General features: G+C 46.1%; 2 protein-coding genes and 1 pseudogene across 2 annotated transcripts; 2 read left to right on the top strand and 1 right to left on the bottom strand.

Moving 5' to 3' along the window:
• Positions 1-20,044: 20,044 nt before the first annotated feature.
• LOC147973346 (putative protein FAR1-RELATED SEQUENCE 10) lies at positions 20,045-50,381 on the bottom strand (annotated as a pseudogene).
• A 186-nt stretch (positions 50,382-50,567) lies between these two features.
• Positions 50,568-52,823, top strand: LOC125531212 (lactoylglutathione lyase GLX1). The gene is made up of 9 exons (XM_048695619.2): positions 50,568-50,811; positions 50,903-51,089; positions 51,179-51,303; positions 51,396-51,460; positions 51,565-51,777; positions 51,906-51,953; positions 52,028-52,135; positions 52,251-52,391; positions 52,479-52,823. Exons 1-9 carry the CDS (start codon positions 50,694-50,696, stop codon positions 52,518-52,520), a joined length of 1,047 nt encoding a protein of 348 aa, XP_048551576.2. The 5' UTR covers positions 50,568-50,693; the 3' UTR covers positions 52,521-52,823.
• Positions 52,824-60,060: 7,237 nt separating this feature from the next.
• LOC147973345 (uncharacterized) lies at positions 60,061-62,747 on the top strand. Its single transcript, XM_087524650.1, has 4 exons — positions 60,061-60,972; positions 61,089-61,329; positions 61,483-61,583; positions 62,025-62,747. The coding sequence occupies exons 1-4, from the start codon at positions 60,061-60,063 to the stop codon at positions 62,745-62,747; spliced, it is 1,977 nt and encodes a 658-aa protein (XP_087380776.1).
• The last annotated feature ends 9,342 nt before the right edge of the window (positions 62,748-72,089 follow it).

Here is a 72,089-nt window from a genome sequence, read left to right as displayed (position 1 = left end):
CAAGGCGGAGAGGAAAATGAGAAAACTTAATGTCTTTTTGCTAATTAATAGCATTGCATGCAATGAACTAACCACTACATGTTATGTTTGGTAGTCTCAAGTCATTGAAAGCATGCACAGCCCACATATCTTATTGGTTGATATGCCACAAAACAAAAAACAAGAAGGGAGTTAATCTATGGTGCCTAAGTGTTTCAAGATTATTTGGTTTTCGTAAGGTGACTTACACACCTAGACGGAGGGAATAGAGCACTTTACGTACAGAGCCATATTGCACAGTTCCCAATGCCCCGCCAGGCTTTTCCGGCTCCTCGGGCTTAATTGGGAGGCACTAGTTTAAATATGCTACTAGCTGATGAGGAAGCTGCAAGCGAGGTGCAGCTAGGGTGAGCACGCGAGCCACGGGATGCTGGGAAGGAAAACCCGTTCACGTGGCTAGGCTGTCCAGTGCACCCAGATTGTGGGGCCGCACGTCCATTTGACTTCAAAACTCAAACTGCCTATGTAAAATATTGGCTCGCAGCGAAGTGTAGTAGTACTATTTTTTTAAAGGCCGCCGTGCGTTTGGTCGGGATCGAACCCACAAAACGAGGTATACACTCCCGCGACCACTAGTAGTACTCGTTGGAGTACAACGCAACCTAGAATCGCCTTTTGTCGCTAGTAGTACATACATTGTTCCTTACAAGAAACCCCTAGCATCTGCTGCTGGCTATAAGCCAATGCCATGTCATCTACAGCCCATCTTATAGCCAACATGTACAATAATAGATCAAAAGAGTGTACTACTTTTTTATTATGTGGCCCACTTCTCATTCTCACAAAGTGCCTAGGAGCACGTGCTAGAGCTGGCTCTTCACGAAGAGCCCGCTTACCTTCTCTCTCCTCTTCTCTTTCCTCCAACTAAGCAGAAATATACTAGTTTATTTCTTATAGCCCGCTGACTCAGCTCTATTGTACTTGCTCTAATAATGCAAGAAACCACTAAAATGCCAAGAAACTACTACCGCTTGCATACATGGCAGACTTAAGATAAGACTACCTTATCAGCCATTGTACATGCTCTTACCAACAAAAATCCTCGAGTGACCTCCTACCTCCGGCCCGTCCACTTAGTCATCCTCAGCCATGGGACGCAGCTACCGCCGTCGGCAGAAGGCAAGGTCAAAACCGCCGGCGGTTCAGAGCCCATGTTGCGGCAGCCCGGATGTCAGCTCCGTCCGGCGCTCACGGCCGCTAGCTAGCCAAGAGAGCTCCATCCAGCTGCTTGTCTGCAAGGTTTGCTAGTTAGATTGGCACGGCAGCGTGGCGGCTTGCTCGCGCGCGCCGCGCTAAGGCCAGCCATCTGGCTCGAGCGAAGGCCAGCACGGCGGCTTGCTCGCTTGTGAGTCATGCTCGGGCCAGCCTGCCAACCCATGCGGAGGCCAGCACGGCGTCCGGCCCGTCCGACGGAGCGACGGCCAACTCGCTCATCACCGGCGCCACCGACGAACACGCATCAGTAATGTTCAGGAAAAATAATAATTTGAGGGGGAATAACAGGATATAAGGTCAGATATCGGTCCCTCGTGTCAACGGTCAAACAAAATGTGTTGGTTAAAGCTGCCTCGTCAGCACGGACGTGTGGGCCAACCCTGTCATAAATGGGTTTAAACAAACCTAATCAGTAGGAGTACTAGGTAGTTTTTGGCATGGATTAAGAAATTTTGGGTATGTTTTTGCTATTTTTTGTACAATAGATTCTTCCTAGGGCTGGTTGAAAGTGGTAGTTTTTTGTTAAATACTCTACATATTGTAAGTAGGAGTGAAAGTTAAGCTTTGGAAGCCAATAAGCAAGGCTAGTTACATAGTGCATATGTGTACATGATTGATAGTAAATATCAACCATGAGTGAGTAATATCTTGATGAAAAACTCGAAACTATGGAATACTAGGAAAAAATGCATGGTTGGAAATACTAGCAATGTTCATGTCCGTTGCAATGAATCATAATTAGAAGAATACTTATTCACAAACTTGGTACAAAACACTCTAATTTTGATATACATATGTCACTAGAGATATATTATGTTTCAATTAGAATATATTCCTTGGGCTGTTTTGGTGAGGTCAGGGAGGGATGTGGTTGGTTTTAAGATACTAATTATGGATTTTTCTGCAAATTGGTAGACAAGTGGGATGTTGGTGAGAAAAGGCAACAACTTACCTCACAATCGTTAGATGTAGATCTAATGGTCAAAAACGACGGATGACAGACACACCAGCATCACCAACTTAGTCTTGTGTAGGAGTACTAGAAAGATCCGTGCATTGCACGGAACATCAAGATGCATTTTTAAAAAAAAACACTTGTTGTGATTGACCCTTGCAGGAGTAATCCCATGTGTAAAAACTAATGATATCTCGAGAAATATGAGATAAGGTGAAGAGGAGTGTGGTGTGGTGGTGGTTGGTGGTCGGACTGAGCGGAGGCATGGGGATTGACGACGCCAGCAGCGGCCACCAGGCCAGTTTGTTCCAGAGGCTTCCTTTCTTAATTGCTCAACAATGAGGTTTGTTGGAGATAAGGATGAACGAGGGAAGGCCTTGTCTGCAAATGTGGAGAGGGGTGCGGGTATCTTTTAGTTTAATTTCCATCCGTCAGATATAGATCGGACGGTCTATATTGCAAGATGGCACACGTACCATCATCACCAACTCGGTTTTTTATAAGAGAAGAAATATAAGTATGGAGATACAAACGTATTATCGATACTTGCTTCCGTAAACTAGCATCTACATTCTATTCAACTCCTCGGCATGTGGGGCCTTAGCACAATGACTTCTCAACTGTGTAAAACAAAGATTTTCCCGTCGCCGACATGGAGGGGGTGACGGCGGCGCGTTTTTTGGCTTGCTCTAGTCCTAGTAGTCGTACTAGGTGGTCTAAGCACGTGTAGATTTATTCTTTTTCACGTCTCGTGTTCGCCGTACTTCCACGACTGTTGATGAATAGACGGTAAGTTATTCACCGGGAAACCCTTATTGAGCGTGTTTGCAAGAGAGAGAGAGAGAGAGACAATGTGCGTGTGTGATATGTTAGAGACTGAGGCAATGATAACAGATTCTTTGTGTCTATGTGTGTGGAGGATAGAGAGAGACATGTAAATGGGGCTTTGTGTTGTGTAACGTGGAGATACATATACATAATTAGAGAGTGAGTGTGTGAGATACACATGCGGACATGAGGAGAGATGAGGATCCAGATAAATGGGTGTTTGTGCGTGTCTGTGTGTGTTTGTGCACGCGTTTGTGTGTGAGAGGGAGAGAGTGTATGTGGAGTAGAGAGACCACTGATGATGTAAACCTAGTATAAGGGAAAGGGGAATGGTGTGACATGTGTAGTAGCGAGATAGCACGGGTGCGGGCGGGGGGAGCAGACTATTTGGAAGAGACATCGAGTGTGTGTGTGGGAGAGGGGTGTGAGAGCGAGAGAAAGAGAGAGCTAGCGACGGAGAGAGAGAGGAACAGAGGGGGCGAGAGGGGTCATTTGTGTCCATAAATGGCGTATAGATAGGGAGACAATGTTGATGTTGTCCGAAATTGGCCTATGAACGGAGACGCAAGGGAAGCGAGTCATCGTGTGTGTGATAGGGACTTCATGAGAGATCTAGAATAGATGGTGTAGAGAACAATGTGCGAAATTGAGAACAATTATACATTAGGGAGCTATGCAAAGAGTCACGACATATATGTATACAGGGAAGGAGCTGGGACGGGTCCGCATGTGGGAGAGATAGAAAGAGGAGAGTGGTGCACAAGGAGACAAAGTGTGCTTGTTTGTAGTGGGGGTGGTGTGTGAGGTGAGTGCGCGAGAACCACATAACTAGGGAGATAGACGTTTGGGGCGACGTTTTGTGTGTATGGGAAATATACACTCTACATAGTGCGTGTGCTTGGGTAAGAGAGATAGCGGGAGACCTAGAGAGTGGGGGAAGAGATGTGTGCATGCCCGAGAGACAAAGTGATAGAGACCTATGTTGGGGTCCGGACTTTAGAAGAGAGAGGGGGGTGTTAATGTGCTCGTGTGTTGGTCTTTGGGGGAGAGAACGACTTCTCTATGTGTGTGTATGTGTGGTGGTGGTGGGGGGGTTGACTTAAGATAAAGAGTGAGGTGTCTATATTTGAGGGACTTTAGCGTAATTGAGATATTGTGCACTCATGGTTGATCAATTTGTTTCACAGTTTGTACTATGAGATAACGATACTTTTGAACATGCGTGATATACCTTGATGTACCAGAATTACAAACCTAAGATTGGAATTTTGGAATTCGACTCCATCATTAGCTTTTGTAATTCATTTAAACGGAGGTACATTTTTTAAGCCGGGATTTGATGATTTCAAATTCATATATCAAACCTAGAGATATACACATACGGGCATGTTCAAACTTTATAATCATCCACTTTATTCATACACATACACATTTTTGCTTTTGTCATCATATTTAGGATAAACACATTTGGAATTTCATTTGAATTGGACCGTATGATAGTATTTGCTTGTAGTAGCTCAATGATCCATATTTCAATTGAATGGACAATCTAAGTTTCGAGTTGGAGACATTGATTTTCAAAACTTGCACATTTTTTTGCGTGCAAAACAAACAAATTGTCGGCCAAGATATCATAGTCGGTCGTACGAGAGCAGAATACTTATAATTTTAAGCGCCAAAAGCTTTCAAACTTCCCGCTCATATCGAAATATCACGCACCTGAAAGTTTAGCCTGCGATATTCCTGTTTTACCCCTGCCACATGAATGGTAATGGGCTGCTTTGGTAACTCCATTGTTTTCCCCTCTTTGCCCCCAACATTCTTCCCCAGAGCCCCTCCCCGACCCCCCAACCACGGCAAGCCGCCGAATATAGTCCTCCGCTGCAGCGGTGGACCTCACACCCCGCCGGATCTACCTTCCGCACCTTGGAACCCCCAACTGCCAACTCACCACTTCACCGGAGCCGCTTCAGCGACTGGCTTGTGCACCGCTCCAGATCTCCTTGACCGCCTTCATGGTCCACCGCACCGGATATGCTTAACCGGCACCCTCGTCCACCACAGCATAGGCCCTTCACTGACTCCCTCGTCCACCCCTTCGCTGGCCCTTCATCCAAGCCCTCGTCAGCCGCAACAGATCTGCCTCACCGAAAGCACTGTACAACGCGCCTGCCGAAGCCTTCGTCCACTGCACCGGACCAGCTCCACGGACGCCATATTCAACTCCACCGGCCCTGCTTTACCGACGCTGCAGCCTCATCAGGTTATTTCGATTTGTACTCCTTCGGTTTTTCTCTTTATCGTGAAACTGTTCACTTACCACAGATGAGCTTTCTTGGATGATGATAGGCGCCGCAACCGTAGCACCGGAGCCGCTTCAGCGACGGCGACAACCAACCCAAACTCAACCGCAGCATGAGCACCATCGACGATCCTTAGCTATCAACTATGGCAACGATACCCATACGCCACCGAGAATCAGGTACTATTATCCAACGGCCGGCGCCTACGTTCACTTTCCTAGCATAAGCACCGCACCTTTGAATTTCTTCAGGGCATCATTCAGTTTTTCATGAGACGCGTTATTCTGGTTGCACCTGTAGGGCCATACTTCTGGCAGTGAACATGTTACATGTGCTAAATTACATACCAGTGCACATATAGTCAATATGCTTTAGTTTTGTTCTGATGCCACCTGTTGGTTCCATTAGACTGCTTAATGTTATCTATGCTTAATTACACATCAGCAAACTAGCATGTGGTTCCGCTGCTTTTTGTTCGTCTTACCCTACATTTTTTGATGCTAGCTATTACATCACTGCTCTGAGCCTCTGTTCATTACTTGTTTGTGTGTTCTTGATCTTCCCAAGTTGCATGACTAATTTGATGCTTTTATTAATTATGGAGCTGCCAACCCCATCAAGCAAAATATTTGTTCTTTTGGGGCTGGCACCTCGAACAAGCATAAAAATAGAGGGAAGCAGATATATTGTCATGTATGCACACACCCTTCTTTCATTAGTTTAGATGAACCATTGATGATCAGTTCGGACCAGTGCATGCGATTAAAATTAATTTTACCTAAATAGATGGTGCAGAATAAACTACAACAACTAGATTTGCAACCACGGGATGCTGACGATATCTTCAAAGAACATTGCAACAACAGCCAGGCTTCACAGTAACATATGGTAAGCCAGTGTGTTTTAGTACATGTGAAATGTAATGCGAGTGGGCTGCTTTCTTGGCTTGTGCCCTCAACATGTAATCCTACCAAATTACAAATAGTACAGTTGTCTGCTTTGCTGTATTGCTTGATTCGAATGCTTATTTGTTGTTACGCTATACCTGAGTTGGCCAATATGTCAGCAGTGCCTGCTGTACTATCGTAAAGAAATGCATGCCTATTTCATTTGAGTCCTTAACTTTTCCTCTCAACTTCATCACAAGACTGTCTTCGTAATTTATATGAGGCCACACTGTTAAGTGCTTTCTCAGATTATTCCAACTGCTTAGATGCCTTGGCAACTTAAATATAGCGGTTGTACACTCCCTTTCAACTAAGGATGTCAACTGGGTCCCGTTTAATCCTGATTAAAGTCCACTAGTCGTATCATAGTTCAAAAGAGTTTTTTTTTTGAGGAAAATGAACTAGGGAGGTAGCAAAAACTAACTAGATGGGACTTGCGGATGTCGTTTATTTGCCACTTACATCCCTAGTTTCATCTTACCATTTTAATTTCTTTTCGGCTGATGCTGCTTCGAACCATTTAAATATAGTTTGCCATGCTCGGCAATAATTCGTCCATCGTTTACCACGTAAGCTTACTGCCTGGATCATACGATAACTATCTCTTACTGATGTCCAGCAGAAACCTTTCAGGATGCCGTTCACACGAGGACACAATGTACAACCCCAGAATCTATTTGTGGAAGCAGTGCGCCATCCATGTTACCAGATGGTAGCAGTTCAGAGGCAACACCGCCGGAGAGCAGTCTGAGCACAGATATTATAGTGCTTGAGGCTCTACTAGAGGCAGAAAGAGATGGTGTGGCTGCCATGAATGAGGTAATCTTTATCTTGAGGCTGGAAATTATGAAATTAGGGGCACGCATTATGCAAGCAACCCAAGAATTGGAGGAAGTAAGAATGTTGCATTTGAAGACGGAGGAGGTCCTGCTGTTTTTGCTATCTGAAGCCCAAGGTAATCCCAGTTCTTCTTTAGATACCAGTTGAAATTGTCATTAGATTATTGTACTTGCATGTTGTGTCATGTCTCTGAATGTATTATGTTGCAAGACCCCCTATGTTGTCCATGTGTTGTAATGATCCGAATTTTTTAGGCGAGGTAATCCTCAGTACTTGTATGATTGACATAAGGTGAACTATTTTTCGTGTGAGCATATTGTATTGGATGAAATAACTGTTTGACTCAGAGTGTATCCAACCTACTGAATTCGAAGATCACGACATTTCTAAATCATAATCATATATAGAGGTGGAATAAATCTTTGTTGTGGTTTTGAAGAAATAAATAACAAAACGTATAATTATCTGTGGATATTTGTAATCGAATACAAATTGGATTTGAATTTAGTTTGCGAGGTCCCAGGGCAAACGTGAATGCTAATTCTCCCATGTTTTGAATGAAGCGGCTAAACACCCACTATAATTTGTGGGCTGCCTGAAGCAAGTGTTTGTGAGATGGAAATTACTGTCTACCCCTGACACTTGACATCCTTATCGACCGGATTTACACTGCTGTCGATAGGGGTAGACTAGTAACTTCAATCGGATGTGACACGATGGTCTCTGAGCCCATTCAGACACGGTGGGCGCCAAACATGGGCGGCAAAACACATTTGATTCAAGCTCGTCCGAAAGACATGTGTCTCTTCCTCCATTTCCCCATTCATACACGGTGGGTGGCAAAACAAACTCTCCTCGTCCGAAATCGATGTAGGCTAATATTTTAAATAGGGGCAGATGTGTAACTTCCATCAGACGTGACACAACCGCCCTACCTGTCAGCCCCGTTCATAAACCGTGGCAAAACACCCTCTCCTCGCCCGAAATAGTTATCGGCAAATATTTGGGAGATGCGAGATTACCGTCCTATCCCCAACCGACGCGATGTCCGAAATTTTAAACGAGGGATAATTTCGTAACTTCCCCCCATTTCAGAGAAGCACGTCCCAAAGTTTGAGGTCCCCCCTCCCCTCCATTTCCCCATTCATACACCGTCGGCGGCATGACAACCTCCGCACTGTGGCTAGCCTCCTCCGTCCGCCACCCCATCCTCCACCTTGCCGGAGCCGCTACCCCTACCCCGTCGTCCACTGCAAGAGATGGACGTCTCTCATCCACGGTGCTGGACCAGGATCCTTTCATCGCCTCCTCTCGCTTCATCGGCGCCGTCGTCCACCTTGCTGTTGCCTCTCCTACGACCGCCTTGTCCACGGCAACAGGATATATCCCCCGACCCGGCCGTCTGCCGTCTAATGTCTTCTTCCTCGCCGCCGACAGCCATCGCACCCGCAACACCCTCAACGTATCAGCATAGGCCTACACGGTGTCACAAGAGAGGTGGTACTCTTCCATATGTGCTTAAGTTATTGATCTCACCCGGAAAATAGATCGTAATTTGTTTACTGTACTTTTCTTGTCCGTACCAAATCGTAGTGGCTAGTTGAAAGCAAACATTGGTTGCGAAGTAGCTTTGTCCGGCTTGCACCTTCAGATCCGCCATGGCACGGGCACTATACTCGTAAAGCTTATGGTTTCCCCCCTTTTTATTCACTACCATCATCGTAGGTGCTTCGTGTCGTGCTAGCACTGCTCCTCAAGACCTCAACCCAAAGCTTACGTGTTGAAATACGAATCTGATATGATGCTCATATCACTAAACAGAGAATGTTTAATTGGTCACCTAATGTTCCTATATTCGTTTCGAAGAGCATGTGCGCCACCCACTGGTCCAGCTAGTTCCACTTTCCTGATTTTTCTCTTGATGCTAAGGGTTTTCCCCTTTTATCTACTCCCTCCGTTCGGAATTACTTGTCTCGGAAATGGATGTATCTAGAACTAAAATACGTCTAGATACATCCATTTCCATGACAAGTAATTCCGAACGGAGGGAGTACTCTACTATGATCTGCGTAGGTGCTTTCTGTCGTACTAGCATTACTCCACCCTTCAAGCTAAACAACACAACACTCAGAATTCGAAAGCTTAGTTGTTCAAATATGATTGTGATATGATACTGATATTAGTTAACCGACACATTTAATTGGTTAGCTAAAGGTCCCACTTGAGTTTCCAAATGCATGTCGCGACATATAGAGAGACAGCATAATTGCATTTCTTTGTCACTTGTTGACCGTACTTTCTTGTCCATACCAAATCTTAGTTGTTATTTCAAAGCAAACATCGGTTGCTAACTACCCTTTGCGCGGTTTGCAGCTTCAGATCTGCCATCCCACTGCCACGGTCAACACTGTACTCATCATGCTTATGTTTTCCCCATTTTATAATGACCACAATCAGCCTACGTGGTTCGTGTCGTAATAGCACTGCTCCACCCATCGAGCTAAACAAGCTTAGTTTTACAAATTCATATCTAATACTATTACTGATATTAGTAAAACTGAGAGATGTTTAATTGGTTAGCTAAATGTTCCTACTTTAGTTTCGAAATGCATGTGAGCCACATATGGAGAGACCGGAAAGAATAGTATTTCTTTGTGCGCTCTGGTTCATCATGGGTGGCCAACCGACATTGTATTGAAAAACTTGTAATATCTTCAATCTGCTTGCTCTTCCGCTCTTCTTTAAGATGATACTCTTCTCTTGCGGTCGACTGGTCAGGTCGAGTTGTTCTCCCTTAGTATATTTTGAATCTGTTAGGTCAGGTCAACTTGTTCTTCTTTACTATATGTTGAAGCTATCATCTGCGAAGTGTCATCACTTCTGGAGCTCTCATATTTTGAGTAGTAGGCCACATTATATTAATGCACACAACAAATTACAGCATGCATGGCATCTTTTAAAAGAATTGCAGAGATAGCACAAAGGGGTTTACAGGGAGGCAGTATCGGATTAGAATCACTTCTGCATTACAAAGAAAATCTCACTTGTTTTTATGTTTTCATGCATGTCAGATATTGAACATTATCAAAATGAATATGAGAATGGGCGCACGAGAGGAATATTGCGGAACGATCCACTGGCTAACAAACTTGGCATGGTGGAGGATGGCCTATGTTATTCACCCATCAAGGTGCTTGCTCTAACTTTGCAAAGTTGTATTGGTCGCACATATTTTGCATCTGACCTCTTGCATTACTTCTACTTTGTTACACCATCTACTTAGTTTAAGCATCATATATGAGGATATGCCATACCTATCCATTTTCTGTACCTATTCCATGTGTCATCACACTATGTTTTTCCAGTCAAATGTTGTTCTTTCGTAATAGATGCCCAAAACAAACAGAGTGAGTGCAGATCCTCAAGGAGTACAAACTAGGTATTTGGAAAAGGTAGTGATACCTGTTAAATCCGATAGATCAGCAGCCACAGAAAACACAGGTGTGACGCCCCGAGACCGATGTGCCAGGTCTCTTCCGGTTATTCGCTGTCGTTGCCATGTCATTTGCTTGCGTGTCGCATCTTGCCATGTCATCATGTGCATTGCATCATCATGTTTTCAAAACTTGCATCCGTCCAGGTTCCCCCAGTTCCTTCTGTTGTACGTTCTGATCCCAGCCACACTTGCACGCGCCCGCGGCACGTCCGAAATATTATTTTATAAGTGGCCGGAATATGTTCTCGGATTGGGTTGAAAATTGGTGTGTGGTCTTATTATAGTGTAGATAGACCGCCTGTCAAGTTTCATCGCATTCGGAGTTCGTTTGATAGCCCAACCGTTAAACTATAGCGGCAGTATAGCCGGTCAAACGTCGGACGTTTCCGGTCTCCGGAAACAGTTGCCGGGTTGCTTTCCCCCTCTCTATTCTCATCCCACCACCACTCACCGTCAGGCCCTACCTAACCTCTCTCGTCAGCCCACGGCTCTCCTCTCGCGTGCGTCCGAAAGCTATCCCAGACCCGACCCGGGCAGTCGTCACCGTTGGATCCGGGTCATCCCCAAACGTCTACAAAACGTCTCCGTTTTCTTATTTGGGCTCCCTAGCCTATTTTTCCCGACCGTCCGATTTTTATCGGAGGGACCAAATAGTCTAACGTCAAATCCCCTACCTATATAACCAGACAAAACCCTAAGTTTTAGGCTAGTTGTCCCATCTTTTCCTCACCCGCCGCCGCCACACTCCCGCATCCACCTCGGGATCCTCCCAGATCGGATCGATCCAATCGACCAGTGCCACATCGCCTCCTGCTCCATCCTCTGCTGCTCCCTCGCTCGACCCCCCTGCACCACGTTCCTTCCCGCGCCGGCAACCGAGTCCCCCACGCAGAGCGATGGATCCAGAGACCCTGCCTCGTGCAGCCGCTCAAGGAGCACGAGCTCCCATGGCTGCCACCGAGCCGCTCGAGCACCTCCTCCTTCCTCCCGTTGCCTCGCTGCTCCGGCAACCAGGTCATGCCACCGCTCCCCGTCTCCTCCTCCTCCTCCTCTCTTTTTCTTGCTCTCTCTCCCGGCCTCACCTCTCTCTCTCTCTCCCTCCCATTATGCAGGAAGCCACCAGGGCGGCGGCGCCATGAAACGGGAGCCACCTCCTGCCGCTGTTCACCTCGTCCTGCGCCCGACCTCCCCTGACCTCAGGCCGTCGCCCTCGACTGCGCCAAGTCCCTCCTCGCACGCCTCCTGCACTCCTCCCGCATGAACCCGGCGAGGCCCTCCTCACACCTGCACGCACACGAGCGCCGGAGGATCTCCACGTCGTGGCTGACGGCCTCCTCTCAAGCCCGGCGCCACCATGACTAATCCCCTCGTCGAGCTCCGTCAAGTCCGCCGCCCGCTGCGTCTTCCCGGTGAACCTCGGTCGACCCCTGCCTCGTTTACGAGTGACCAGGGCCGCGCCAGCTCCTCTGCATCACACCAAGTCCGCCCGCTCGTTTTCCCCTACTTCGAGCGACAGGAGGGAGCCGCGCCCGTGTTGACTCTCGCTGACCCGCAAGCCTGCCTCCAGCGCTGCCTCCTTCCTCGGATCCTCACCACCCCGTCGCCCTGCCCGCCTCCTCTGCTTCGTTCGAGCAGGGAGGACGATGCACGCTCCAGATGCGTTGACCACGACCGCGCGAGCCAGTCTTCCGTTGATGTGGACCACATCCTTGCCTCCAGATCCGGCCCAGCTCGCGTCCAGCCGGCCCATGAGGTCTGGTGAATTTCAGTTCCAGCTCCCATGCTGCTATCGGGCCTACTAGTTTCGCCCCATAGTATTTTTCCCTGCGCTGCGTTTTTAATCTTTTATTCCAGAGACTACAGTTTTGCAGAAAGGTCCCTCATGTTCATGCATATAATAACTCTCCGACGGTGCATCATATGTAAAAACTTTAAATATGAAACTTGCTTAGAATTTTGTGTGGATTAATAATTTACCACTTTCATACATGTTTAAAATGTTTAAAATGATGTTTGTTTAAATTTTCTTAAATAACTTGCTAAAATGATTTAATTCATAACTAAATAACCGTAGCTCGGATTTTAATAAACTTTATATGTAAATGGGGTAGAATTTTGCATAGTTTAACTTGGTGGCATCACTTTGCATGTTTATAACAACTATAAAATATGGTTTAGGGCAGAACAATACCAAACCTAATATATGCATATCAGGAGTTTCCGGACTTGTTGTTTTGTTGTTCCGGCCTCATTTAAACTTGCCTAGATAGATAGTTTCATTATGCTTCACCTCTTGCCATGCTAACAACATTTAATATTGTTGGGTACATAAACGAGATCGAACTAAATAACTTGAATGTGGTGTTTCGTCAATATGCAACGGAGTTGCATATTGAGCTCCACTTAATGTGTAGTGTTGTTTATTGCACTTTGCCATGCCATGCCATGTATCTTTAAACCGGACATGCATCATACTTGTTGTGCATCATGCCATGTTTATGTGATGGTTGTTTACTATGTTGTTTGCTTCTTTCCGGTGTTGCTTCTTCGGGTTAGTTTCGATAACGCCGCGTTTGTGAGGATTCGTTCATCTACATTCGTTTGTCTCCTTCATGGACTCGTTCTTCTTCCTTGCAGGATCTCAGGCAAGATGACCATATCCTCGAAATCACTTCTATGTTTGTTTGCTAGATGCTCGCTCTTTTGCTATGCCTATGCTGCGATACCTACCACTTGCTATATCATGCCTCCCATATTTTTAAGCCAAGCCTCTAACCCACCTTGTCCTAGAAAACCGTTGTTTGGCTATGCTACCGCTTTGCTCAGCCCCTCTTATAGCGTTGTTAGTTGTAGGTGAAGATTGGAGCTTGTTCCTTGTTGGAACATGGATATTTTGTTGGGATATCACAATATCTCTTATTTAATTAATGCATCAATATACTTGGTAAAGGGTGGAAGGCTCGACCTTATGCCTGGTGTTTTGTTCCACTCTTGTCGCCCTAGTTTCCTGTCATTTCGGTGTTATGTTCCTGGATTTTGTGTTCCTTACACGGTTGGGTTATAATGGGAACCCCTTGACAGTTCGCCTTGAATAAAACTCCTCCAGCAAGGCCCAACATTGGTTTTACCATTTGCCACCTAGCCTTTTCTTTCCCTTGGGTAGGCCTGCCCAAGGGTCATCTTTATTTAACCCCCCCCCCCCCCCGGGGCCAGTGCTCCTCTGAGTGTTGGTCCGAAATGGGCACCTGCGAGGCCACCTCGAGGCAACTCGACGGCTGGTTTTACTCGTAGCTTCACCTATCTGGTGTGCTTTGAGAACGAGATATGTGCAGCTCCTATCGGGATTTGTCGGCACATCTGGGTGGCTTTGCTGGACTTGTTTTACCATTGTCGAGGATGTCTTGTAACCAGGATGCCGAGTCTGATCGGAATGTCTTGGGAGAAGAAATATCCTTCGTTGACCGTGAGAGCTTGTGATGGGCTAAGTTGGGATACCCCTGCAGGGATTTGAACTTTCAAAACCGTGCCCGCGGTTATGGGCAGATGGGAATTTGTTAATGTCCAGTTGTAGAAAACCTGAAACTTATCTTAATTAAAATACATCAACCACGTGTGTCGCCGTGATGGTCTCTTCTCGACGGAGTCCGGGAAGCGAACACGGTGTTGGAGTTATGCTTGACGTAGGTTGTTCTAGGATCACTTCTTGATCATAGTTTCTCGAACGTGCTTTGCCTTCTCTTCTCGCTCTCATTTGCGTATGTTAGCCACCATATATTCTAGTCGCTTGCTACAGCTCCACCTCATACTTTTACCCTACCTATAAGCTTAAATAGTCTTGATCGCGAGGGTGTGAGATTGCTGGGTCCCCATGACTCACAGTTACTTCCAAAACAAGTTTGCAGGTGCCGATGAAACCATGCAGGTGACGCGGCCAAGCTCAAGGAGGAGCTCGATGAAGTTTGTGTTCGTTATGTTTTTTCCGTTTCCAGTTGATCAGTAGTGGAGCCTAGTTGGGACGATCGGGGATCTGTGTAGCATTTGGGGTAGTCTTCTTTTATTTTGGTTCCGTAGTCGGACCTTGTGTGTATCTGGTTGATGTAATGTTATATTCATGTATTATGTGAAGTGGCGATTGTAAGCCAACTATGTATCTCTTTCCCTTATGTATTACATGGGTTGTGTGAAGATTACCTCACTTGCGACATTGCTTTCAATGCGGTTATGCCTCTAAGTCGTGCTTCGACACGTGGGAGATATAGCCGCATCAAGGGCGTTACACAAAAGCATCTTTAGGAGAAGGTTCGAACGGAGTTGTTGGAAAAACCCACTACAAAAAAGCATAAACTTGATATGGTCTTGTGGAAAAACCCACCCTTTACCAAGTATATAGATGCATTAATTAAATAAGAGATATTGTGATATCCCAACAAAATATCCATGTTCCAAACATGGAACAAGCTCCAATCTTCACCTGCAACTAACAATGCTATAAGAGGGGCTGAGCAAAGCGGTAACATAGCCAAACGACGGTTTGCTAGGACAAGGTGGGTTAGAGGCTTGGCTCAACAATATAGAAGGCATGATAAGAAAGTTGTAGGTATCGCGGCATAGGCATAGCAAAAGAGCGAGCAACTAGCAAGCAAAGATAGAAGTGATTTTGAGGGTATGGTCATCTTGCCTGAGATCCCGCGAGGAAGAACGAGTCCATGAAGAAGACAAATGGACGTAGTCGAACGGCTCCTCACAAATGTGATGTTATCGGAACCAATCCGAAGAAGCAACACCGGAAAGAAGCACACAACATAGTAAACAACCAATCCCATGAACATGGCATGACATGCGGGATGCGGTATGCGATGCATATGCATGATTCGGAAAGGAAATGATTGAACATGGCCTCAACTTGGAAATCCAAGAGTTCCACTAGAAAGAGGAGATGATTTCGGTTGAAATCGATATAAAGATCACCGGAATCGGATGCACGGTTTGGAAATGGCAAGCAAAACAAATAAGGCACCGGTCTGTGATAAACAGCAAGTGACCATCTAAATGCATCAAAATAAATATGCTACAGCACTCAAACATGGCAACAAAATACATGGCAGGGGTCCACTCATGATGCTTGACAAAAGATGAACACTGATCTACGGCTAATTCGCTCAATAACAGGTTTAAAACAAGCATGGCAAAGTGCAAAAGATAACAGGTTACAGACTTAGTGAAATTATCAACAAGTCTGGAATTTATCATCAGGATGCAATCTTTATAGCATGAAAACTACATGCTACAGGAACATATCATGGCAAATCAAGGCATGTCATGAAGCCACTCTAAGCATATAACAAAAGTCCCTTAGTGACCTTGAGCCAAAAGGGATCAGAAAATACAATTGCAAGCATGTGAACATAGCAAAAACACAAACAGATTCAGACTTAGTGAAAAACTGGAGCATGCAAAACAGATTAGCAAGTAGGCATGTTTACGAGCTCGATGCACTCACTACAGAGCATCGCATGATAATCTAAGCATACACCCATCAATAAGACATGGCATAGAAGCTAGACATGGAAAGAACAACAACATAGCATGCACGGATCAATAGCAGCAACCTCGGTAAAATTGCTAAACATCACTACAAGAAATATGTCAACTTGTGACCAGCACTATTGGTCACTGAATGGTCACTCTTTTCAATTTGTGACCTTTTTGTGACCAAAAACATAAGGTCAAAAGCTGGCCGTCATAAACTGACTATAGCGACCTTTCTTCTGGAATGGTCGTAGACGTTTATGACCAAAATACGTCTACTGCGGCGTTTTGGTCACTAGCAACCTCCCCAGGCCACGTAGGCATCCAGCGTGGCAATCTGATGTGGCACAAGATTCAGCCCGGTCCAATTCGATTTTCTACATGGGCCTAGCCCAACAATTCAGCCTATTTGTCTTTTTTTCTGTGTGTCAATTTTTGGTTGGGTTCATGGGCCAAGCCCAATATTGCAGCCTTTTTATTGTTGGGTTGTGGCCTTTTTGTCTAAACAAATTTAGTTTTTCTTTTTTTTCAAAAGAAGGGTCCACTAGTCAGATGGGTCCCAGTTGTCAGGTTTTAGTAACAGGTTCCCATTTGTCATGTTCTGGTAAGTGGGTCCCATCAATTCAGACTCATATTCTTCACATTTCAAGCATTATTTAGATTTTCGGAGACAAAAACACACATGATACTTAAATAAGAGCAACCAGATCACATAATACAAGCTCTATCCATTCCAATACAGAAGACCATACTGCTTTACAAGCTCTACAATTGTAATATAGTACTACTTTACAAGCTCCTTCCATGTGATCACAAACTACCTGCTCCTGTCGTGAACATACTGGACTCGCTGGATGAACATAATTGCCAACAAACAAAAGTAAGAAAAACAGGGTGAGTTCTTAGATTCAGACTCCTAACAAGCTCTACTAGATGAACAACATGCCGGACTCGCTCGACGACCATAGTCAGGGCTGGGAACAAACAAAACAACAACATGGCTTCCACTGTCATCCTGTTACATGAATCAGAGAAGAATTAGAATAACTGGGGGAAATATATGTCGTAGCTAACAAAGTAAGAAACAATAGTTAACAAGTCTGGGTCGTAGAAGCTAGAAGTGTCCCTTCAGAGAGACAAGAACTTAGAATTGATGCATGGATCTTATTCTAAACAGCATAAACACCATGGAAATAACAAATTAACAGTAACAAGATCAGTGTTAGCAGAATTAAGTACAAGGCAATCACGGGTACCAATCCAGTGCAAGTTAATAGAGAAAATATGTCAAAGTTACTCAGATTTACTAATGTGTTTTTCATACTACCAAATTAAAGGTAAAAGATGTGTACTGATTCAACACTGCAAACTGATTTCTGAAAGCTTTACCAAAACATTGTTTAGTCGCTTGGTGCTAAAGCGATAGATGTTGAACACTAACTGCCAGCGATAGTAACAACTAGCAAGTACTAACCAGCAGGTACTGCACCTGCGACCGCCATCACTAGCTTGGAAGCAATAAGCACAGCATAGGTAGGATAGGAATCATCCTGGTTGTGTGTTCATGAATCACCTACATGTACCAGACCCCACCTACCTATCCAAATTGGTAAACAATTCAGATCTGCTCAATGATCTTGCAGGCTAAAGTTAGAGAATATGCCCAGAATGACAATGCCAAACCGTTTACATGTACCAGACTCCATCCACTGGTCCAAATAGCTAGCTAATCAGTTCACATATACTTGCAGAATATCAACAAACATGAACAACATGGCCAACTCAAATCAGAGCATTTGGTCGGTCCCAGGCATGGATTTGGCACGCAGATAAGCAGTAAATCAGGAATCTGTGCTAGGTAAGGAGGGATTGAGACCGGAGAACATTACCATCCGGAGATCCCAGCTCGCAGAGGTGCTCCCCTCAAGGTTGGGTCGTGCGCGGATCATAGCTACATTGATGTTGCATCCAGCAATTTGCAGGCGGCCTGTCGTGAACATGAACATATTATGTCAGGGAAAGCGGATACTTCGTCTAAATAAATACATCTTACTGCAGGAACATTTCGTTGATTCCGTGGCGGAAACGTATAACACAGATGATGATACACTAATACACTGTGCATACTTGAAAATGCCAGAAGAGTTAAAATTATTAAACTGAGAGCAGTCACAGCAACACAACATACTTGAAAATGCCAGATTTAGCATACCTCTATTCCTACGTACTACTACACATAGGTTAACAACTAGGAGAGCAACAGAGCATGCCAAGACTGCAATTGGCCGACTGATTGCTTTAGGTCATAGTGCCAAGAACAATGCTACATGTACAAGTACAACAAAATAAGAATCTCAGGCCTCTATAATTCTCTAGTTACTTAGGCAACAAACATCATTGCAAATTTTGATGAAATGCATAGGTCCAGCCGATGATTACATAGCAGCAACTACTGCAGACATTGGCTGGAGAAATGCTCATCTTTTTATTCATTGTAAAAGAAATTTTGAGTTCAAGCAGTAGTACTAGTTACTGACTACACATGTAGGTGCATATGCAGGTTCATACTACAGACTACAGTACAACACCAACTTGACACCCGAGTAGTCCAACTTGATTGGTGGGAGTAACATTTACAGTATCAAGCTTGGACTTGCATCCCACATGTCAATTCTTCTACTACCTAGAAGCTAGAGCATGCATATGCAGGTGGTATAACATAACATAAAGAGCAACGACTTGATAAGTCTGCCCCAATAGTCTAAGTCGTGGAAAACCAAATATTTCCACTGATCGAGAAAGACCTTGCAGAAATGGCCTCGTCCACGCCTTTTCTTGGCCCCAAACTGAGGCCTTACATCATCCACTCGAATTCGCCATTGTTGCTCAATGTACAAAAGGTGTCTGCCAGGAGGACGAAATCAAATGAATAAGAACCCCACATAAACAAAGAGGCTATACAATGATTCTGCAAAGTATATTCACATAAGTTTGCTTATGAAGCCAGAGCTAACAATCTAAAAATTCAGACTCATAGTGCCTCATTCGATAAATTATTGTATACACATGAATATTGTGGAGCTTCTAAGATAGGACACATGTGAAATGTATAGTACAATACTGTATACTTGCTGTGTGCATATGTATAATTAACCTTCAGTGTATCGCATCTCGAATACAATTAGACTACTAGTACCTAGAAATCATATGCAACTCTGTTTTTGCTCTAGACCAGCCACAAGATCATAAAAGAAATCATAAGTATCTGGTGCATTTGATATAATAAAGCAGCTGCCTGAACAAACAGAAGTTCTACATCTTCACTCTGTAGCAACATTTCATGACAAATGGTGATATTTACTCTGTAGAAACATGTGATCATCTAAATTAACTTGCTCCAAACTGAACCAGGCACTAAATTTACATTCTGACAACATTGCAGTGAATTTCCTTATAATTTTTGTACTACTACTAGGAGGTAGAAGATGATAATTGGTTTGGACGAGCAGTGCGTCTATCCTGGCAAGCCAATGATTAGCATTTAACACTTTTGAGCAAAGAGGCAAAACGAAGACTGGTGGGAAGGGCTCTGAACTACAATCTAGCACCTGATTCCTCAGCCTCAGATGCAGCCTCCCACCTGCGGTGATTTCTCACGCAATCGTTACCAAGGTGCAGCGGCGGAGATCCTGGTGGGCGCTGGTGGTCTCGTCCCTGACGGAACATTGCAGCGACGCATTAGTCAGATCGGGACCAAGCAATTCACAAATCGGGAGGGGGTGGGATCGGGGCGCGCGTGTGGGCGATACCTTGGGGGTACTGCTGCTGCTGGTGCTGGGGCGGCGGCCTTCTTGCTGGCCCTGCATGGCTTGTCGGGGTCCTTGTCGTCTCCTCACGCACGGGCGCGCCGGCCGTCGTGGTTCCGGCGACCTCGGACGAAGAGGAGGGCGTCAGCGTCCTTGGAGCGGAAGCAGAGGAGACCGATGGAGCGGAGACCAGTGGCGGGGTCGGAGACGAGCACGAACGCGTTGCTGGAGTTGCAGACGGTGAAGATGGGTGTGCTGGTGAGTGCGTGCACGACCTCGTTGGGCCCGAGCGTGAGGGACTGAGCGGCACTACAGGGCCCCGGTGAGCGCGGGACGGCGAAGCGAGAGGTGAGGTTGGAGAGTAGTGCTGGAGGAAGGAGGAACGAGAGTAGTCAGCGGCGGCTGCGTCGCCGTAGAAGCTGCAGAGGAGCACGGTGTGCGGCGGTGGGACGTGGGAGCTTCGAGAGGTGGGAGGGAGAGGGGAGGGGGAGCTCGATCTAAGGGAGGGAGACAGCAGTGGCAGGGATCGAGGGGAGCGCCGTTGATGGCGGCGGCGAGGAGATGGGGGGAGGAGGGGTGCGATGGGAGGAGGGGATTGATGGGATCTGGGGAGGGTTTGGGTAGGTGGATGCGGCGCACGCACGCGCCTGCGAGCAAGCCAGCCACGGCGACGCCCCTCTCTCCATTGCGGTGGTGCCTCTCTCTCAGTCTGCGGAGAGGGGAGAGGCGGCGAGAGTTGATCGGGGGAGAGGGGAGAGGCGGCGGGAGTGGATCGGGGGAGAGGGGAGAGGCAGCGGCGGGAGTGGATCGGGGGAGAGGGGAGAGGCGGCAGCGGGAGTGGATCGGGGGAGAGGGGAGAGGATCTGAGTTAGGGTTTGGGTAGTTGGGTTGTGGTTGGGTGAAGGGTGAGGGCTGCCGTTGGATGCGGAAGCATCCGACGGTGGTTGATGCGTGATCCGCGTGATATGCCCATGGACCAATCAGAACGCAGCAAACCATTTGATGACCTTATGACCATATAAATTGGTCGTGATCAATTCAAGATAAAAATTTCATTCCATTTTTCAGTGCTCAAAATGATTTTTTTGTGAAAGTCCTATCAAATATGTGTTCAAATGATATCATATTTTGCACAAGTTTACATCGTGGATTTGCGTACAATATTGACAAAGGGAGTTTTCATTTTCTTTGGACGACAATATTTTTTTCCATTTCTCAAGTGCCCAAAATAAGTTTTTTTGTGAAGGACCTATAATATATTTGTTGCAAAATTGGACCAAATCAATTTTCTAAAATACTAGGACATATCTAATGCACAATTGACCAAATGGTTCGGTGTAAAAAGTTTTGATCCACCTCTCGTAAAAAAGACAAATTTCCGCCGATTCAGCTGGAAGCGGATCAAATTTGAACTGCAGCTGCCTCATAGTTTGCTATTTATTTTTTCCAAAAATCATTTCTAGGTACATAAGTATCTATTTAATCAGAGAAACACCAAAAAAATTCCAAGATTCAACCACTAGCTAGGAACGGTCATTCCTGCCGTTTTGACCGCATTTTGAAACGGGCATAAAAAATTCAAAAAAAAACAAAAAATTGGGAAACCTTCGCATGGTGTCATTATATGTGGCCAAGTTCCTTGGAAAAATAACAAACTTGTAATATGGCAATTATTTTAAAAAAGTGTTCTAAAAAACGAGCTATCACGTGTGGAGATCAATGGCTTTCAAGCCAAACGATCAATCTTATGGCCACATTCATGGCATAGTTTGTTCAAATGATCTCATATTGTGCACAAGGGTGCATATTGGAATGGCAAACAATGTTGCCTAAGGAAGTTTTCATTTTCTTTGGACGAAAAAACCATTTTCCATTTTTCGAGTGCCCAAAAGGAGGTTTTTTTGTGAAGGACCTCCCAAATAATGGTTGCAAAATTGTACCAAATCAATTTTATAAAATACTGGGACATATTTAATGCACAATTGAGAAAATTGTTGGGTGTAAAAAGTTTTGATCCACCTCTCGTGAAAAAGACAAATTTCCGCTGATTCAGCTGGAAGCGGGTCAAATTTGAACTCCAGCTGCCTCATAGTTTGCTATTTATTTTTTTCAAAAATCATTTCTAGGTACATAAGTATCTTTTTAATCAGAGAAACACCAACAAAATTCCAAGATTCAACCACTAGCTAGGAACGGTCATTCCCGTCGTTTTGACCGCATTTTGAAACGGGCATAAAAATTCAAAACAAATCAACAAATTGGGAAACCTTCGCATTGTGTCATCATATGTGGCCAAGTTCCTAGGAAAAATAAAAACTTGTAATACGGCAATTATTTTAAAGAAGTGTTCTCACAAACGAGCTATCACGTGTGGAGATCAATGGCTTTCAAGCCAAATGATCAATCTTATGGCCACATTCATGGCATAGTTTGTTCAAATGATCTCATATTGTGCACAAGAGTGCATATTGGAATGGCAAACAATGTTGCCTAAGGAAGTTTTCATTTTCGTTGGACGAAAAAACCATTTTCCATTTTTCGAGTGCCCCAAAGGAGGTTTTTTTGTGAAGGACCTCCCAAATAATTGTTGCAAAATTGGACCAAATCAATTTTATAAAATACTAGGACATATTTAATGCACAATTGAGAAAATTGTTGGGTGTAAAAAGTTTTGATCCACCTCTCCTGAAAAAGACAAATTTCCGTCGATTCAGCTGGAAGCGGGTTAAATTTGAACTGCAGCTGCCTCATAGTTTGCTATTTATTTTTTCCAAAAATCATTTCTAGGTACATAAGTATCTTTTTAATCAGAGAAACACCAACAAAATTCCAAGATTCAACTACTAGCTAGGAACGGTCATTCCCGCCGTTTTGACCGCATTTTGAAACGGGCATAAAAAATTCAAAAAAAATCAAAAAAATTGGGAAACCTTCGCATTGTGTCATCATATGTGGCCAAGTTCCTAAGAAAAATAACAAACTTGTAATAGGGCAATTATTATAAAAAAGTGTTCTCAGAAACGAGCTATCATGTGTGGAGATCAATGGCTTTCAAGCCAAATGATCAATCTTACGGCCACATTCATGGCATAGTTTGTTCAAATGATCTCATATTGTGCACAAGAGTGCATATTGGAATGGCAAACAATGTTGTCTAAGGAAGTTTTCATTTTCGTTGGACGAAAAAACCATTTTCCATTTTTCGAGTGCTTGAAAGGAGGTTTTTTGTGAAGGAACTACCAAATAATTCTTGCAAAATTGGACCAAATCATTTTTATAAAATACTAGGCCATATTTAATGCACAATTGACAAAATGGTTGGGTGTAAAAAATTTTGATCCACCTCTCCTGAAAAAGACAAATTTCCGCCGATTCAGTTGGAAGCGGGTCAAATTTGAACTGCAGCTGCCTCATAGTTTGCTATTTATTTTTTCCAAAAATCATTTCTAGTTACATAAGGACCTATTTAATCATAAATACATGGTTTGGTGGCGATACGTCAAGGTTTGGGCGGCGGCCGAGGGCCCCAACTCTAGAGCGCGTAAACTCGCATGCCCGCCGCGTGGTCACCGCGTGACCGTGGCGTTGCCATGCGTTCTGGGCGGCCTAGGCATGTCTAGTGGGTTGGGCACTCCCCAGGTTGGTGCTAGGAAGAAAATTACAACACAAGATTCTCACGAGGAGACCGATCGATGCTCAAACATGAATTAACAGCCAAGTGTTTGATTAGCGGTACGGGAAATGTACATGGCTAATGGGTGTGAGTTTTGGCTGAGGATGATCAGTTACTAAGAAGACCGTCTTCACAAATTTTCAGCTCAAAAGGAGGAGCCTAGGTGGTACTTGCTTTGCGAACTACCACACTGGACATAACTACGAATGTTGAAGCTCGGCTCAAAATAATGAACGGATTGAGCTGGCATTAGGTGGAGGATGGTTATTTGGGCATAGGAAACCACTGTAGAAAATGGATACTATTTGGAAATGCCAAAGTGGTACTTCCTTCACAATTCTCTTCTATGGACAGAAACTTGGGAAAACTAGTGAGAGAGATTGGATGAATGAAATGAGCTAAAAATTGGTGTAGGTAAGTTACATAGGTATGGTCATGCGCTGGTAAATTTTCAGATCATTTGGGTAAGCCTAGCTAGTACTTACTTCACAAAGCTTCTCTCGAGGTAGAAATTTGAAAAATTCCTCAGAAATATTTACTAGGAAAATTGAGCTGAATATTATCATGTGGCAATGATTTGGGTATGGAAGAGTGCCCAAAAAGTTTGAGGGTAATAGGAGGGGTCTAGATAACACTTGCTTTGCAACATGCCAATTTGGCCATAAAATATAAATTGAATCTGGGCTCACATAGATGATTTGACTGAGCTGGAATTTGGAGGAGGGTGATAATTTGGGCATATGAAGGAACTGTATAAATTTCATGTCATTTTGATATATAAAAAAGGTACTTCCTTCACAATGATTCTAGGTGGACAAAAACTTTGGAAATTTGCCGAGGAAGATTTGCTAGGCAAGTGGAGCTGAATTTTGTCATGCGGTAATTATTTGGATAGGAAAGAGTGCCCAAAAATTCCGAGGGCAATCAAGAATATATAAATAGCACTTCCTTCATAAAGTGCTGTCATGAACAGAATAGGAAAATGAATATTGTTGAATTAGTTTTGAACTAGGCAAGGAAGGATTTTTACATATTTGATGAAGATATGACCCAAAGAATTTATGAGATTTTTTTGGGAATTTTGGGAATGACAGAAATATAGGTTGCTTCACAACCTAGGGGAAAAACTGCCACATGGACATGACACATAGGCAAAACTGATGATGTGGCGCTTAGTCATAGCAACCCACCACAATTTACAAGGTTATGACCATCTATATTAGTCATGATCAGCTAGAAATAAGGCAGCAGACCAGTGCTATCTGCTTTATGACCATTTCGTGTAAGGAAATTACGACCTTTCTGACCAAAATGGCCGTTATAGTTTAGGTTTTGGAGCCCCCCGAACAACTTTTGACCAATTGGTCTGAAATGGTCATAGATCTATGACCAATTCTTCCAGGGTCACTAACAGAAGGTCACAAGTTGACATATTTCTTGTAGTGCATGTTAACAATCTGTCAGGAACATTTTATAGCAAAAGTAGAGCTCGATTGAGTCAAGCTAGGGTGCTCCATCAATGCAAAAAAAGACATGGATGGATAGATCACCACCATATTAATAAAACATTCTTACTGATCATCCTCAAAAGAGGCACGGATCACTAGGAAACAACATGAACATATGGCATGAAAACAATATCAGGACAAGGACTTAGTGAAATCCTAAGTCCCTGAAATCAGCATCAACGATTACGCTACTTTGTATGCGTGTGCTAGTCACCACAAATATCACAAAAATACATGGCATACACCCCTGTAAAGATGGCATGGCATACATCAAAATACATGTAGAGCTCAGGAGCCTAGCATGCACACATTAATCATGGCAAAAATGACAAAAGGCTATTTGCTGAAACAGATCTGACAAATTCCTCACATAGCCCTCTTTCAACATCATTTCGGGCATCAAGATGAGCTCAAATGAAAATGACGCAATGAGATGAAATGATGTACTCGTCGAGTCGAACATTTTGATATGCTACACGCCCAAAACGGAGCCACGGATGCAAAGTTATGATGCGATGAAGTTAGCTAAAAGTTACTAGGACTTGGCAGAAAACGACCTCCGGATCTAGGGTTTGACCCGGGCGCACGCGGATCGAGGCGGGGCCGGACCTTCGCCGGAGTTGAGGCAGCAGCGGTGCAGGGAGGCGCGGGGAGGTCGTCCCAGCCCGGATCTGGCCGGATCCGGCCGGCGGCGAGCTAGGGCGACAGTGGAGGGGCGGCGCCGGCGACTTGGCGAGGCGGCGGCGGAGCTCCGCGCGGCGAGCTGTAGCGGATCCGGGGCGGCGTGGCTGCCGTGATGCGCGCCGGCGTGCGAGCAGGCGACGCCGGCGGACATGGCGGTGCGGTGGCGGAGATGGCGGCCGGCGGGCGCGGACGGGCGGCGCTAGGCGGCGGTGATGAACAGGCGCGGGGCGACGGCGGTTCGGGCCCCACGGGCCGGATCTGGGCCACGCGGGCACGCGGCGGCACGCGGTGGAGAACGGCGGCGGCGAGGACACTTGGCGTGACGCGATCTCGTCCGGTCCGGTACGGACATGTCCGGCGGGCGAGAGGGAAATTTTTAGGGTTTGCACCGCGAAATCGGGGGAGGAGGACTAATTTATAGGTAGAGGGAGCTAGGAGTGTCCAAATGAGGTGCGGTTTGCGGCCACGCGGTCATGATCGAACGCTCTAGACGATGGGAGAGGTTTTGGTGAGTTTTGGGCCAGTTTGGAAGGGTGTTGGGCTGCAACACACACGAGGCCTTTTCGGTCCCTCGGTTAACCGTTGGAGTATCAAACGAAGTCCAAATGGCACGAAACTTGAGAGGCAGTCTACCGGTAGTAACCCAAGGCCACATGACAAGTCTCGGTCCAATCCGAGAACGTTTAACACCCGCACATGAAAAGAGGTAGAAAGGGACATCGGTGACATACGAGTGCCGGATTGCAAAACGGACAACGGGGAAAATGCTTGGATGCATGAGACGAACATGTATGCAAATGCAATGCACATGATGACATGATATGAGATGCATGACACGCAAGCAATGACAAGGCAACAACAGCGAATAACTGGACGATACATGGCACATCGGTCTCGGGGCGTTACAACACTCCACCACTACGAGAGGATCTCGTCCCGAGATCTAGAATGGCACCAGAGGGAAAACAGAAGAGATAAAAGAAGAGGTAAAACTAAGTTGCTCCTTTGACAAATGAGTGAAACCAACGAACCTTGAAAGATTAAATCATCTCGAGAAAGGATACAACGAAGATGAATGAAGTTAAAGCTCTCCGTTAGTAAAAGAACAAGGAAGAATAAACTCGGACAACACTCTGGTTGACAAGAAAAGGAATTGAATAAGAACTTGATAAGATGAGAAGATACTTGATGAAATCACAACGTACTGCCTCCGGAACTATTGAATGAATGGAAAAGGGGTATGAAAGATCTCAGACAGCACTCCGGTTGAAAAGAGGTGCAAGGCTTTATAAGGCGAAAAGAACTTGAACAAAAAGGCACAACACTCCGGTTAAATGGATAGGAATGAAAAGAACATGATTTTTGACAACACGAAATGATGGGTGAAAAGGACAACATCGCAAAGCCTCTGGAACGACTGTAAGAATGGATTCAAAAGAACGGAGAGGAAAACAACGTCTTTAGGAGAAGGATCGAACGGAATTGTTGGAAAACCAACACCGAAAAGAACAAGGTTGTAGTGGGCTTATGGAGAACATCTCAAGACTATGAGGTGAAGTTCTACCACTACGGAAACAATAGATTGGATTGATATGAACAAGGAGACGAGAAGAAAGAGGAGTTGAAAACATAAGGTGAATCCTTGCAATGATTAGATGGATCTTTGGAATGATATAATTGAAATAACTTTGAGCTCCGGAAAAGAAAGATGGACAACTTGAATCGAGAACTTGATGAACCTCTGGAATAGGGAATTAATTACTTGGATGAACAAGAATAATGATTACGTTATGCGTATGCTTCACCAATTTAAATTGATGACAAACAACGGATTTGGCATACTACTTATTCTCATAGAAAAGATTAAGAGAGATATCGCGCAAACTTGAGAAAGTTTTCAATGAATCACCGGTCGGGTTGAAACAACGAATAAATTGATATGATGAACAAAGGAAGACAAAATCTTGGAAGAACCACCGTAAGAATTGAAAATGATTGAAGAAAAGATAAAGAAGCACCGGGAAGAATTATAAAAAAACGAAGATACTTGAGACAAACTAGATACAAGAGAACGAAGAGATCACGAGCTGATTACAGATCACTTGAACGATGCACCGGTAAGATTGGAAAATGATAACTGACAGCTGAGAATGAATAACCCTGAATTGATGAACTCCGGATAACAAACTGAGAAGACTCTTGAATTGCTTCGAATGGGTGAAAAGAATTCCCACAATCAAAAATAATTATGAGAGGATGGCAACAAGCTGGAATCACGAATCTCTGAGAGAACGGATAAGATATGGAGGTAAAAACTCTTCTTCGGTCTTCAAACGCAGAGAATGATGATGAGAAACACCACCATGAATTGTTGAGGCATTCCGGAATGAAAATTGGAAAGGTAGAGCCAACAATGAAAAGAATTTGAAAGATCTAGGAGAAAGGCAATTGAATGATGATAAATCATTCTTACGTCAACTTCGAAAAGAAATTTGATAGATAGCTCCGGGAAAAATAAGAAGAGTCAGGTAAGATCCTGGGAAAAGACATGTGGGTTAAGGCCCACTCAAAAGAAACACTGTTGAATGATTTAAAAGAGAAGAATGCACCAGTTGAATTAAATGGCTTGAATGAGAAAACAACCTTGAGGTATCTTGAACGATTGAGAATGGCAGCGCGAATCTTTCGAGATATCTTCAGTACTCCGGAACAAATGAATAGCGAGAAATGACTGAATATGAGGTGCGCCGGCAAGAGAAGGTATTTGAAACAAGGAAAAATATATGATCAATAACGCTTGAATTGAAACCACCGGAGTAGAAAAGAATGAAGGATGATGAACTAGTAGACCATCTTCATGAGAACCACCAGGTAAGAATATTGAAAGAAAAGAAAGAAGAGACTTCACATGAATAAGATGGATACTTGATCAAGAAATCTGAATCCTTCAAGAAAAACAAGGGTGGGAGGGTGGGAAAAACAAAGACACTTGGTTTAGATGAAACAAACACCGTTGAGAAGAAATGATAATTGATCTTGCTGATGTTGAAAAGATTGGATCCACTTGAAGAGAAACATGCTGGTGAAAAGGATTGGCAAGACAATCTCGATAATCAAGAAGGATTAGTAATTCACATAGGAATATGAGAACACCACTTAGGAAAGGTATGGAATCAACACTTGACATTGAAGCAACTCGAATACCACAACTCAAACAAAAACAAAGGATTGGCTTGCAAAATAAGCCGGAACAAACATATGATAGAGATTTCGTCCGAAGTTTTCATGGTGGGGCCTACATGGGCTCGATCGTACAGCACCATCATGTACATGGCAGTGCACATGACATACGAAGCGTCCCCAAGTCAGCATAGCCAAGGACTCTTTAAGACACAACGAGACCACTGTAAAACCGACCGTGGATAGGCGGACCACTAGACGTCGAACCCCAATTTCATATCATACATCTGTCAGAAAGATATCCTAAGAGCTACTTGAATTCCTACTTATAAACTCCCGAAACTCTCCGGTTATGCAATCAGGTGTTGGGGATACACGGGAAGCATAATATCTCACCCAAAACTAGCAAATCCTACATCCAGCTGTATCCATCCTTCAACACATAACCAAGAAACCTTCGGAAATCATTTACCTCAACCTTCGAAAAGCATCCGTTATACAAGTTATGGCAATACTCCCGAACTCCCGCCCCAGTACTGGGTGGCGTCGAGGATATCTCACCAACGACTGCATAAAAGAGATTTTCGATGCCGGCGAAACTCAGGTATTCCAGAACTGCAACGATAAAATTGTGATGACAACACCTCGGAGCTCAACTCCCCGGGACACTGCCACAACCCCTAAATGTCAGGAAGCACCAAGAACAATGTTCTCGTCACAAAACCATCGGAACGATTCCAAGATACCCGCGTGATCCTAAAATTTTTTTAGTGAAATTTGAGAAGAGAAGAGTCAAAACTCTACGTCAGGATGCCTCACCAGAGCGATGAAGGGACTGAGGAGTAAAAAGAATTCCTACTCTCCGATATATATAATCCTAAATGACTCAAAACATTTTTCTAGACTCAACAACGCCGGCGATTCGATCAAGCAGGGGGCTCCTAAGGTCGGGGAAGGCTCTGATTACCAACTTGTAACGCCCTCGATGCGGCTATATCTCCCACGTGTCGAAGCACGACTTAGAGGCATAACTGCATTGAAAGCAATGTCGCAAGTGAGGTAATCTTCACACAACCCATGTAATACATAAGGGAAAGAGATACATAGTTTGCTTACAATCGCCACTTCACACAATACATGAATAAAGCATTACATCATCCAGATACAATCAAGGTCCGACTACGGAACCAAAATAAAAGAAGACTACCCCAAAAGCTACACAGATCCCCGGTCGTCCCAACTGGGCTCCACTACTTATCAACTAGGAACGGAACAACAAAACGAACATGAACTCCATCGAGCTCCTCCTTGAGCTTGGTTGCGTCACCTCCAAGCTATCATCGGCACCTGCAAGCTGGTTTTGGAAGTATCTATGAGTCACGGGGACTCAGCAATCTCACACCCTTGCGATCAAGACTATTTAAGCTTATAGGTAGGGTAAAAGGTATGAGGTGGAGCTGCAGCAAGCGACTAGCATATATGGTGGCTAACATACGCAAATGAGAGCGAGGAGAGAGAGCAAAAGCACGATCGAACAACTATGATCAAGAAGTGATCCTAGAACAACCTACGTCAAGCATTACTCCAACACCGTGTTCACTTCCCGGACTCCGCCGAGAAGAGACCATCACGGTTACACACGCGGTTGATGTGTTTTAATTAAGGTCAACTTCAGGTTTTCTACAACCGGACATTAACAAATTCCCATCTGCCCATAACCGCGGGCACGGCTTTCGAAAGCTCAAATCCCTGCAAGGGTGTCCCAACTTAGCCCATCACAAGCTCTCACGGTCAACGAAGGATATTTCTTCTCCCAGGAAGACCCGATCAGGCTTGGAATCCCGGTTACAAGACATTTCGACAATGGTAAAACAAGACCAGTAAAGCCACCCAGATGTGCCGACAAATCCCGATAGGAGCTGCACATATCTCGTTCTCAGGGCACACCGGATGAGCCAGACGTCGAGTGGGCCAGCCCAGAGTTGCCCCTAGTAGCTCCGAACATCGCTCAGTTTGGACCAACACTTACAGAAGCATTGGCCCGAGGGGTTTAAATAAAGATGACCCTTGAGTGTGCAGAACCTAAGGGAAAGAAAAGGCTAGGTGGTGAATGGTAAAACCAATGTTGGGCATTGCTGGAGGAGTTTTATTCAAGGCGAACTGTCAAGGGGTTCCCATTATAACCCAACCGTGTAAGGAACGCAAAATCCGGGAACATAACACCGATATGATGGAAACTAGGGCGACAAGAGTGGAACAAAACATCAAGCATAAGGCCGAGCCTTCCACCCTTTACCAAGTATATAGATGCATTAATTAAATAAGAGATATTGTGATATCCCAACAAAATATCCATGTTCCAAACATGGAACAAGCTCCAATCTTCACCTGCAACTAACAACGCTATAAGAGGGGCTGAGCAAAGCGGTAACATAGCCAAACAACGGTTTGCTAGGACAAGGTGGGTTAGAGGCTTGGCTCAACAATATAGGAGGCATGATAAGCAAGTGGTAGGTATCGCGGCATAGGCATAGCAAAAGACCGAGCAACTAGCAAGCAAAGATAGAAGTGATTTCTAGGGTATGGTCATCTTGCCTGAGATCCCACAAGGAAGAAGAACAAGTCCATGAAGAAGACAAACGGACGTAGTTGAACGGGTCCTCACAAATGCGACGTTATCGGAACCAACCCAAAGAAGCAACACCGGAAAGAAGCACACAACATAGTAAACAACCAATCCCATGAACATGGCATGACATGCGGGATGCGGTATGCGATGCATATGCATGATTCAGAAAGGAAATGATTGAACCTGGCCTCAACTTGGAAATCCAAGAGTTCCACTGGAAAGAGGAGATTATTTCGGTTGAAATCAATATAAAGATCACCGGAATCGGATGCACGGTTTGGAAATGGCAAGCAAAACAAATAAGGCACCGGTCTGTGATAAACAGCAAGTGACCATCTAAATGCATCAAAATAAATATGCTACATCACTCAAACATGGCAACAAAATACATGGTAGGGATCCACTCATGATGCTTGACAAAAGATGAACACTGAGCTACGGCTAATTCACTCAATAACAGGTTCAAAACAAGCATGGCAAAAGTGCAAAAGATAACAGGTTACAGACTTAGTGAAATTATCAACAAGTCTGGAATTTATCATGAGGAAGCAATCTTTAGAGCATGAAAACTACATGCTACAGGAACATATCATGGCAAAGCAAGGCATGGCATGCTACTCTAAGCATATAACAAAACTCCCTTAGTGACCTTGAGCCAAAAGGGATCAGAAAATACAATTGCAAGCATGTGAACATAGCAAAAACACAAACAGATTCAGACTTAGTGAAAAACTGAAGCATGCAAAACAGATTAGCAAGTAGGCATGTTTACGAGCTCGATGCACTCACTACAGAGCATTGCATGATAATCTAAGGATACACCCATCAAGAAGACATGGCATAGAAGCTAGACATGGCAAGAACAACAACATAGCATGCACGGATCAATAGCAGCAACCTCGGCAAAATTGCTAAACATGTTAACAATCTGCCAGGAACATTTTATAGCAAAAGTAGAGCTCGATTGAGTCAAGCTAGGGTGCTCCATAAATGCAAACAAAGACATGGATGGATAGAGCACCACCATATTAACAAAACATCCTTACTGATCATCCTCAAAAGAGGCACGGACCACTAGGAAACAACATGAACATATGGCATAAAAACAAGGGTTTTTATCAGTTATGCCACCGGTTGTGTCTCACTACTCAGTTTTGCCACTAGAAATTTCAACTGCTCAAAAATGCCATCGCTTCATTAGACACATGCTCAAAAATGCCACTAAACACCATTATTGTGATCTCAGATCTCTTTTTCCATGTTATAATGACATAAATACCTATGAACCAACATGCCAGCTCTCCCTCTATCTCACTACAATAAAGTATGGGGCCCACTTGATCCCAACAGCGTTCTTATTTTCATGTAAAATTATTTGCTTGGTTACTCCTGACAAGTGGGGCCACACATATCATTGTGAGATAGAGAGAACTAACATGTGGGTCTAGGCTTATTTTTGTCATAGAACATGGTCAACGGGTTTGACGTAAAAATAACAATGTCTAATGGCATTTTTGAGCAAACATCTAACAGAACGATGGCATTTTTTAGATATCTAATGGCATTTTTGAGCAAGCATCTCACGGATTGATGGCATTTTTGAGCAGTTGTAACTTCTAATGGCAAAACTGAGTAGTGGGACACAACTAGTGGCAAAACTGAGTAGTGGGACACAACTAGTGGCATAAATGATAAAAACCCTAAAAACAATATCAGGACAAGGACTTTGTGAAATCCTAAGTCCCTGAAATCAGCATCAACGATTACGCTACTTTGCATGCTTGTGCTAGTCACCACAAATATCACAAAAATACATGGCATACACCCCTGCAAAGATGGCATGGTATACATCAAAATACATGTAGAGCTCAGGAGCCTAGCATGCACACATTAATCATGGCAAAAATGACAAAAGGCTATTTGCTGAAACAGATCTGACAAATTCCTCACATAGCCCTCTTCCAACATCATTTCGGGCATCAAGATGAGCTCAAATGAAAATGATGCAGTGAGATGAAATGATGTACTCGTCGAGACGAACATTTTGATATGCTACACGCCCAAAACAGAGCCACGGATGCAAAGTTATGATGCGATGAACTTAGCTAAAAGTTACTGGGACTTGGCAGAAAACGACCTCCGGATCTAGGGTTTGACCCGGGCGCACGCGGATCAAGGCGGGGCCGGACCTTCGCTGGAGTTGAGGCAGGAGCGGTGCGGGGAGGCGCGGGGAGTTCGTCCCGGCCCGGATCTGGCCGGATCCGGCCGGCGGCGAGCTAGGGCGACGGCGGAGGGGCGGCGCCGGCGACTTGGCGAGGCAGCGGCGGAGCTCCGCGCGGCGAGCTGCAGCGGATTCGGGGCAGCACGGCTGCCGTGACGCGCGCTGGCGTGCGAGCAGGCGACGGCGGCGGACATGGCGGCGCGGTGGCGGAGATGGCGGCCGGCGGGCGCGGACGGGCGGCGCTAGGCGGCGGTGATGAACAGGCGCGGGGCGACGGCGGTTCGGGCCCCGCGGGCCGGATCTAGGCCACGCGGGCCCGCGGCGGCGCGCGGTGGAGAATGGCGGCGGCGAGGACACTTGGCGTGACGCGATCTCGTCCGGTCCGGGACGGACATGTCCGGCGGGCGAGAGGGGAATTTTTAGGGTTTGCATCGCGAAATCGGGGGAGGAGGACTAATTTATAGGTAGAGTGAGCTAGGACTGTCCAAATGAGGTGCGGTTTGCGGCCATGCGATCGTGATCGAACGCTCTAGACGATGGGAGAGGTTTTGGTGGGTTTTGGGCCAGTTTGGAAGGGTGTTGGGCTGCAGCACACATGAGGCCTTTTCGGTCCCTCGGTTAACCGTTGGAGTATCAAACGAAGTCCAAATGACACGAAACTTGACAGGCGGTCTACCGGTAGTAACCCAAGGCCGCATGACAAGTCTCGGTCCAATCCGAAAATGTTTAACACCCGCACATGAAAAGAGGTAGAAAGGGACACCGGGTGACATAGGAGCACCGGATTGCAAAACAGACAACGGGGAAAATGCTCGGATGCATGAGATAAACTTGTATGCAAATGCGATGCACGTGATGACATGATATGAGATGCATGACATGCAAGCAATGACAAGGCAACAACAGCGAATAACTGGACGACACCTGGCACATCGGTCTCGGGGCGTTACATTTTGCAAGCTCATTTAAGGTAGAAGATGTTGTTTTCTCCTCCGTTCATTCCATTCCTTTTCTCTCTTTTCTTCCGGAGGCATTGTGTTGTTGCTCTCTTCAAACCTTCTTCTTGTTCTTGTGAAGATCATGTTCTTTTCTTTGCTTATCCATTTAACCAGAGTGTTGTGCGCTCTGCTCAAGTTCTCTCATCTTATCAAGTTTCTATCATTTTCAACCGGAGTGCTGCTCGAATTTATTCTTCTTCGTTCCTTTTTCCTAACAGAGTGTCTTCAACTTTGTTCACCTCCGTTGCTTTATTTCTTCCAATTTGTTCAACCTAGCAAGGTTCTTTGGTTTCACTCGTTGGTCAAAGAAGCAACTTAGTTTTACCTCTTCTCTTTCTCTTCAGTTTTCCCTCCGGTGCCATTCTAGATCTTGGGACGTGATCCTCTTGTAGTGGTGGAGTGTTGTGACGCCCCTAGACCGATGTGCCAGGTGTCTTCCAGTTATTCGCTGTCGTTGCCATGTCATTTGCTTGCGTGTCTCATCTTGCCATGTCATCATGTGCATTGCATCATCATGTTTTCAAAACTTGCATCCGTCCGGGTTCCCCCAGTTCCTTCTGTTGTCCGTTCTGAGCCCAGCCACACTTGCACGCGCCCGCGGCACGTCCGAAATATTATTTTATAAGTGGCCGGAAGATGTTCTTGGATTGGGTTGAAAGTTGGCGTGTGGTTTTATTATAGTGTAGATAGACCGCCTGTCAAGTTTCATCGCATTCAGAGTTCGTTTGATAGCCCAACCGTTAAACAATAGCGGCAGTATAGCCGGTCAAACGTCGGACGTTTCCGGTCTCCGGAAACAATTGTCGGGTTGATTTCCCCTCTCTCTTCTCAGCCCACCACCACTCACCGTCAGGCCCTACCTAACCTCTCTCGTCAGCCCGCGGCCCTCTTCGCGCGCGTCGGAAAGCTATCCCGGACCCGACCCGGGCAGTCGTCACCGTTGGATCCGGATCATCCCCAAACGTCTACAAAACGTCTCCGTTTTCTTATTTGGGCTCCCTAGCCTATTTTTCCCGACCGTCCGAATTTTATCGGAGGGACCAAATAGTCTAACGTCAAATCCCCTACCTATATAACCAGACAAAACCCTAAGTTTTAGGCTAGTTGTCCCATCTTCTCCTCACTCGCCGCCGCCACACTCCCGCATCCACCTCGGGATCCTCCCAGATCGGATCGATCCAATCGACCAGTGCCACATCGCCTCCTGCTCCATCCTCTGCTGCTCCCTCGCTCGACCCCCCTGCATCCCGTGCCTTCCCGCGCCGGCAACCGAGTCCCCCACGCAGAGCGATGGATCCAGAGACCCTGCCTCGTGCAGCCGCGCAAGGAGCACGAGCTCCCATGGCCGCCACCGAGCCGCTCGAGCACCTCCTCCTTCCTCCCGCCGCCTCGCCGCTCCGGCAACTAGGTCATGCCACCGCTCCCCGTCTCCTCCTCCTCCTCCTTTCTTTTTCCTGCTCTCTCTCCCGAGCTCACCTCTCTCTCTCCCTCCTGTTCTGCAGGAAGCCACCAGGGTGGTGCCGCCATGAAACGGGAGCCACCTCCTGCCGCTGTTCACCTCGTCATGCGCCCGACCTCCCCTGACGTGAGGCCGTCGCCCTCGACCGCGCCAAGTCCCTCCTCGTGCGCCTCCTGCACTCCTCCTGAACGAACTCGGCGAGGCCCTCCTCACACCTGCACGCGCACGAGCGCCAGAGGATCTCCACGCCGTGGCTGACGGCCTCCTCTCAAGCCCGGCGCCGCCATGACTGATCCCTTCGCCGAGCTCCGTCAAGTCCGCCGCCCGCTGCGTCTTCCCGGTGAACCTCGGTCAACCACTACCTTGTCTGCGAGTGACCAGGGCCGCGCTAGCTCCTCTGCATCGCGCCAAGTCCGCCCGCTCGTTTTCCCCTACTTCGAGCGACAGGAGGGAGTCGCGCCCGCGTTGACTCTCGCTGACCCGCAAGCCTGCCTCCAACGCCGCCTCCTTCCTCGGATCCTCACCGCCCCGTTGCCCTGCCCGCCTCCTCTGCTTCGTTCGAGCAGGGAGGACGACGCACGCTCCAGATGCGTTGACCATGACCGCGCGAGCCGGTCTTCCGTTGCTGTGGACCACATCCTTGCCTCCAGATCCGGCCCAGCTCGCGTCCAGCCGGCCCATGAGGTCTGGTGAATTTCAGTTCCAGCTCCTATGCTGCTATCGGGCCTACCAGTTTCGGCCTATAGTATTTTTCCCTGCGCTGCGTTTTTAATCTTTTATTCCAGAGACTACAGTTTTGCAGAAAGGTCCCTCATGTTCATGCATATAATAACTCTGCAACGGTGCATCATATGTAAAAACTTTAAATATGAAACTTGCTTAGAATTTTGTGTGGATTAATAATTTGCCACTTTCATACATGTTTAAAATGTTTAAAATGCTGTTTGTTTAAATTTGCTTAAATAACTTGCTAAAATGATTTAATTCATAACGAAATAACCGTAGCTCGGATTTTAATAAACTTTATATGTAAATGGGGTAGAATTTTGCATAGTTTAACTTGGTGGCGTCACTTTGCATGTTTATAACAACTATAAAATATGGTTTAGGGCAGAACAGTACCAAACCTAATATATGCATATGAGGAGTTTCCGGACTTGTTGTTTTGTTGTTCCGGCCTCATTTAAACTTGCCTAGATAGATAGTTTCATTATGCTTCACCTCTTGCCATGCTAACAACATTTAATATTGTTGGGTACATAAATGAGATCGAACTAAATAACTTGAATGTGGTGTTTCGTCAATATGCAACGGAGTTGCATATTGAGCTCCACTTAATGTGTAGTGTTGTTTGTTGCACTTTGCCATGCCATGCCATGTATCATTAAACCAGACATGCATCATACTTGTTGTGCATCATGCCATGTTTATGTGATGGTTGTTTACTATGTTGTTTGCTTCTTTCCGGTGTTGCTTCTTCGGGTTAGTTCTGATAACGCCGCATTTGTGAGGATTCGTTCATCTACATTCGTTTGTCTCCTTCATGGACTCGTTCTTCTTCCTTGCGGGATCTCAGCAAGATGACCATACCCTCGAAATCACTTCTATCTTTGCTTGCTAGATGCTCGCTCTTTTGCTATGCCTATGCTGCGATACCTACCACTTGCTATATCATGCCTCCCATATTTTTAAGCCAAGCCTCTAACCCACCTTGTCCTAGAAAACCGTTGTTTGGCTATGCTACCGCTTTGCTCAGCCCCTCTTATAGCGTTGTTAGTTGTAGGTGAAGATTGGAGCTTGTTCCTTGTTGGAACATGGATATTTTGTTGGGATATCACAATATCTCTTATTTAATTAATGCATCAATATACTTGGTAAAGGGTGGAAGGCTCGACCTTATGCCTGGTGTTTTGTTCCACTCTTGTCGCCCTAGTTTCCTGTCATTTCGGTGTTATGTTCCTGGATTTTGTGTTCCTTACACGGTTGGGTTATAATGGGAACCCCTTGACAGTTCGCCTTGAATAAAACTCCTCCAGCAAGGCCCAACATTGGTTTTACCATTTGCCACCTAGCCTTTTCTTTCCCTTGGGTAGGCCTGCCCAAGGGTCATCTTTATTTAACCCCCCCCCCCCCCGGGGCCAGTGCTCCTCTGAGTGTTGGTCCGAAATGGGCAGCCTGCGAGGCCACCTCGAGGCAACTCGACGGCTGGTTTTACTCGTAGCTTGACCTATCTGGTGTGCTTTGAGAACGAGATATGTGCAGCTCCTATCGGGATTTGTCGGCACATCTGGGTGGCTTTGCTGGACTTGTTTTACCATTGTCGAGGATGTCTTGTAACCAGGATGCCGAGTCTGATCGGAATGTCTTGGGAGAAGGAATATCCTTCGTTGACCGTGAGAGCTTCTGATGGGCTAAGTTGGGACACCCCTGCAGGGATTTGAACTTTCGAAAGACATGCCCGCGGTTATCGGCGGATGGGAATTTGTTAATGTCCGGTTGTAGAAAACCTGAAACTTATCTTAATTAAAATACATCAACCTCGTGTGTCGTCGTGATGGTCTCTTCTCGGCGGAGTCCGGGAAGCGAACACGGTGTTGGAGTTATGCTTGACGTAGGTTGTTCTAGGATCACTTCTTGATCATAGTTTCTCGAACCTGCTTTGCCTTCTCTTCTCGCTCTCATTTGCGTATGTTAGCCACCATATAGTCTAGTCGCTTCCTGCAGCTCCACCTCATACTTTTACCCTACCTATAAGCTTAAATAGTCTTGATCACGAGGGTGTGAGATTGCTGAGTCCCCGTGACTCACAGTTACTTCCAAAACCAGTTTGCAGGTGCCGATGAAACCATGCAGGTGACACGGCCAAGCTCAAGGAGGAGCTCGATGAAGTTTGTGTTCGTTATGTTGTTTCCGTTTCCAGTTGATCAGTAGTGGAGCCCAGTTGGGACGATCGGGGATCTGTGTAGCATTTGGGGTAGTCTTATTTTATTTTGGTTCCGTAGTCGGACCTTGTGTGTATCTGGTTGATGTAATGTTATATTCATGTATTGTGTGAAGTGGCGATTGTAAGCCAACTATGTATCTCTTTCCCTTATGTATTACATGGGTTGTGTGAAGATTACCTCACTTGCAACATTGCTTTCAATGCAGTTATGCCTCTAAGTCGTGCTTCGACACATGGGAGATATAGCTGCATCGAGGGCGTTACAACAGGCCCAACTGTACCACACTTTACCCCTACTCCAGTGACCAAACCCCTATTAGAACTGCTGGGAGCCCAGCGTCAGGTACTGTCTATGATATCAATTCAAAATTTGAACTCCTAAATTTCTGCTTGTGCCTTACCTTCTCTCTTGTATGAAAACTAATTTCAGATGAATCTCCTTGCCCAAAGGATTATACGACCTCAAAAAAATAATGGGATCTGCATTGCTCTTGTCAGTACCTCTCTCCCTTTTTCCTTGTAGCGCTGTACTTAATTAATTGCTATTTGATTATGTATCATCATTCTGCACCTGAGCTTCATTATCCTCTGTTTCTTCCAATATTATTTGATCTATATTTACACTTTGCAAAATGTAGAATAATGGCAACGCTTATAAAGAATTTTCTTTGGGGAATTTATTGAATTATCCTTCCATCAACATGGAGAAGGGCTTTGTCCAGCCCGTGTTAACATGTAATGTAAGTTTATCCTTCTCAAGCCTTCAAATTTTGTTCTAGTATAGATTTGGATAGGCATCATTTCCTCCACTGTTGTTTGCTTTGCTGTTTACATCTGATTGGATGTTTGCAACAACTACCAGTTTCAAATTGTAGTTGTAAAAACATGTTCCTTATGCAGAACAGATCCATTTATTTGCTTATATAATTGTGAAACCTGTTACGTGTCTCCTTGTTTCTCTTTCAAACTCATATCTCTTACGCCAGGCAGAACTTTAGGGAATATAGTGAGCCAAACCATCTTGAGGACAGCAAGATGACCCCAAGGTCCTGTCTTGATGAAGACAGTGAGTTGAAGCTACTCACCAGCGGGTGTGAGACAACCTCTGTGCAGTCGCTGCCTCAATCAGTTCGACTCCTTCAGTATCAACTTAAAGCAGAAAGGCTTGCTTCAGCTCAGCTCCGACTTGAAGTCAAAGATGCAATGAAGATGTCAGAGGACTGCCGTGCGCACCATCATGCCTTAAATCTAGTGCGATGCATCTATCATTGACACAACTGAGGTCTACTCAGCTTCTTCAGCTGTTTGGGGGGGGCGACCTGGCCAGGCCTAGTGCCTTCTGAAGTGCTCTCAGTTTTGTATATTCTTTTGTCGGCGCGTTTATTTGCACTGGTGGCGAACTTTGATGCCCAGTGGTTGTAATATGTGTGATAGCCGTGATAGCCTAGCGTAAGTTGCTTTCTTATTTATTTCCTTGTTGTCTTGTTTATTTGTTTGCTTGTAGTCATTGCAGTTCTTTTTCCGTGGTTTGCTAGTGGCTGCAATAACCTATTTTTTAAAACTAGGCCACAATAACCATGGGCTAATATTTACTGTAGTGACACTAGGCCTCCTACAGGCCATAGAAACAGTGTGCCTTCTACGGGTCGTAGAGACAGTGGGCCTTCTGCGGGCCGTAGAAACAATGAGCCTTCTACAGGTCGTATCATCAATGGGCCTTATACAGGTAGTATGATCGATTGGCCAAACACGGGCCAATAACAGGCTGCATTATGGCCGTAAACGGGTTAGAGTTGGAATCGTCCGTTCATGGGCCGACCATAACGGGCCATCGTTAATAGGCCGTATTTGTTGATGCTATGAAAACGGCCCAACGTATTAACGGACCACAAACGGGCCGACTGTAACCACGGGCTGAATTTGGCCCACAAGCAGAAAATGACAGTAACGGGCCGTAAGTAAACGAATGTTGGAAATGAGCCCAAGAATAAATGGGCTCTGAGAAGGCCGAAAGATAACATGGGCTGGAAACGGCCCAACGGAATAACGGGCCGTTAATGGGTATAAAGTGATACACTGTTCATTACGGGCCAGTTTCACCACAGGCCGTTAATGGGTGTAAAGTGATACACTGTTCATTACGGGCCAGTTTCACCACGGGCCGTTAATAGGCCAAGAGTTACATAGGGCCTCATATGGGCCGAAAGACGTCATGGGCCATACATGGGCCAGAAGTGAAAACGGGCTGGAATCATATTGGGTGGCCCAGATGACGCTACTAGGCCTAATTCGGATAGGGCGTAATGGGCCTTGGGTTAGCGGGCTGTAAATGGGCTATATGTGAACAGGTCGTTAACAGGCTTTACATGGGCCAGCCCACCACCTTTTAACCAAGTCAAACGGGCCGGCCTTTTCACAGGAATGGGCCTCTGTTGGGCCGTGCCACGTGTCGACGTATCATACGCGCCTTCTGTCCAATGAGTGGATGACATCTGTCCCAACGATGAGCCGACACGTGTTTCCTAGCCAATGATGATTTTACACGTGGAAAATCCCCATTGGTCGGGGCTGTTAACGGGTTATCGGATCCAAAACCCGACCCGATAGCTTAACGGCGTTCGGTTACGGTGGATGCCACATGTCATCACCCTTGACGAAAGCACTTCTGTGATGCGGGATTTATCGTCATGGAAGTGGACACTTCCGTGACGATAATTTTGATAATGTCATGGAACACTTCTACGACAGCACAGGTATGACTATCTTGATTCTGTCATAAAATCGTCATGGATGTACATGCATGACAAAAAACGTGACCTACTGTGACAAACACGTATCATCACGGAAGTGTATTTTTTTGTAGTGTAAGCACCCTTAAAAGCAACAAATTCTTCAATTTGTTGAACATCATAGTAATTATAAACACCCTTAGCATACGAAGATACGATTCCATTATCGCTAAACTCACATTGGTAGGGAAGATGTTTCTTAGGGTTTTCAGAACAACAAGTAACATCATATATTTCACATAAATTCCAAGCATATCACTGCAAACGATGAATTTGATCCAGTAAAAGTTCCTCTTTTTGAGATAAGCGGTGTCACACATAACAAGCATGCTCATCTAAAGATTTACCCTCAACTAAGCTTGTTGGGGTTTCAGCACGAGCACAAAGGGATCGAAGATGATCCAAGTAAAAAGCTTTAGGAGTGTGATAGATTTTGAATGGTTCTTCAACCACTGGTTCAGTAGGTACAACTAATTTTTTGGGTATTTTGTGTTTCCTACCCATAACTAAAGATAGAGAACAACTTGGAATAGAAAATAAAAATTACTTAGTGATAAAGCAAACAAGCACACACGAGAATATTCACCCCACGCTATTGCTCCCCGGCAACGGCGCCAGAAAAAGGTCTTGATAACCCACAAGTATAGGGGATCAATTGTAGCCTCTTTCATAAGTAAGAGTGTCGAACCCAATGAGGAGCTAAAGGTAGAACACATATTCCCTCAAGTTCTATCGACCACCGATACAACTCTACGCACGCTTGACGTTCACTTTACCTAGAACAAGTATGAAACTAGAAGTACTTTGTAGGTGTTTTTGGATAGGTTTGCAAGAATATAAAGTGCACGTAAATAAAAGCTAGGGGCTGTTTAGATAAAGAAGCAATAAAGTTAGTATAGTGAGTGTGGAAAAGTGGTGGTAGGAGTTGCGAAATTGTCCCTAAGCAATTGACTACTTTACTAGACCGATAGCAAGTTTTATGTGGGAGAGGCCACTGCTAGCATGTCATCCCTGACTTGGAATTCTATGCACTTATGATTGTAACTATTAGTAAGCATCCGCAACTACTAACGTTCATCAAGGTAAAACCCAACCATAGCATTAAGATATATTGGTCCCCCTTCAGTCCCGTATGCATCAATTTCTATGCTAGGTTGAAGCTTCTGTCACTCTTGCCCTCCAATACATAGTCCTATCAACGTACAACTAACCCTATGGTGTGATCCACGTGCGCGCTCATATGATGGGCACCAAAGGACAGCAACATAACCACAAGCAAATTAAATCGATCATAGTAATTCACCAATCACCGATAGGACAACGAAAATCTTCTCAGACATCATAGGATGGCAACACATCATTGGATAATAATATGAAGCATAAAGCACCATGTTCAGGTAGAGGGTACAACAGGTTGTGGGAGAGTGGACCGCTGTAGATAGAGGGGGGAAGGTGATGGAGATGTTGGTGGAGATGGCGTAGGTGTTGGTGAAGATTGCGGTGATGATGATGGCCCCCGGCGGCGTTCCGGCGCCATCGGAAGCGAGGGGGAGAGAGCCCCCCTTCTTCTTGTTCTTCCTTGACCTTCTCCCTAGATGGGAGAAGGGTTTCCCATCTGGTCCATGGCCTCCATGGAGGCGGAGGGGCGAGAGCCCCTCCGAGATTGGATCTGTCTCTCTGTCTCTCTCTGTTTCTCCATTCTCGGATTCTGCCCTTTCACCGCTTCTTATATTCCCGGAGATCCGTAACTTCGATTGGGCTGAAATTTTAACACGATCTCTATCCAGATATTAGCTTTCTTGCGGCGAAAGAAGGGCATCAACCTCCTTACGGGGTGGCCACGAGGGTCAGGGGTGCGCCTGCCCCTGGGGAGCGCCCCCTGCCTCGTGCCCCCCTCGGCCATCGTCTCATGTGGTTTTTTCTTCCCAAAAATCACATATATTCCAAAAAAATCTCCGTCAGTTTTTATCCTGTTTGGACTCCGTTTGATATGGATTTACTGCGAAACAAAAAATATGCAACAAACAGGAACTGGCACTGGGCACTGGATCAATATGTTAGTCCCGAAAATATTACAAAAAGTTGCCAAAAGTATATGAAAGTTGTATAATATTGGCATGGAACAATCAAAAATTATAGATACGACAGAGACGTATCAATTGCCTGGATATCGTCATGATTATTTGAAGTTCTATCAATTGCCTAACAATAATTTGTTTACCCATCGTATGCTATTTTTATCGAGAGAAGCCACTCATGAAATATACGGCCCCCGGGTCTCTTCTTTATCATATTTGCCTTTGAGATATATTTTTATTCGCTTTTATTTTTAGATCTATTAATCCAAAATCCAAAAATACCTTACTACACTTTATTTTATTTTGCGTTTATTCGATATCTATTTATCCAATCTATCATATTTTTATCCCGTCAACTTGACAATTTTTGGCAGCGTTACCCGAAAGAGATTGACAATCCATTTAACACGTCGGGTTGCAAGCATTTGTTCTTTGTGTGCAGGTACCATTTATGTAGTGTTGCATGATTCTCCTGCTGGTTCGATAACCTTGGTCTCATCACTGCGGGAAATACCTACCTTCGCTGTGCTGCATCATCCCTTCCTCTTTGGGGAAATACCGACGTAGGTTAAGCCGGGATCAGGGGCCATAATTTACACTAGAGGCTTCTCTCTCGAAATAAAAGCATACGGTGGGTAAACAAATTACACTATTGGGCAATTGATAGAAAAGCGCATAGTTATGACGATATTCAAGGCAATGATCATGTAAATAGGCATCACGTCTAAGACAAGTATACCGACTCCTGCCTCATCTACTCTTATTATGTGAGAGCCTAACTTAGTAGAAATGATAGACTACTCATATCAACAAGGAATTCCTTCTTTTTCGGGACCCCATTCAAAAAGAACTCCAAAGTTAAGCGTTCTTGGCTTGTGGTAATTCTAGTATGGGTGACCGACCGAGAAGTAGCTGCCAAAATGCGTAGAAAAGACTAATGTTAGTCTGTGGAGCTAGTCCTGATCCCGCCAGGTGTAGCAGGTGTTATAATTGGTATCAGAGTCGACCCCCGTGGTTACACGAACATGTGGCGCATGGCATGTGTGACCCGTTGTGGCACACGACATGACACTTGTGCCGGACTGGACACACATACGTGTGCCAAGAGGGAACGTTCCTGATGGGCCGACGAGGACGTCGGTTACTTTGAGTGCAGGTGTATGTGAGTGCCTAGCTTAACAAGAATGATAGACTACTCATATCAATATGGAATTCCTTCTTTTTCGGGAGCCCATTTGAAAAGAATTCCAAAGTTAAGCGTTCTTGGCTTGGGGTAATTCTAGGATGGGTGACCAACCGGGAAGTAGCTTCCGGGTGCGCACGAGTGAGAACAAAGTGCGTAGAAAAGACTAGTGTTGGTCTGTGGGGCCAGTCTTGATCCTGCCAGGTGTAACAGGGTGTTACAATATCCATCCATTGACTGCTTTCCAGCATGCATCTAGGGTATTAAGTTAATAAAAACGGAGTAACGCTTTAAGCAAGATGGCATGATGTAGAAAAAGTAGGTGTAACAGGGTGTTACAATATCCATCCATCGACCGCTATCCAACATGCATTTAGGGTATTAAGTTAATAAAAACAGAGTAACACCTTAAGCAAGATGACATGATGTAGACAAAGTAAACCCAACCAATATGAATAAACCCCGTCATTTTCCCCTTAATGGAAACAATACAAATACGTCTCTTGTCCCCTACTATGTTACTTGGATATAGAGCACCACAAGATTGAACTCATTACAAAGCAGCTCTCCAATTCCAAGATAAATCAATGTAGTTAGCCAAATAAAATGGATAGATCAAAGAGAAAGACTCAAATATTTCTAATGAATAATCTGGTAATAAACCCACAATTCATCGGATCGCAACAAACAGGCCGCAAAATAAGATTATATTGAATAGAACTCAAAGAACATCGAGGATAACATTGTATTGAAGATCAAAGAGAGGGAGAGAAGAAGCCATCTAGCTACTAGCTATGGACCCGCGGGTCTGTGGTAAATTACTCACGCATCATCGGAAGGGCAGCAAGGATAATGTAGAAGGCCTCCGTGATCGATCCCCCCTTCAACAGAGTACCGCAAAATGCCTCCAGATGGGATCGCGAAACAACAGAAGTTTGCGGCGGCGGAAAAAGTGTTTTTGGTGGCTCTTTGTTGGTTTCTTGATTTTAGAGAATTTATAGAGGTGGAATTAGGTCAGTCGGAAGGCATCATGGCATGCCTACCCCTCTGGGCGCGCCCTGTTGCCTTGTTGTCTCCTCGTTTGCCTTCTGATCTCCTCCCAAAACTTCTACGGTCTATCTTATCCAGAAAAAATCATCAAAAAGTTTCATAGAGTTTGGACTTCGTTTGGTACTGATTTTCTGGAAAACCCAAAACAAGCAAACTACAGCAACTAGCACTTGACACTAGGTTAATAAGTTAGTCCCAAAAACGATTATAATTGTATATAATTGCATATAAAACATCCAAGATTGATACTATAAGAGTATGGAACGATCAAAAGTTATAGATACGTTGAAGACGTATCATGCCTCATTTCGTATACTCTTGTCATAAAAGGATTAGACAAATGCTTGTATGTAGAGACTAGAAAACCCCAACCAGACTCAAACTCTTCTATGGTAAGCATATGGTTCACAACCTTGTGGAAAGTGTCACCAAAATATATGTCTTTCTTGTAAACTGCATCTAACATTTATTTTGCTTTCTTCAATATATACATGCCACTTGCACCACCTATGGGTTGTTTCTTTGAAGCATTCCCTAATAGCTAAAGTCATTGCTTGACATTGGTCCGAGAAAGGAAAAAAACATTGGGAATGTCAGTCCAGCAACATCTATACAAGCGTCGATAAAATGTTTTTTATTGTGTTTTACCTGTCAATATTGTTGTTGGTGCTTTACCGCCCATCATGACTACAAATTCAGAGAACGCCCATTTGAAATCTTTCACTATCTCGTTAGTTAGTAGAATCCCAGCAAAGATAACAATTTGGAAGTGCTTGTTGACCCCAATGAACATGCCAAAATGCATTTTATAAATGTTCGTCTCGTACGTCGTGTCAAACGTGACAATGTTAACAAAATAACGGTACATATTATGGCTCCTACCACCGGTCCACATCAATGATTTTAGTCTGTCTTCTTCATCTAACTATGCTGTAAACTATCATGCTTCTAAAGTTTTCTATTGTTTTACGCATGTCATCTCGTAGTGCATCTGATGCTATATTTGAACAAACGGTGTGTATGCTCTTTTTATCTAATGGCACCTTATCCATTTAACCAAAAAGGCTACCTAAAATGCAAGTTACCCTTGAAAGTGTAACATTGTTCTCCCTTAAATGCTTTACAATTTCCTTTACCTGCTTGTCGATGTTTCTATGGGAGGACAACAATTTTTTTCTCCACAACTATCTGCCAGTTCATGGTTGTGCTCTTCGACAAAATCTCTGACGTACCAGGATGAAGAGTTCACACTGTCAGTCATAGCTAGTTGTACCATTGCTTTGCAGCCACATCTGGTTGTAGACATTTTGGCAGTCTTTGTAAATCCCTGCAATAGATATACTGATATTATCATCAATGGAACGAAACAACTCGCTCGAGGTTATAGCGATGGTGGGATCATATTGGGAGAGATCTTACCTCACGCTGGCATTTGTATGGTTGCATGGTTCTCACATGCCTACCATTCGTATAATTGCCGCCCCATTTGATACTGAACCCAGTAACCCAGTAACCCAGTAACCCAGGAATACATGTTGTAGAACTGATATACCTCTTCCAATGATTCAAACTTAACTCCAATCTCCGGTTTAAACATTGTGTATGATCTGTCTTTGCAGAACTTCCTCATCGAATCTTCAATGACGCTAGCTTTCCCCTGCCTGTAATTTGTGTTAAGGAACATGACATTTGAAATATGAGTAACGTCTGGATGCTTCAAAATGTTCGGAAGGCACATGTTAAATAACAATATGTTCGAGTCGCTACCTGTTGCCTCAATTAACCTCTTCTTCCTGTTCGTCGTCCTCACCACAGTTGAAAGATGAGTAACATCGAGATGCTTCAGAATGCTCGGAAGGTTCAGGTACTACATTGTGTACAACACCTAATGGATGTTCAATTGCACCAGCATTACATTCTCTGTAAGACCATCTGACGTTGCATAATCTGGTTCATGTTAGTAAAGTCTTCTCTCCATAAACATACTTACTCATTGCCCTCGTTTGTCACCGTCTGCTTGCAGACTTCAACATCCTCGCTTTCTCCACATTCATCCATATATCCAGTAAACGAGTCATCTTTGGAGTTGGATTTGAATGTACATAAGGAAAAAACGATTTACCCAGTTTAGTCAGCAAATAAATGAGGCCCCACATAACGAAAGCATGTACTCCCTCCGTTTCTAAATATAAATCTTTTTAGAGATTTCAGCAAGTGACTATATACGAAGCAAAATGAGTGAATCTACACTCATGTTTACATACATTCGTATGTTATAGTCCATTTGAAATGTCTAAAAAGACTTATATTTAAAAACGGAGGAAGTACGATGCTAGACATACATCTCTCCTCGATCTTTTTGTGAAGGTGGATATTGCTGGCTTTGCAGCAACTGCGTGAATGTCATAGAGGGATCAAGCAGATTTCTCTCATGAATGTAGCCAGTAGAACAATATGGAAGACCTGCAATTTTACAGTAGAATATATATTTCGCTCCCGATGCATCAATCTGTGAATCATAGAATATTCTAGGAAGGCGTAGTTACCCGGCGAATTAATCCCCATGCCGAATCTTCGGATCCATGTCGCCGCCGCCACGAAGTGTACTGTTCCCCCGCCCAAGCCGCTAGGAACAGAGTATGCTTAGGCTAGTCATAGTGGGAATAACTTAGTTAGTAACATAGCACATTTTCAGAAAATTCTGCTTATGTGACAAGTAATTAATGAGAGGTGATAATATAATATGTTACTGTAACATAGCGCTTTTCAAAACAAGATGAGTCTAGAAGCTAATAAATGAAGTTATCTATGATATTACTATTATGTTATTTTGTATTATGAAGATAATAACTTAGACTAGTGTCATATGCATGACACTAGTCTAAGTTACTCCCCACTATAACCAGCCTTAATGGAGAGCTATGCCTCGCTTCAATGCTATGACCTAGGCAACATCTGCCCCCGCAACCAACACATGATGTGTTGAATTTAATAGTATGCAACATGTACAGATGTATACATGGATTGCGCTTCGGTACACAACCTGTCTATATATGTTGACCGCTGAATACTGCACGAATCTTATCGCTGTATCATGTGACATCCACATACCCCGTAGAAATTCAAACAGCTAGAAAAACCACTCTCATCGTGGTTTCCCTGGAAAAAAATAAATTTCCAAATTGGTAGTACTAAGGCCAACACCACCGCACGATCATATTCTGTCCGGTCCCGTTCGTTTGGGGTAAAACGGACAAAGCAAACGACCCAGCGGCACACCCTATTTTGCTTTTTTGTCCGTTTCGTATCCGTTTCACCTCATCCCTGGATCAAAGTTGGTCTCGTTTTGGGGCCAAAGCGGACAGAACGCGGGCGCAGCAGCCTCGTCCTCGTCAGCTCGTGTCCGGCCGGGCTCATATGTCAACCTCCCTCCCACCTACCCCGCTTTTCTCTCTCTTCTCTCTCTCTCTCGCATCCCGGCGACACAACAGCAGCATGCCGCAGCAGCAGCAGGAGCAGGCGCGGCGACGGGTAGAGGCAGTGGCGGCGCGGGCACGCGCAGGGCAGGCCGGGCGCAGCAAGGGGCGTGTGCGCGTGCGCGGCGACGGCGAGGCGGGCGCACGGGGCGGGGCGGGGCGAGGCGCACGGAGGGCGGTGCGGCAAGGCGCGTGCTCGGGCCGGCGCTGCTGCGGGGCGCGGCGGGCGGCGGCGTGGCCAGGGCACGGGTGCGCGGGGCGAGCGGCGACGAGGCAGAGGCGGGCCGGCGCGGGACGGCGAGGCGAGCGGCGAGCATGCGCGCGCGGGACGGCGAGGCGAGCGACGAGCAGGAGCAGGGGCCTACCGCCGCGAGGCAGGGGCGGGCCGGCACGCGCGCGGCGGCGAGGCGAGCGGCGACGAGCAGGGGCGGGCCGGCGCGGGCGCGCGCGGCGGCGAGGCGAGCGGCGACGAGCAGGGGCGGGCCAACGCGGCGGGTACGCGGAGCGGGCAGGCGCGGCGACGAGCAAGGTGCGAGGGATGCAGCGGACATTATGGGTCACTTTGCCGCGGTGGGCGCCTCGAAGCTAAGCTGGACACGCATATTCGTTTTTATTTTTATTATCATCCCAAATGGACGAAATCTGAACAAAACAAACTTTTGTTTGGGGTTGTGCGATGAAGTTGGCCTAATCTTGCATACGAGGGGAGGTGTCGGCTTGTCACTGGAGCGATGACGGTAGGTGGCAGAGTGGCAGGCGGAGCCGGCATTCTCGGCCAGGAAATTAAGTGAGTGAGGATAGATAGCGCGAGAAAGCGTCACCAAACACACAAGCACAGCGGACGGCCCAGCTTCGCGACCACGATGAGGGCTCTCCCCATGGCCGTCAGCCGCGGCGCCGTCGCCTGCGCCAACCCGGCCGCCGCCGCCGCAGCCGTCCCCCGGAGATCCATGCTCCTCTCCACCGCTGCCGCAGGCGCAGGTAAGCTCACGTTCCTTCCTCCACGCCAACCGAGAACACGAGCATTGCGTCTGCTTGATTCCGTTCATCTGTTGCTTGCTTCCCGGAATAGCGCTGCAGTCCGACCCCATCAGGCTGATGAGCACGCCCAAGCTCAAGCTCCGCGCCTCCGCCGGCGCCGCGCAGGCCGCGGCCACCTCATTCTCCAGCAATGACGAGGCCTTCACCTGGGCCAAGAAGGACAACAGGAGGCTCCTCCACGTCGTCTACCGCGTCGGCGACATCGACAGGACCATCAAGTCAGCCCGCCGCCGTATTAGCTGCACCACCTGTGTCGTTCTTTACCGGAGGATGGATTCTGACAGGTCTTCCTGGCCGATGAATGCAGGTTCTATACAGAGTGCCTGGGCATGAAGCTGCTGAGGAAGCGTGACATACCCGAAGAGAAGTACACCAATGCCTTCCTCGGATACGGCCCCGAGGAAACCAACTTTGCCATCGAGCTCACCTACAGTAATTCTTCCTACATGGCACACAGAACCAGCGCATTCTCACTGTAATTTTTATCATTGCTAATGTGGACCTGGCAACTTATTCATCTGCAGACTACGGGGTTGATTCGTACGATATCGGAGCGGGGTTCGGTCATTTCGGCATTGCAACCGATGATGTAACACACCACTTCATGAGCCTTTACGATTATTTCGTAACAAGTATAGTACGATGCTCTATTGAACAATAATGTTCCTTGAACCTGGTGGTTTGTCACGACAGGTTGCGAAAACAGTTGAACTCATAAGGGCGAAGGGAGGCAAGGTGACTAGGGAGCCTGGCCCTGTCAAGGGTGGCAAGACCGTGATCGCGTTCATCGAAGACCCCGACGGCTACAAGTTCGAGATCCTAGAGAGGCCAGGGACTCCAGAGCCACTATGCCAAGTGATGCTTCGTGTCGGTGATCTCGACCGAGCCATAAGCTTCTACGAGAAGGTAGGTACCTTAGAACTGCTTCTTGTTCATGAAAGTTTTGCGGTTTGTTGTACTCCCTCCGTCCGAAAATACTTGTCCTAGAAATGGTCATCAACTCGCCGTAGTGACGTCTCGTCGCTAAATTGTAGGCTTGTGGTATGAAACTGCTCCGGAAGCGAGACAACCCTGAATACAAGGTGATTGCTTTGCTCAATATATCATCTTGTTTCTTGAAAAGTCCCACGTGTAAACTGGACAAGCTCTTGTGCAGTACACGGTGGCGATGATGGGGTACGGTCCTGAAGACCAGAATGCGGTTCTGGAGTTGACCTACAACTACGGTGTCACTGAATATGACAAGGGGAGTGCCTATGCTCAGGTATAGAAGGACATACTCCATTGCATTTGCAGTTCATAGACCATTTGAACCGCCAATTGTTGTTCCAAATGTTGCTGCATTGCTAAGTTCTCGGTATGCTGGGTTTTTTCCACAGATCGCGATAGGCACCGACGATGTCTACAAGACCGCCGAGGTGGTGAAGCTGTCCGGAGGGAAAGTGGTGCGGGAGGCAGGTCCCTTGCCAGGGCTCGGCACCAAGATCACGGCCATCCTGGACCCCGATGGGTGGAAATCGGTATCACCCTTTCCCCATCATGCTGATCTTCGAACCATTGATTGCTCACCGGTTCGAGACTCAACTGTTTGTCTATTTTTCATGCAGGTGTTTGTTGACAACATTGACTTTGCCAAAGAACTGGAGTAACCATATACAACATGGACTTTGCCAAAGCACTGTAAACATAGACTCTTTAGCTTTTACCATCGTTGTAAACATGAGCGCATAGGCTTTGGGAGAATATTTAATCTCTGGAGAACAACAAATGGAACAGAGGACAACGAGAGCCAACTCCAGTTTTATAGATGCCATTCCCCCTGGAGAAGTTAAATTTTGATGTGAAATTTGAGCAAGTTTGAAATGTGAGCTCAGAAGAATGGGGTTCGATCAGACTGTAAAAAATGAGTATGATTTAAGATCATGAATGATATGCGCGCCTCCATGAGTGTATAGGAACTCCTAAACGGTACTTATATAATTATATTGTGATTTTAATACCAACCATTAAGGAGTCAATGTAGGTATTAGTGGTACATGTACGTATGATTTGACTGGTTTTTTAAATACTATGGCATAGTGATAGCACTATATCCATAAATGAGCCACACAAATTTGGAAATGTTACAAGGAAATCTGAAGTCGTTGGACTACTTTACTATATATCCATGCAGATACATGCGGTCTCACTCAATGTCATAGATATCCAATTGCATTGAAGAAAGGATACTGTGCATGAGAACGTTTCTTGTTTACAATACAAGTTGAGCAACATGGTGCTATTCACTTAGACATTGCCTTATTTAGACAAGATTACTTTCTTAGGGACTAATCCAACTGGCCAATAATAGGGGGAGCATATATCATCTATCAGTTAACCTGAAAATAAGCAATTTATATTCTAGCCTATTTCTTCCTTGCCCTTGAGGTGTGGCTACCAACAAGTTGCCAGAATGCCTTGGGTCTAGTATTACCTCAAATCATGCTCAAATAACCCACATCTACCCATCCATGTGATATATAACAAGAGTCGAAATGATTATCACGACTTTGGAAAACAATTCTTATGCAATGGCAATAATAAGTAATCTAACATGAAAACAACTAATTGTTGCAACAAAGTGTACCATGGTACAACATGCCTTCACTGGTATGTGGGTTGACCACTATTTACTCTACAAAAGTAGTAAATCGGTGCATTCTATCAATATATAAACACAGCTTCGCTGGTTCACCATATTTTCCAAAGTAACACAACCTTGAACCAAATTGTTCAAGCATTCCAAAGTGCATAAGCAGTTATAAGAATATCATTTGGCTGTGTGCATGTTAGTTATGCAGAGGCCGGATGTAATACTTTAATCATTTAAGTAATAAAAAGCGCCCCTTTTCAAAAAAATAAGAATATCAAGAAAAGAAGTTGGGTGCAGCTTGACACCACCAAAGAGGGATATAGCATATGTCTACTTCATCTAGCTATTGTAAAACAGTGGTGCATTTTTAGGGCTTTTGATTTGTCGTCATCGTCCTCACTAAAATCAGTTCTTTTTTTTTTGTTCATCTGATTTACGTACATTATAAATGGGATGGGTGGGAGGAATTCAATAAGCATAGAGGTTTATGAAGAATTACGTACATGAACATAGAGAACAGAGCAAACATTTGATTTACCGAACAAATAAGTAAAAGGAAAATTATTATATTAAATATATTGTACGCCATATATAGCTCTGTAGCAGAGACCTGACACGACTCATATATTTACATGTTGCTTGCATTTATTCATGTGTTGTGATGAATTCTTTCCTAAAAAAGACTTCTTAGGGCAACTCCAGTAGAGTCGCCATATCTGACCGATTGACGTAATAACTGCCGGTATGTCCATTTTGGCCAAAAAGGCCACTCTAGCAAAGTCGTCATCTGGCTCCGGATCGCCAAAATTTTTGGAGGACGGTCCATATTGATCCATATTTGGAGGTTGTGGGCGTTGGTTTGAAGCGCGCTCCATCCGCCAACCGCTCGCCCGGAAAGGAAGTTTCACCTCCCTCCTCAACCTCCCGTGCGTCCCACTCCCTCTCCTTCCCCTTCCCTCTACCTCCTGACCACTGCAATCGGCACCCTGCATCGAAATCGCTACCCGACGGCCCGTAATCAACACCCCGTCGTGGAATCGGTACGCCGTTGTCGGAATCGATGTGTCGCCAATGACACTAGCTCTAGGACGCGGCTGAGTGTGGGTCATCTGCCGCGATTTTGTTGCTGATTTTCTCAGCCTCGGTGGGTACCTCGGTTGACTCGGGGAGAAAGGTGTTAACATAAATATCTCCAAAGAACATAAATATCTCTCAAGAACATAAAAAATGTCTGACGCCATGCTTGTTGTGATGTAACTCCTAAATGTCGACCCAGAGATCCCCGAACGCCGTCCTTGCCAAGTGCTTCCAGGTGGACGGCGAGATCATTAAGATCCTCAAGTCCACTTCTAGTATTATTTGACGACTGCATACATATATAATGCATGAGTTTCACAATCGAAGCCGATGACTGTTGTTAGCTAGATTGATTTATTATTATACATTGTAGACCAGTAAATAGAGATACCAAAAGTTTTCACGATTTTAGGTATATTTTGATTGGATATTATATGGGTCGATAAGATTAAGTTAACATTCAACTTTAAGCAACTATATTTGTGCTCGATTGACACCGAGAAAAACACAGAGACTTCCGGTTATTCACTCGTTTTCCTTTCTCGCTCGCGAAGTGGCGACTAGGACGAAGCAATCGTCCCCTCCAGGCGCTGTCGATGAGCCCGTGGATTCGCCTCATCTTTGCCCGTCACTGGTTCTGACGACGATAGTGGTCGTTCGGTTGTGGAAGGACCTCGATATAAATTTTATTGTGTATGGGATGCTTTATACTTCTGGTCCCTTTTGCAAAAGAAAGTTGATAAAGTTTTTATAACAAATGTTGAATCAAAAATCATGTAAAGTTTGGTAAATTATAAGTGAAGGGGACGGGTGGTGGGGGCCAATACCTCAAGAAAAGGAGGGGCGAATCGGGAGAAACCAGGACCACATTATTTATCGAGCTAAAATAGGTCTGGACCGCCAGCAGTCGACAAAACCACATCAACAAAGCGTAGCCACGAGGAAACAAGGCCCATGAAGGCGGAAATCGATACCTCAAAAAATGGGAAGGGGCAAATCGGAGAAACCAGCACAACATGATTGCATTATTTGTCTTCTCTTTTTTAGCATGACTGCATTATTTATCTAGCTTAATAAGCCTGGAGCGCCGCCAGACGACACGAGCACGTCGAGAGGAATAACCATTTCAGACAACGAGGCGCCTAAGGTGATTTCGTAAAATTTCAAGATGATATGCCGGCTCAGTCTTTTAAAGATGCTCATAGGGATAGGGTGTGTGCGCGCGCGCGTTCATAGAGGTGAGTGTATGCACGTATATATGAGCGCTTGCGTATGTACTGTGTCAAAAAAATGGCCATATATACAGTAAGGAAAAATGGGTAAAAGGGAAACGAAAAAATCAGGCCAAACTAGTACAACACGGCTTATCGAGTTCTTTTAAGGGGACTTATCGAGGTATAATATAATAATAGGCCTGGAGGACCCATGGAGGAGGATGCACCAAGAATCAATCCCGGTCCAGCTTAACAGCCCTGTAATCTAAAAGGCCCAATAGTCCAAATTGCATACAATCTCCTCCCTCGTATTTGTCTCAAAAAAAAAAATCTCCTCCCTCGTATATATACCCAAACATAAGTTGCTGTAACCCAATCGGAAGCCGACAGATCGCTGCTCCGGAACGCCTCGTGCCGCCTCCTTCTTCGTCTGGCACGGCAGCTCGCCACACAGAGACCCGCCCTAATCGTCCGATCTGTTTCAATTCAAGGTCGCCATGGCTGCCGCCCCCTTCCCCAACTGGCTGATGCTGGAGCGCTTCGTCTTCCGCAGGGACGACAAGGGCTCTTTCCCGGACGACACCAAGGCGCCCATCCGGGCGTCCGGCACCACCTCCTGGAACGCTCGCTTCCAGTTCCACATCGCCTTGTGCCTCGCCGAGCCCCCGCTCCCCTCCCGCCTCTACGCCCGGCTGCCGCGTTTTCCGGATCCCAGGAAGCAGGTCCCCTTGGCCATCCTGGCGACGCACCGCCATCTCCTCCTGCTTCGCGTCGGTACCAATATCCCTGGACGAGGGCTGGTGCAGGACTTCCTCATCTACAGCGCCTACGACCCTTCCTCGTTCAAAGCTCTGCCCCCTTGTACCGAGCCGTACACGGATTATACCCGCACCGGTGACAGCCTACCTCGTGGTCCTCCCCTAGAGAAGGGGAAGACGCGCCTGCTGACGGTCAAATCCATGGGCCTCTTGTGCCGAGGTGAAGGCGGGCAAGAGTTTGCGGTGGCAGAGCTCTGCGTTTTCAAGTCCGTCCACTTGAAGATCTATGCTGACATCTGTTTGTTACGCTCCTCCACTTCAGCTGGCCCCGTACTGGGCGGCGAATGAAACTCTATGCGTCTACCAATCATTGGCATCGACAATGTCAATGATCCTTGGCAGCTCTGTTGCTGGGACACGGACACCATCGTCCCCTTCAACCGCTCGATTTGCTGGATCGACTACCACCGAGGCATGCTCATCTACGACGTCTTCGCAGAGCACATCCCTACCGTCACCTTCCTCGCGTTCCCTCTTGATGAGTTCCCTTCTGCTCACACTCACCGTGAAATCAAGCCATTCAGCTGGTTATACCGGGGTGTGTCCGCCATCGATGATGGACGTGTGCTCAAGTTTGTGAATGTCACCCGCCATGATGGCATTGGTCACGGGGAGCTCAAATGTGGTTCAGGCTTCACCATCACCTGCCACACTCTCGCCTTAGGTAGCATGGTGTGGGAATTAAACTACACGATCACTTCAGCTGAGCTCTGGTCTTCCAATCCGCACCTTCCACACACCATCCTTATGTTTCCTCAAGTAAACGTCCACAGGCCATATGTAGTGCATTTTCTCATCAGCGAATTCGAATACGTCATTCGGAAGATGTGGTTGGTCAGCATTGACATGAGCACCAGGACAGTGGAGTCGATTTCCCAATACATCAATGGGAAGGAGGGCCTTAAAACCGATGATGCTGACTTCACCAGAAGAAGATCTAGCGCTCCCGCGTCCTTCCTCCCCTGTGAATTCATGGATGATTCTATAGAAAAAAGGTGTGCAAAAAATGCTTAGGGAGGTTTCCAAGAGGCTATCTCGGGTAGCAAATGAAGTCTACAAAAGAACATATGGATGGAATCCTTCTGCTCTAAGACTGGGTTTTGTATCTGCCTGAAATTGGGCGATTCTGTAGTATGTTTGGACTATTGTTTTGGCTGATGTGCAAATTGTAAAAGATGTTTAAAAGTCTGTTCTCTCTCCGGTAGTGGGTGATTTGGCATCCTATAGATATGGTTATATGTCTAGGATGTAGGTTGCTTATCAGTTGATGAGGTGATGCATCAGGTCTGATGGAAAAAATGGTGTGATGGTTGTATCTAGACTTCTATTTTCTTAATGAAAATGGGGGCCATGTGGCCCTTTTATCGAAAAAGAAGAAGAAAAAAAACATCTATACCACTTAGTACTTGATAGTTTTTTTTGTTTTGCCGTTAATCATTTTAGTCCTGTTGGTATTTCAATTACTTGGAGAGCAGCCTCTTTCTCCAACCAGAAAGTAATGTATTGTATTGTATTGTATTTATGTGCTACAGAAAGAGCGAGGATATGGAATGACTCATGGTCTACAGATCAAGTTCAACTACAATTAATAATGGTAAGGATGAAGCTTTGGGAGAGATCATTATTTCTGAAATTGACCAGTATAGGATTACCTTGGTAGCAATATTATCTTCTTACTCTCGTGTATGCACCATGGTAACAATATTATGCTTTGCATTTTAGGAAAAATACTAAGTGACAAAATATGTCATTACCATGAGGATACAGAGAACTACTCCTAGATAGAACTGGAAACAACACAAATCAATCGCAACTAGCGTTATTTTGTACTGGTCAGTTTGCAAAAAAAGGATGTTTCTTTGTTAATAAACAGAAAGATAATGCCAACAATGAGACTGTTTCAAGACCCCAGTAGCAATATTTAAAGTAACTGACATGTTTTCCTAATCACTACCAGTTAGTGTTTACTAGTTTTTTGCCACTCATCATTTTAATCTTTGTTGGTATTTCAATTACGTGGAGAGCAGCCTTTTTCTCCAACAAGACCCGTAATGTAGTGTATTTTATTTATGTATTGCAGGAAGAGAGCAAGGATATGGAATGACTCACGTCTGCCAACTTCATCATACTGGAGCTTTACGGTCTACAGTTCAAGTTCAACTACAATAATTGCAAGGATTAAGCTTTTGGAGAGACTACTCATACGCAGCTTATGTAGTTCACCTTTATTTTGATGTCTGTGAGGATCTAATAATATATTAATGTACATCGTCCGTCCTCAAAATTTGTGCCATTTCTTTTGTTCTTTGCCTTTCGTAAGTCTTGGCTGCTTGCAAAAGACTATTAAAAGTTAGCTGAAGTATGTGATCCTTATGGGATTACCATGGTAACAGTACGATCTCTTGTATACACGTGGTCACCTTTAGCTCTTGCTGATTCATTGCTATATTACTGAATGGTGCAAAATAGGCAGAATGGAATACCTGAATTTGGTGTCGCCCTCTTCATCACTTCCTTGCATATGTGCATCTTTTTGGCCACGTAATAGTATTGCACGATCTGTGCTAACATATTTTGTATATTTTGTTTATAGTTTCATAATGGATATACTTGGTTTAGTTTCATTGTGGATCAGAATGAAGTAAAAAAAAGGTAAACATGCTATTTACTTGAGTACAACAGCACCAAGGGTTTCGACGGTGTTATGAAAACATTGTGCCAAATATACAGCCAAGATCGAAGATTTTCTCACTCACACACTGTAGCGATTACTCTTTACAACCAAAGTAGTGTTTGTGTAATCATAGTATTCATCTGAACTGTTGAACATGTGTACATATACGTAGGTCTGGGTTTTGTATGCCGCACCTGTAGTGTCTCTCTCCCCCTGTATTTATTTGTATCTTGGGAGACAAGACACCGGTCGCACCCCTTGTACCTATATATATGTGCCTAGTGCACGATAAATGATTATCGATGCACCAAAATCTTCTTCTAGATGGTATCTATCGCAAGTCGATCCTCTCTCGCTTCCGCTTAACCCTAGCCGCCGCCGCCATGATCTGCCGGCGCCGCCATCTCCCTGTGCAGCGCCTCCTCCCACGCCGTGCGCTCCCGCATCCCAATCCCGTCGCTGCCCAACCCGCTGAGCGCTTCGCGCTGCTGCCCCGCCACGCATGCATCGCCCGCGCTTAGTTCCTCGCTAGCCGCCACGTTCCAATCGTCGCTCGTCCCGCATACGCTAGCCCTGCCTCGTTCCAATCGCCGTTGGTCCCGCCTCGTTCTAATCGCTGCTAGTCCCGCCAGCCACGCGCTCCTGCATCCCGCATGCTGCTGCGTCCCGTAGTCCGTCAGTCACCCGCGCCGCATCGCCTCGCTGCATCGCGTCGCTCGCGTTTCCGCGCCGCAGATCGTTTGTATCGCCGCGCCGCACCACCGCCGAGCCGCCATGTCTTCCTCCGCCTCCTCCTACTCCAACCCCTTCGCCGGACCAGACCCCGCTGACATCCGTGACATCAATATCCACGACCGTGTCCCCGTCGTCCTCGATGCCACTGACGCCACGTACTTCGCGTGGAAGACGTACTTCTCGCTGCTCTTCCGCGAGAATAACCTCGTGGATCATGTTGATGGCTCTGTCGACTCCCGCGCCATGGTGGGCGACTCCGAGTGGACCGCGATCGACGCCACACTCATCCGGTGGTTCTTCACCACCATCTCGAAGGACCTGTTCCACACGGTCGTGAGCGATGGTGATGATGCCCGCGCCGTGTGGGTCAAGCTCAACAGCCTCTTCACCGACAACAAGCTTCAGCGCCGCGTGTTTTTGCAGCAGGAATTTTTTGACTGTTATCAGGATGATCAGTCTATCGATGACTACTGCCGCCGCCTGAAGACGTTGGCGGATGAGCTCCGTGACATTGGCGCCAAAGTTGATGACGACCTCCTCCTCAGCATGCTCACTGCCGGCCTCAACGAGGACTTCGGTAACGCCGCCTCCAACCTCTCCCTCATGTCGGAGCCCTCCTTCCCCATGTTCGTGGCATACTTGCGGTTGGAGGAGCGCCGGATGAAGGGGGTCAAGAAGCGCGTGCAGCACCACGCCCTCGCCGCCGGCACCTCGCGTGGTGCCCCTCCACCGGCCGCCCCGCCCGCGCCTGCGCCTCGTCACCAGCCGGCACCCCCCGCGCCTCCGGGGTTTTACCCCCTCCCGCCCGCGCCCCTCGCCCCACCCGCTGCCCCCCAACAGCCGCCGCAGGATGGCGGGCGCCGCGGCAACCGTCGCGGGGGCGGTCGCAAACAGGCGCAAGAGGGGGCCCTCGTCAGCAGCAGCATCAGGCCACCCCGCCCTGGACTTACGGCACCAACCCGTGGACGGGCGTCGTACACGCGTACTCGATCCCGGTTCCTCGGGCTCCCGCTCCGAGCATCCTTAGGCCTCGGCCGGCGAGCCACCATGCGCTCTTCACCATGCAGAACGCCATCCCCTACAGCGGCTACGGCGCCGTGCCCCCCTACAGAGGCTACGGCGCCGCGCCCGCCTACGGTGTCGCTCCCGCGCCGGCCTACGGAGGCTTTCTCCCTCCCCAGGTGCCGCCGCCATGGGACCCGGCCCTTCTCGCTGCTCTGCACTCCGCCCCGTCGCCGAGCTCCTACGGTGGCGGCGGTGACTGGTACATGGACTCGGGCGCCACCGCTCACATGACTGCTCATCCCGGTAACCTCACATCCGGCACTCCTGTTCATACTCCCACTCGCATCACCCTTGGTAACGGTTCATCCATTCCCATTACACATGTCGGTCATATGTCTTTTCCTTCTACTTCTACTCCCGTTAACATGTCTAATGTTCTTGTGTCTCCTAACTTAGTTACAAATCTTGTTTCTGTTCGTCGCCTTGCTCGTGAGAACCCTATCACTGTTGAATTTTACGATATCGGTTTTTCTGTGAAGGACGCCCGTACACGGATGGTAATCCACCGATGTGACAGCCCGGACGAGCTTTACCCGGTGCATCCCTCCGGCGCAACCGCCTCCCGTCGTCCCGCCGCCTTCGCCGCTAGTGTCGATCTTTGGCATGCCCGTCTCGGCCATCCCAACTCCACCGTTATGCGTCAGATTCTTCAGAGTTTTTCTTTCTCCTGTAATAAGGTTGACGACCACTCTTGTGAGGCTTGCCGTCTTGGCAAGCATGTTCGTCTTCCCTTTAGTGAGTCTACAAACATTTCCACTTTTCCGTTTCAGTTATTGCATAGTGATGTTTGGACGTCCCCGGTTGCGAGCAACACGGGTTACTTATACTATTTGGTGATACTGGATGATTTCTCTCATTATGTGTGGACTTTTCCTCTCCGTCGCAAGTCCGATGCTCTTGCCACACTCACAACTTTTTATTCGTATGTCACCACACAGTTCGGTCGTCCTATTCTCGCCTTGCAAACAGACAATGGCAAGGAGTTTGACAACGTCGCCGTCTGCAATCTTCTTGCGTCCCACGGCACCATTTTTCGCCTCACTTGTCCCTACACGTCACAGCAGAATGGTCGCGCCGAGCGCGTCCTTCGCACTCTTAATGACTGTGTCCGCACGTTGCTCTTCCACTCCTACGTGCCTCCTCGGTTCTGGCCGGACGCGCTCGCAACCGCCAGCCTCCTTATTAACATCCGTCCGTGTCGTTCACGCTGGAACTACACTCCTCACCAGCTCCTCTTCGGTGCAGTTCCATCTTATGATGGCCTTCGCATCTTCGGGTGTCTCTGTTATCCTAGCATCGTGTCCACTACTCCTCACAAACTCGCTCACCAGTCACTTCCGTGCATCTTCCTTGTTTATCCTCCCAACACCAAAGGTTACCGGTGCTATGATCCAGTGTCCCACCGCGTTTTCACTTCGCGTCATGTGTACTTTGATGAGTTGGTGTTCCCGTTTCAGCAGGTACCGTCACCCTCGGCGTCTCCCGTGGCGCGGTTCGCCCCTGCCTCCTCCTCTGGCGAACCGCCCAGCCGCGCACCGGGCTCGGCCCTGCCCGCGCTTCCCACGCCGGCGGCCCCTGTCGCCACGGCCCCCATCGCCGCGGCCCCCTCGGTGGCCCCTCGGCCGCTCCCGTCATCGCAGTTGCACCCCTCACCGGTGTAGTCACACGGGCTCGGACTAGGACACTTTGTCCTAGCACGAGCTATACATCTAACGAGTACGCGTGTGCTGCGTCTACCTCGGCACCGTCTCCGCTCCCCGCCTCCGCTCGCGCAGTCCTTCGGGATCCGAACTGGCTAGCTGCGATGCGTGAGGAGTTTGATGCCCTGCAGCGCAACCGTACGTGGCAGCTTGTCCCGCGGCCTCCCCGTGCCAATGTCATCACTGGCAAGTGGGTCTTCCACCACAAGACTCGCCCCGACGGTTCTCTGAGCGCTACAAGGCGCGCTGGGTGGTGCGCGGCTTTCACCAGTGTGCCGGCGTGGACTTCACCGACACCTTCGCCCCTGTTGTCAAACCGGGCAAGATTCGCGCTGTCCTCCAGCTTGCTGTTTCTCGCGCCTGGCCAGTCCACCAGCTCGATGTGTCTAATGCTTTCTTGCATGTCCATCTCGATGAGCAGGTGTTCTGTCATCAGCCTACAGGTTTCGTCGACACCCACTATCTGGACCACGTGTGCTTGCTTTCCCGTTCTCTCTACGGGTTGAAGCAAGCGCCTCGGGCCTGGTACCAACGGATCACGGCCTTCCTTCAGCAGCAGGGGTTCCGGTCCACACGGTCCGAAGCCTCCCTGTTTGTTTATCACCAGGGTCCCGCTACCGCGTACCTCCTCCTGTACGTCGACGACATCATCCTGACTGCCTCCTCGCCAGCGCTCCTTCAGCAGATCACAGCTCGCCTCGGCACCGAGTTCGCCCTCAAGGACTTGGGGGCTCTCCACTACTTCCTCGGAATCGAGGTTGTGCGTCGGGCCACTGGCTTCTTCCTGCACCAGCAGAAGTACGCCTACGAGCTTCTGGAGCGAGCGGGCATGCTTAACTACAAGCCTGCTCCTACGCCTGTCGACACGAAGGCTAAGGTGTCCGCCATCGAGGGCTCTCCGGCGTCCGACGCTCCCTTCTACCGCTCCATAGATGGTGCGCTTCAGTACCTCACACTGACGCGTCCGGACATTCGGTACGATTGTAACACCCCGGATATGATTTACCCAATATGTACTCCAACTCTTGACGTTTCCGGCGTTAAGTTATTTTATTTTCTCGGGTTCGGGTTTTTGTCTTCGTGTGTTGTTGTCGTTGTCATGCATCTCATATCATGTCATCATGTGCATTGCATTTGCATACGTGTTCATCTCATGCATTCGAGCATTTTCCCCGTTGTCCGTTTTGCATTCCGGCGCTTCGTTCTCCTCCGATGGTCATTTCTACCTTTCTTTCGTGTGTGGGGATTAAACATTTCCGGATTGGACCGCCTGTCAAGTTCCGTATCATTTGGACTTCGTTTGATACTCCAACGGTTAACCGAGGGACCGAAAAGGCCTCATGTCTGTTGCAGCCCATCACCCCTCCAAGTTGGCCCAAAACCCACCAAAACCCTCTCCATCATCTAGAGCGTTCGATCACGATCGCGTGGCCGAAAACCACACCCCATTTGGAGCTTCCTAGCCTCTTCTACCCCTATATATAGTTCATCTCCCGAAAATTCCGGATCCAAGACCACCCTAACCTAGCTCCCCACCTCTTCAGCGCGCCGGATGTTGTCCGCCGGCGCCGGACGAAATCGCCCCGCCAACCAGCAGCTGCCACATCAGCTCCCGCGGCGCCCCACTTTGCCGGATCCGCCAGGGCCCGCGGGGCCCATCACCGGCCCCCACCCCCGGCCCATCGACCGCCCGATCCCCCGGCGCCGCTCCTCCCGCGCGCGCCCGCGCAAGCCCGGCCAGCCGCCTCCGCGCGTCTTGCCTCACCTCCCCGCCGACCGTCGCGGCACGCCGCCGCTGCCCGCCGGCGCTCGCCCGCGCGCGCCCACTGGCGCGTCTCTCTGCGGCGCCCCACGCCAGATCCGGCAAGATCCGGCCCGGACCCCACCTTCTCCGGCCACCTCGACCAACTCCGGCGAGAAGACGCAACTCCAGAGAACTTCCCGGCCAACCTCGGTTCGCGTGTCGGCCAGATCCAGCTACAGTAAACCCTAGGTCGATTTTTGCCTAAGTCCTTTTTTGGCATATTTTTTTAGCTATCTTCGTCATGCTATATCTTTGCATCCGTAGATCCGTTTTGGGCATATAGCATATCAAAATGTTCGTCTCAGAGAGTACATCATTTCATCTCATTGCATCATTTTCATTTCAGTTCATCTTGATGCCCTAAATGCTGTTAGAAGAATGCTATTTGAGATATTTGTCAGATCTGCTGCTCTAATTAGATATTTGTCATTTTTGCCATGATTATTGTGTGCATGGTATGCCCAGGTGCTCTACACGTGTTTTGTTATATGTTTTGCCATCTATCCAGAGGTGCAACCCATGTATTTTTGTGATGTGTGTGGTGACTAGCACAAGCTTGCAAAGTGGTGCATTCGTTAATGCTGATTTCAGGGACTTAGCATTTCCACTGAGTCCATGATCTGTTTATCTCATATTGCCATATGTTCATGTTGTTTCCTAGTGATCCGTGCCTCTTTTGAGGATGATCAGTAAGGATGTTTTGTTAATCTTGTGGTGCTCTATCCATCCATGTCTTTGTTTGCAATTATGGAGCACCCTAGCTTGAGTCAATCGAGCTCTACTTTTGCCATTTCACGAATCTGGGCAGATCGTCTACTTGGTAGTGATTTTGCCGATGATGTTGTAGTTGATCCGTGCATGCTATGCTATTGTTCTTGCCATGTATAGCTTGTATTTTGTGTATTCTTGATGGGTGCATGCTTAGATTGTCATGACTTGCTCTGTAGTGAGTGCATCGAGCTCGTAAACATGCCTACTTGATATCTGTTTCAGCATGCTCCAGTTTTCACTAAGTCTGAGAACTGATTATGTTTTTGCCATGTTCACATGCTTGCAAATGTATTTTCTGATCCCTTTTGGCTCAAGGTCACTAAGGGACTTTTGTTAAGCTCTTTGAGTAGCTCCATGCCATGCTTTACTTTGCCATGTTCAGGTCCTGTAGCATATAGTTTTCATGCTCCGAAGAGTGCTATCTGATCTGAAATTCCAGACAAGTGTTAATTTCACTAAGTCTGAAATCTGTTTGTCAAATGCATTTTTTGCCATGCTTGTTTGAACCTGTTAATGGATGAATTGGCCGTAGCTCAGTGCTAGAGTTTTGTTAAGCATCATGAATGGATTCTTGCCATGTATTTTGTGCCATGTTTGAGTGCCTTAGCATGTTCATCTTGTTGCATTTAGATGGCTACTTGCTGTAAATCGCAGAATGTGGTCATATTTGAATTGCTTGCCATTTCCAAACCATAACTCTGATTCCGGCGTTCTTTATATCGTTTTCAAGCGATTTCATATCATCTTTCCAGTGGCACACTTGGTTTTCCAAGTTGAGGCCAGGTTCATGCATTCCCTGTCAAATCTTGCATATGCATCCCATATTGCATCCCGCATAGCATACCATGTTTGCATCATGTTGCTTGAGTTTGCACGTGGTTGATTGTGCTCCGTTTGCTTGTTCGTCTTGTTTGGGTAGAGCCGGGAGACGAGTTCGCTAACGAGGAGCCCGTTGAGTTTGCTTTCGAGGATCCAGTCAACTTTGACAACTTTGCAGGCAAGATGATCATACCCTCGAAATCACTACTATCTTTGCTTTGCTAGATGCTCGCTCTTTTGCTATGCCTATGCTACGATGCCTACCACTTTCTTATCATGCCTCCCAAATTTCCATGTCAAACCTCTAACCCACCATGTCCTAGTAAACCGTTGATTGGCTATGTTACCGCTTTGCTCAGCCCCTCTTATAGCGTTGCTAGTTGCAGGTGAAGATTGGAGACCGTTCCTTGTTGAAACATTATTTACTTGTTGGGATATCATTATATTGCCATGTTATCTTAATGCATCTATATACTTGGTAAAGGGTGGAAGGCTCGGCCTCTCGCCTAGTGTTTTGTTCCACTCTTGCCGTCCTAGTTTCCGTCATATCGGTGTTATGTTCCCGGATTTTGCGTTCCTTACGCGGTTGGGTTATAATGGGAACCCCTTGATAGTTCGCCTTGATTAAAGCTTTTCCAGAAATGCCCAACCTTGGTTTTACCATTTTCCACCTAGCCTCTTTTTCCCTTGGGTTTCCGGAGCCCGAGGGTCATCTTATTTAAACCCCCCCCCCCGGGCCAGTGCTCCTCTGAGTGTTGGTCCAACCTAGAGCCCCTTGCAGCGCCACCTCGGGGAAACTTGAGGGCTGGTTTTAGTTGTATGGATTGCTTATCCGATTGTGCCCTGAGAACGAGATATGTGCAGCTCCTATCGGGATTTGTCGGCACATTCGGGCGGTGTTGCTGGTTTTGTTTTAACTTGTCGAAGTGTCTTGAAGAACCGGGATACCGAGTCTGATCGGAATGTCTCGGGAGAAGGTCTATTCCTTCGTTGACCATGAGAGCTTGTCATGGGCTAAGTTGGGACTCCCCTGCAGGGATTTGAACTTTCGAAAGACGTGCCCGCGGTTATGGGCAGATGGGGATTTGTTAATGTCCGGTTGTAGAAAACATGAAGTTGACCTTAATTAAAATACATGAGTGTAACGCCCTCGATGCGGCTATATCTCCCACATGTCGAAGCACGACTTAGAGGCATAACCGCATTGAAAGCAATGTCGCAAGTGAGGTAATCTTCACACAACCCATGTAATACATAGGGGAAAGAGATACATAGTTGGCTTACAATCGCCACTTCACACAATTACATGAATAAAGTGTTGGGGAACATAGTAATTTCAAAAAAATTCCTACGCGCACGCAAGATCATGTGATGCATAGCAACGAGAGGGGAGAGTATGATCTGCGTACCCTAGTAGATCGACAACGGAAGCGTTTGGTTGATGTAGTCGTACGTCTCCACGGCCCGACCGATCAAGCACCGAAACTACGGCACCTCCGAGTTCTAGCACACGTTCAGCTCGATGACGATCCCCGGACTCCGATCCAGCAAAGTGTCGGGGAAGAGTTCCGTCAGCACGACGGCGTGGTGACGATCTTGATGTACTACTGCTGCAGGGCTTCGCCTAAGAACTGCTACAATATTATCGAGGACTATGGTGGCTGGGGGCGCCGCACACGGCTAAGAATAAGATCACGTGGATCAACTTGTGTGTTTCTGGGGTGCCCCTGCCTCCGTATATAAAGGACTAAAGGGGGGGTGCGGCCGGCCTAGGAGAGGCGCTCCAGGAGAGTCCTACTCTCTCTGGGAGTAGGATTCCCCCCCCCCCCAATCCTAGTTGGAATAGGATTCGCGGAGGGGGGAAAAGAGAGAGGGGGCCGGCCCCCTCTCCTTGTCCTATTCGGACCAAGGGAGGGGAGGGGGGCACGGCCCATCTTGGGCTGCCCCTTCTCTTTTCCACTAAGGCCCATAAAGCTCCCGGGGGGTTCCGGTAACCTCCCGGTACTCCGGTAAAATCCCGATTTCACCCGGAACACTTCCGATATCCAAACATAGGCTTCCAATATATCAATCTTTATGTCTCGACCATTTCGAGACTCCTCGTCATGTCCGTGATCACATCCGGGACTCCGAACAAACTTCGGTACATCAAAATGCATAAACTCATAATATAACTGTCATCGTAACCTTAAGCGTGCGGACCCTACGGGTTCGAGAACAATGTAGACATGACCGAGACATGTCTCCGGTCAATAACCAATAGCGGAACCTGGATGCTCATATTGGCTCCTACATATTCTACGAAGATCTTTATCGGTCAGACCGCATAACAACATGCGTTGTTCCCTTTGTCATCGGTATGTTACTTGCCCGAGATTCGATCGTCGGTATTCCAATACCTAGTTCAATCTCGTTACCGGCAAGTCTCTTTACTCGTTCTGTAATACATCATCCCGCAACTAACTCATTAGTTGCAATGCTTGCAAGGCTTAAGTGATGTGCATTACCGAGAGGGCCCAGAGATACCTCTCCGACAATCGGAGTGACAAATCCTAATCTCGAAATACGCCAACCCAACATATACCTTTGGAGACACCTGTAGAGCTCCTTTATAATCACCCAGTTACGCTGTGACGTTTGGTAGCACACAAAGTGTTCCTCTGGTAAACGGGAGTTGCATAATCTCATAGTCATAGGAACATGTATAAGTTATGAAGAAAGCAATAGCAACATACTAAACGATCGGGTGCTAAGCTAATGGAATGGGTCATGTCAATCAGATCATTCACTTAATGATGTGACCCCGTTAATCAAATGACAACTCTTTGTCCATGGTTAGGAAACATAACCATCTTTGATTAACGAGCTAGTCAAGTAGAGGCATACTAGTGACACTCTGTTTGTCTATGTATTCACACATGTATTATGTTTCTGGTTAATACAATTCTAGCATGAATAATAAACATATCTCATGATATAAGGAAATAAATAATAACTTTACTATTGCCTCTAGGGCATATTTCCTTCAGTCTCCCACTTGCACTAGAGTCAACAATCTAGTTCACATCGCCATGTGATTCAACACTAATAGTTCACATCACCATGTGATTAACACCCACAGTTCACATTGTCATGTGACCTATACCCAAAGGGTTTACTAGAGTCAGTAATCTAGTTCACATCGTTTATGTGATTAACACCCAAAGAGTACTAAGGTGTGATCATGTTTTGCTTGTGAGATAATTTTAGTCAACGGGTTTGTCACATACAGATCCGTAAGTATTTTGCGAATTCTATGTCTACAATGCTCTGTACGGAGCTACTCTAGCTAATTGCTCCCACTTTCAATATGTATCTAGATCGAGACTTAGAGTCATCCAGATCTGTGTCAAAACTTGCATCGACGTAACTTTTTACGACGAACCTTTTTGTCACCTCCATAATTGAGAAATATTTCCTTATTCCACTAAGGATAATTTTGACCGCTGTCCAGTGATCTACTCTTAGATCACTATTGTACTCCCTTGCTTAACACAGTGTAGGGTATACAATAGATCTGGTACACAGCATGGCATACTTTATAGAACCTATGGCTGAGGCATAGGGAATGACTTTCATTCTCTTTCTATCTTCTGCCGTGGTCGGGCTTTGAGTCTTACTCAATTTCACACCTTGTAACACAGCCAAGAACTCTTTCTTTGACTGTTCTAATTTTTTGAACTACTTCAAAATATTGTCAAGGTATGTACTCATTGAAAAAAAAACTTATCAAGCGTCTTGATCTATCTCTATAGATCTTGATGCTTAATATGTAAGCAGCTTCATCGAGGTCTTTCTTTGAAAAACTCCTTTCAAACACTCCTTTATGCTTTGCAGAATAATTCTACATTATTTCCGATCAACAATATGACATTCACATATACTTATCAGAAATGTTGTAGTGCTCCCACTCACTTTCTTGTAAATACAGACTTCACCGCAAGTCTGTATAAATCTATATGCTTTGATCATACTATCAAAGCGTTTATTCCAACTCCGAGATGCTTGCATCAGTCCATAGATGGATCGCTGGAGCTTGCTTATTTTGTTAGCACCTTTAGGATTGACAAAACCTTCTGGTTGCATCATATACAACTCTTTCTTTAAGAAATCCATTAAGGATTGCAGTTTTGTTATCCATTTGCCAGATTTCATAAAATGCGGCAATTGCTAACATGATTTGGACAGACTTTTAAGCATCGATACGAGTGAGAAAATCTCATCGTAGTCAACACCTTGAACTTTGTCGAAAACCTTTTGCGACAATTCTAGCTTTGTAGATAGTAACACTACTATCAGCGTCCGTCTTCCTCTTGAAGATCCATTTATTTTCTATGGCTTGTCGATCATCGGGCAAGTCAACCAAAGTCCATACTTTGTGCTCATACATGGATCCCATCTCAGATTTCATGGCCTCAAGCCATTTTGCGGAATCTGGGCTCACCATCGCTTCTTCATAGTTCACAAGTTCGTCACGGTCTAGTAACATGACTTCCAGAACAGGATTACCGTACCACTCTGGTGCGGATCTCACTCTGGTTTACCTACGAGATTCGGTAGTAACTTGATCTGAAGTTACATGATCATCATCATTAGCTTCCTCACTAATTGGTGTAGTAGTCACAAGAACAGATTTCTGTGATGAACTACTTTCCAATAAGGGAGATGGTACAATTACCTTATCAAGTTTTCTACTTTCCTCCCACTCACTTCTTTCGAGAGAAACTCCTTCTCTGGAAAGGATCCATTCTTAGCAACGAATGTCTTTCCATCGGATCTGTGATAGAAGGTGTACCCAATAGTCTCCTTTGGGTATCCTATGAAGACATATTTCTCCGATTTGGGTTTGAGCTTATCAGGATGAAACTTTTTCATATAAGCATCACAATCCCAAACTTTAAGAAACGACAACTTTGGTTTCTTGCCAAACCACACTTCAGATTGTGTCGTCTCAACGGACTTAGATGGTGCCCTTTTAGATGGTAGATCGGTAAGAGACATCATAGGTCGCACCATATCTAATAAAGTACGGTTATGACGTTCGGACACACCATTATGCTGTGGTGTTCCAGGTAGCGTGAGTAGTGAAACTATTTCACATTGTTTTAACTGAAGACCAAACTCATAACTCAAATACTCTTCTCCACGATTAGATCGTAGAAACTTTATTTTCTTGTTACGATGATTTTCCACTTCACTCTGAAATTCTTTGAACTTTTCAAATGTTTCAGACTTATGTTTCATCAAGTAGATATACTCATATCTGCTCAAATCATCTGTGAAGATCAGAAAATAATGATACCTGTCACGAGTCTCAATATTCATCGGACCACATACATCAGTATGTATGATTTCCAACAAATTTGTTGCTCGCTCCATTGTTCCGAAGAACGGAGTCTTAGTCATCTTGCCCATGAGGCATGGTTCGCAAGCATCAACTGATTCATAATCAAGTGATTCCAAAAGCCCATCAGCATGGAGTTTCTTCATGCGCTTTACACCAATATGACCTAAACAGCAGTGCCACAAATAAGTTGCACTATCATTATTAACTTTGCATCTTTTGGTTTCAATATTATGATTATGTGTATTACTACGATCGAGATCCAACGAACTATTTTCATTGGGTGTGTATCCTTATAAGGTTTTATTCATGTAAACAGAACAACAATTTATTCTCTTACTTAAATGAATAACTGTATTACAATAAACATGATCAAATCATATTCATGCTCAACGCAAACACCAAATAACACTTATTTAGGTTCAACACTAATCCCAAAAGTATAGGGAGTGTGCGATGATGATCATATCAATCTTGGAACCACTTCCAACACACATCGTCACTTCACCCTTAACTAGTCTCTGTT

Source organism: Triticum urartu, chromosome 5A (genome assembly GCF_056163025.1).
Source record: "Triticum urartu cultivar PI428250 chromosome 5A, HENAU_Tu73, whole genome shotgun sequence".
NCBI lineage: Eukaryota > Viridiplantae > Streptophyta > Magnoliopsida > Poales > Poaceae > Triticum > Triticum urartu.
The sequence above is the reverse complement of the archived record's forward strand: the minus strand, read 5'-3'. Positions and strand labels throughout refer to the sequence as shown.

Excerpts from the sequence above, each read along its gene's own strand:
- LOC125531212 (XM_048695619.2), top strand. The coding sequence starts at position 50,694 with ATGAGGGCTCTCCCCATGGCCGTCAGCCGCGGCGCCGTCGCCTGCGCC. Across the intron at positions 51,778-51,905 it reads CCATAAGCTTCTACGAGAAG|GCTTGTGGTATGAAACTGCT; the intron begins GTAGGTACCTTA and ends GCTAAATTGTAG. Across the intron at positions 52,136-52,250 it reads AGGGGAGTGCCTATGCTCAG|ATCGCGATAGGCACCGACGA; the intron begins GTATAGAAGGAC and ends TTTTTTCCACAG.
- LOC147973345 (XM_087524650.1), top strand. The coding sequence starts at position 60,061 with ATGTCTTCCTCCGCCTCCTCCTACTCCAACCCCTTCGCCGGACCAGAC. Across the intron at positions 60,973-61,088 it reads CACCCCGCCCTGGACTTACG|AACGCCATCCCCTACAGCGG; the intron begins GCACCAACCCGT and ends TTCACCATGCAG. Across the intron at positions 61,330-61,482 it reads TCACATGACTGCTCATCCCG|TTACAAATCTTGTTTCTGTT; the intron begins GTAACCTCACAT and ends CTCCTAACTTAG.